At 39.7% G+C, this 64,683-nt stretch overlaps 1 protein-coding gene, 1 long non-coding RNA gene and 1 pseudogene across 2 annotated transcripts; 2 read left to right on the plus strand and 1 right to left on the minus strand.

The window, feature by feature from the left end:
* Positions 1 to 4,837: 4,837 nt before the first annotated feature.
* LOC136846047 (uncharacterized) lies at positions 4,838 to 14,770 on the plus strand. Its single transcript, XM_067116718.1, has 3 exons — positions 4,838 to 5,347; positions 6,131 to 6,279; positions 14,571 to 14,770. Exons 1-3 carry the CDS (start codon positions 5,170 to 5,172, stop codon positions 14,673 to 14,675), a joined length of 432 nt encoding a protein of 143 aa, XP_066972819.1. The 5' UTR covers positions 4,838 to 5,169; the 3' UTR covers positions 14,676 to 14,770.
* A 3,049-nt stretch (positions 14,771 to 17,819) lies between these two features.
* Positions 17,820 to 18,462, minus strand: LOC136846051 (uncharacterized). The gene is made up of 2 exons (XR_010855312.1): positions 18,239 to 18,462; positions 17,820 to 17,870 (listed from the first exon to the last, which is right to left on the minus strand). It is a non-coding gene; the product is annotated as an uncharacterized lncRNA (long non-coding RNA).
* An 8,345-nt stretch (positions 18,463 to 26,807) lies between these two features.
* Positions 26,808 to 57,782, plus strand: LOC136846056 (cytochrome b-c1 complex subunit Rieske, mitochondrial-like; annotated as a pseudogene).
* Positions 57,783 to 64,683: the final 6,901 nt, after the last annotated feature.

Raw genomic sequence — 64,683 nt, forward strand, 5'->3', positions numbered from 1 at the left:
CCCCTACGCTTTCCGCGAACCTGTCAAGAATGAACTAGACTCTATGGTCCAGCAGGGAATCATTAAGCCTTGTGGAGATGAGCCATCTGAATGGTGCCACCCTCTAGTCGTTGTCCCAAAGGCCAAGCGAGTTCGCATCACGGTGGATCTCACCAAGTTGAATGCACAAGTCTCCCGACCAGCCCACTCTTCGCCCACACCCTTAGCTGCTGTCCGCGCTGTCAACTCCACTGCCAAGTTCTTCACCACCGCGGACACTCAACACGGCTACTGGCTGATGGAGCTAGCAGAAGAGGATCGCCACCTCACCACTTTTATTACGCCCTACGGACGCTTCCAGCAGTGCCGGGGACCCATGGGCTTCGCTGCCACTGGCGAAGCTTCTCTTTTATTGCTACCATGGTGACCTGGCTCTCCAGGGCATGAAGAAGTGCGTCAAGGTTGTTGATGACATTCTCATCTTCGACGACAACCTGCTGACACACTACCATAGGATCCATGAACTGCTCACCCGCTGCCGCAAACACGGCATCACTCTCAACAGAGACAAGTTCACAGTGGCAGAGACCTGAGTGAATTTCTGTGGCTTCACTCTTTCTGAAGAAGGAATCGCTGCTGATCCAGGACGAGTTGCTGCTCTACAAGACTTCCCAACACCGTCCAACCTGATGGACCCACGTTCCTTCATGGGGTTAGTAAACCAGTCGGCAGAGTTTACCCCAGATATTGCCCTGACTGCACAACCCCTTCGCCCCACTCATGAGCCCGCTCTTTTATGTGGACACCAACCATGACCAGGCCTTCAAATGCATGAAGCAAGCACTCTCAAGCCCGCCTGTTCTTGCTTCTTTTGACCCAACACTGCCAACCATTCTCCAGACCGACGCATCTCGCCTTTATGGGATAGGCTACGTCCTCCTCCAGGACCATGGCTCTGGTTGTCTCCAAGTAGTCCAGTGTGGATCCCGCTTTCTTGCAGATGCCGAGACGAGGTACACAACGACTGAGCTGGAGATGCTTGCAGTATCTTGGGCACTCACAAAGTGCTGTCTGTACCTCAAAGGACTGCCAACCTTCACCCTGCAAACTGACCATCGTCCGCTGGTGCCCATTATCAACAGTTACACATTGGATATGGTTGAAAACCCACAGCTTCAGCGAATGAAGGAGCGCATGTCGCAGTACCAATTTACTGCAGTGTGGCGTGCTGGCAAGTCTCTATGCATCCCAGATGCACTCTCCCGTGCACCCGTCAGCTACCCGACCTCTGAGGATATGACTGGCTGCGCTGAGGTAACAGCGCATGTCAGGTCAGTCATTAACGCTGCAACAGCTTCCCAGGACAAGGATGCCCCAACCTTCGACGCTGACCGGACCCTGCAGGACATGTCGATAGCAGCACAGGCCGACCCCACTTATGTTCGCCTTCGTGATTGCATCAGTTCTGGGTTCCCCACAAATCGGTACGACCTGCACGCCTCCCTATTACCATATTGGAAGCTGCGAGAAGTTCTCTCTACTGATGGTAACCTCATGCTCTACGGAGCAAGAATACTAGTTCCTGCGGCTCTACATCGCCACACACTCTCCAGACTCCACGACAGCCACCAAGGTGTCGAGGCTACCAAACGTCGGGCTCGACAAACCATCTTCTGGCCTGGGATAGACTCGGACATCGCCAACACCATCGCCGCCTCACTGGCCCTGCCAGATCCTGCGTCCCAGCCAACAGCAGGAGCCCCTTCACAATGATGACCACCCATCAAGGCCCTTTGAGTCAGTATCAGCGGACTTCTTCCAGGTAGCAGGGAAGTCCTTCCTTGTGGTTGCTGACCGCCTCTCCGGCTGGCCTGTGGTTGTCCCTTGCAAGGGTGACACCACCGCCTCCTCAACAATACAGCACTTCTGCTGTTACTTCAGAGAGGTGGGTGTTCCCCTGCGCCTATGCACCGATGGAGGACCTCAGTTTACTGGCAAAGAATTCGCCGACTTCACAGAGCGTTGGGGTGTACACCACATAACCTCGTCGCCACACTACCCGCAGTCTAATGGACACGCTGAGGCCGCTGTCAAGGCTGTCAAGCACTTGATCCTCAAAACGGCCCCCACAGGAAACATCGACTGCGAAGCCTTTGATCGTGGCCTCCTCGAGTTACGCAACACGCCCAACCACTCTGGTCGCTCTCCTGCCCAGGTACTGTATGGTCACCTCTCTCCGTGCGTGTTGCCTGCCCATCCTCAATCGCTTCACAGAAGATTGGCAAGAAAAGGCCCATGACTGTGACCGCCGAGCCACTGCCAGAGCAGCTCAAGTGCAGCGAAATCTGACGCCCACGCCCCCCCTTGCCCAGGTTGAAGGTGGGCCAACATGTCGCATCCAGGATTCGACATCCCACCGATGGGACAAGGTTGGGATCATCATGGGTGGCGCACAATCACGCCGGATCTGGTCCGCCTCCCAAGTGGTCGAGAGTGCTACGCCGGAACCGTTCTTCCTATATCCAGTGCCTGATCCGGGTCAAGTTCCCAACTCTAATCCCTGTGGTCCTTAGCCCTGACATGGAAAAGTCATCACTTCCCTCCAAAACCCCTCGCAGGTCTCCAAGATTAAACAGGCCTACATAGTGTACAAAACCCACATGTGCCACTTATGCAATTTGCTTTGCAAATAATTACTTGATAAAATCACTGTATATTATTTACTTTGCACACTATTAATTGATTGTTCACTGTATGTAACTTGCATATTACGTTCAAGATACCTCTTTGAACGCAAAAGGGGGAGGGGAGGTGTGGATTACTCCATATATTATTGTATGTATATGTATTCTATTTCATGAACATTGTCTTTTGCTAACGCATGCGCATGATTACTCTTCCTGCTTCTCTTGGCGCAAGTTGTACGCCTTGCAGTACCCTCTCTGTGTTTACCTGTTTGCTGTGTGGAATAAAGCAACCTATGACTCGGGATATTATTTCTCCATCCCTGCAACGTTCAGTCTTCTCCTACAAGACATCATCACATATCACCAGGTCCTTCTGAAGAAGAAAGCACTCTGTCCAGTAAGGGCCCTTAAGTTTTATCTTCACAGAACGAAGGACATTTGTGGTACTTCAAGAAACCTTTGGTGTTCTGTGAAATATCCCTCTAGACCCCTGTTTAAGTTAAGTATATCTTAGTTTAACCAGACCACTGAGCTGATTAACAGCTCTCCTAGGGCTGGGCCCTCAAGGATTAGATTTATTTTTACGTGGCTAAGAACCAATTGGTTACCTAACAACGGGACCTACAGCTTATTGTGGAATCCGAACCACATTATACCGAGAAATTAATTTCTATCACCAGAAACAAATTCCTCTTGTTCTTCACTGGCTGGTCGGAGATTCGAACTCACGACCAACAGAGTGGTAACTGAGAACGGAACCCGCTCACCCAGCGAGGAGTCTTTGGCGTTTAAGCGCAAACTATCCCTTACGTCAGTTGTACAAGCCATGTTTTGGAAGTGTAAGTTGGTGTTTGCATCGCATTATTTAAGGGATATCGTGACGACTTACGATTAATGCAGTACCTTGGATCCGTTTTACACGGCTGGAGTGGTGTTGTTGAAGGAAACGTAGAAAGCAAGGTCCTTTCTTCAGTCTCTTCGCCTTGCCTAGGGTGTTGAGTTTTAGGGAGCCTGGGAATACTATGTACTTGGAGTACCCTCCATTCTTTTGGTTTTATGGTTGGGTATTGGTGTTTTTAACTTGATTTTTGCTGGTTATGGTGACTATTTACTCCGGTTATTTCGTGTGGTACTGCGCCCTGGGCAGGGACGTCTTGCTGTACTTTGCTAGCCATCGGAATTTAGTCCATCGTTACAAAGCACCCACTGTAGTAGTAGGCCCTCAAGGCTTTACCGCCTCGCCTCTACTGGATAAGATGAGCGCCAACCAGAGGCAGTATCTTACTGTAGTAGCTCTCTTACCAGGAAAGGTTCAACAACATTGATTCAATGTTAGCAAATTTCTATTCTCAAACTCATTACTATTAATAATGTCTTGCGGTAGATATGTCCAACATTCCCACCTCCATTCAGTGTGGGAACCAGCTATGTAATTACAGGCGTCCCGGTTTACTTATATAAAAATCCATTTTATAATAAAATAGAGTTTTATAATACTTACCCGTAAATCGTCATAACCGGAAAATCGTCGAAAATCGGACAAAAATCATAAGAAAAGCTCTTACTTTGTAATGCTTCTCTTGCATTGAAAATGACGAAACTGCATTATTAACAAACTTTTACATCAAAAAACCTTCAAATTATGATTATTCTGCCGTTTGGGGCCAAATTTCTTCCAGTCCCGGATCGGCATACGCCACGACGTAACCGAACATGCGTCGTTTTCAAATAATTTCTGATGAATATATTTGAAAAGCGTGTAACTTGTTCGAACGTCGTTAGTCGGACCGTCGTAAACCGATGCCTGTACTGAAGAAAGTTACTTATATAAAAATGACATTTTTATAATAAAATTGAGTTTTATATATACTTGCCACTAATTAATAATGGGAGCCCACCCGCGTCCCTTCACTTGGACATAGAGCATTAAACAGTTGAAGCTTTTCTTATGAAGTTGTACCTTCTTTACACGAAAATGGGCGATGTCGCCATAACCATAACAAACTAGCGGACTCGTAATTTCAAAATTTTGAGCTGCCGGTTAAAAGAAACTAATACTGTAGCTATGTAATTACGGGGTAAGTATATTTAAAACTTTATTTTATTATAAAAATGTAATTTTTGGTTTGTTACCAAACAGATGTCTCAATGTAGGAAATGAAATTGGTTCATTATTGTATTTTCTTTTCAGAGTTATCTTCCCAACAGTCTCAAGATGAATTACAGCTTAACCTAGATTCCTCAGACAGAAGATTATCAAATAAGTCTGTCAAGTTTTCTGATGAGCTGCATCAGGATGTTGCATCCCCAAAGAACAATCAGCACAAAGAAAATGTGGACCCAAATAAATTGCCAGTAGTGCTTGTTACTCCCAGTAAAGACACAAGGAATTCAAGTTCAGCCCATCTTGATACACCCTCAGAAAAAGTCCTTTGTCCATTGCAGCCATTTAATGATCAGAAATGGGAGATTAATTCACCTGCAAGAAAATCCTTCATGAGATATGTCAGTGAAGTTTCAGAACAATCTCCTGGTCATCGGTCTGATTCTAGTCCTTCAGAATATTCTAAGAATCAAACTAACTCAATTGTTTCTAACAAATTGGAGGAATCTGAAACTAACTGCCTCCCTAGATGACAAAACTACCAAATTGTCAGATGCCTCACAAAAAATTTATGAAGGTAATTAGGTTTTAATTTTTATCAAATGAGATTCTTAGGCATTTAGTCAGCCAACCTTAAACACCTTATTCACCTTTTGTATATTAGTGAATGTCAAGAATTTTTTCTGTCATATCAGGTAAGCCATTGGTGGCGCTTACCTTAATTTCCTCATCTTGCTCCTTAAATATCTTTGTTCATAGTCCATTCTTACTGGGACACAGTAAAGATGGTACTAATGGGTATTTGTAGCCACCTTTTGCCCCTCTGTTACATTATTTTCTGCTTGTTAATTTTCATCCATTTTCTTCTATCTCTTTCCACCTTGCTGTTCAGACTTCTTCAGGCTTACCTTGCTCCAATTTTCAGTTCCCATTCAACAACAAATCCTGCAAACAATGCCCTACGAAAGTCTCAAGATGTGGAATTACTTTAAAAATGAATTATTAATGAAAACAGACTTCCAGCTGTATTCCTTTATACTTGTAATTTTTCTTTATTTCCCTTTGGTCTTCCCACCATTTAACAGTCATAAGTACTGGAGTTGATGCAGTCTTTCACAGATTTTAAACAAAATTCAACTAAAAGTAGCCCTGTAATATAGTGGTTTCATAGCAATCTTGGGTTTTGGGAATCCTTAGAATTTTTCCTCCTTGCTGTTAAAATAGTGATCCTTCCTATGTAGCTATTCAAAAAAATGTGTATACTTACAGGTATTTCTAAAATTGAAGAATTTAAGTAATTTGTAGTTTTAAATTGTTTTATATTTTATATATCTGAAATATACAATTATAATCTGCTTAGGTACCAAAGTAGGAAGCACAGCATCTCACATGCAAGTAGAACTGATCCGTAGTTGTATGGCGGAGGTTTTGGATGACTTTGAGGATGACATGAATCATCGAATGATGCACCTTCAGTTTGTGGTTACAAAACAGTACTTACAGTTGAAGGTAAATATTGATTTCCAGTTAATGTGTATTTTTGCTTATTATCTTACATTCTCAGTTTGTGCAATATGTGGTACTGGGTTACCTTTTGCATATGGTAATTCAAGTAAATTTGCCATTAAAAATTTCTTTAACATTAGGTACATTGTAGATATATATTTTATGTGTGAATTTTGAAGCGTGTAAAACATATTGTAGTATAATTTTAGAGGTGCACTTCAAACTACACCTACTCAGCATTATCATAAAGATTTTAATAAATTTTTTTAATGACTAGAGATTTTCCATACTGTGTGATCAGCAATCAGAGATGCTTTATCTAACATATATCTTTTAAGTTATTCATAAAATTTTTTTTAATATGCTTTGTTCAGAGCATTGCCTGCTGGCAGTGCACACACAGTAAACCCCCCGTATTCGCGTTCTCACGCTTCGCGGACTCACACATTCGCGGGCTTCTCTGTAGAACATATCTACCCATTATTCGTGAAAAATTTGCCCATTCGCTGTATTTTTCACTGAGAAATATTCGCTAATTACTGTATTTTCATATAATTTTCATGAATAAATGCACTTTTTGTGATAAAACTATTAAAATACTCAGGTGTAAGCATTTTTACAGGGTTTTTCTTGTGTTTAAACTATCAAAATGGACAGTTCTAAGTGTTGTTAGAGGGGTTTTAAGTATTCGCGGATTTTAGCTATTCGCGGGGGGGTGTGGTACGCATCCCCCAGGAATACGGGGGGTTCACTGTACTTGGGATTCTGACTAACTTTGCAAAATTCTATCACTTATCTTAGTGATGATAAGCCCCACTGGTACTTACCCACACCATCTCCCCCCCTTTTTTTCCCTATGCCAAATAACGTCATTGGGGTGTTCACTCATGGCACTCTATTTTTTAAAAAGTCACATTTTTATATAAGTAACTTACCAAGTAACTACATAGCTGTTAGTTTCACTTAACCGCACCAGTTCTAAATTTGAAATTCGCGATAACTCGCTGTTGTTTTAGTGTAGGTAACTAGATCCCACCCACTACCAGGGAAGAATAGGTACAACAGTGCTGAAGAGCCCAGTTTGTTTCTGCCGGTCAACAACTGTGCACAGTTGGTTGAGCACCTCTGATTTGAATTTTGCCAGATGGTTGTATCTTTCGCCTTTGGTGAAGGATTCATTTGTGTTGGCAGTGTGCTATTTATTAGCTTAGCTAGTCGATTATTCAGACTTGTGAGTTATTGTGACTTAGTATGTCAGATTCTAGCATGTCTAGTATTAGGTATTGCAGCAAAGGCTGTAATACTAGACTTACTTCTGCTAAGTATGACTCGCGCACTTTGTGTTGCCATAGTAGAGGTCAAATTTGCTCGTTTGAACTTAAATGTGACGAATGCAAAGACTGGGATCAGGGTAAATGGAAAGTTTTGGAAGCACATCTAAATAGACTCCAAAGAGACAGACAGAGAAAGGTGGCTGCTAGAGCCAAGGCTAAAGGTTTAACTAGTCAGGTTTCTACTCCAAAATCAGATATTGCTTCTCAACCTGTGCGTTCTACACCTCTTCCTGTGTTCTCTTCAATCACCAGCCCTCCAACCTTTCCTTGAACTCTGTTACCTGGCTCCCATTTTCCGAACCCCGATGCCATCGCAAGCCTAGACAGGTAAGCGTAATTAGTGTTGGTGCAAGTGCAGTGCAAGTGGAGGAGGTAACTACTCGTTCCACTGATGCTCCTAGACAAAGGTCAGTGTCAGACTCCACCAAACCTGTGAGGAAGCAAACCAGAAGTCCAAGGGAGGTCGGTGGGGTTTGCCCACAGGTAGTTGCCCCCTCAGCCAAGCCTGTTGATCAAACCCAGGACTTGCGGAATGCCATTGGAAAGGTGTTCATATGGATGTGCATGCTCTGTCTTCCAGTGATTAGGACACCAGTGCGGACAGGGGGCACAAAAACAATTTTCAAAAGTGTCAAGGCCATTGAAAAGGCATGCTCCTTCCACTGAGCGTGCTTCCCTGCTCCCACGTAAGATTCCCAGGAACAAGAGCACAGTTCTCTTCCCTGCTGCAGTTTTTGGGTTAGTCCCAAGGGGGTTGTGCATAACACTTTGGTGACGGAGAGCCAGTCTTTGATGCAGCATTCCTCATCTAAGTTTTCCGAGTGCCCAGTGTTCTAACGTGCAGTGTCAGAATGCCTAACTTCCAGTCTTGATGACTGTGAGCCGGTCTGTGATGCGGCATTCCTCATCCAAGTTGTCAGAGTGTCCAGCAGCAGAGCTCCTGGTTTCCGAATGTGTCATGTCCGACCATTCTGTGTTGAAGCGCCCAGTGTCCAAGCGTATGGTGTTGGATCGCCCGGTGTCTGAGCGATCGGGTTATGAGCAATCAGTGTCCGAGCGCCCAACTGTCAAGTGGCTCCCAGTGTCTGTACGCTTGGTGCCAGAAGCCAAACATTTGGCGCCAATGTCTGCCGTCAGGGATCCTTTGTTGGAACATATCCAATGGCAGTTTGATAATATCCTTTGGCTTTTACAAAAGCAACCTGCTGCTATACAGGATCAGACAGACTTAGCCGTTGATCAAGATCATCCTACGTCAGTGTATTTGGCCCTCTTGAGATACTTCCTCTTCTGCTATCCAAGGGCCCCATCATCACCTGGTTCAGCCTTCATGATGAGACAGCCAGTAGAGGCCTCCAGACTACTGAAGATGGTCCTCTCCTCATCCTCTAGGAAGGCATTAGCAGGCATTGACAGTTGGTTAGCAGGAAAGAGGGAGCTGGGTAAAGTGGTTTTCAGTGCACCTCCCTCCTGTTTGTCACCAAGGAGGTACTCTTCTTACTCCATTAGGGAAGTGCCATCGCTGGGAGTTTCTGCCTCCTCCCAAGGGGACTTCTCCAGCCTTGTAGACAGTGTGGAGATTGGCTCTTAACTCCATTGAGATTATGTTCACGGCTTCAGAATTAGACCGTTTTGTGAAAGACATTTTTTAAAGTCTTCGAAGTATTCAGCTTCCTAAACCGGACAAGAAAATAAAAGACTGTAGTACACTTCAAGAGGACTTGACTGCAGACTGGCAGGGAGTACTCTCGTGTGCAGCATAAGGCCATTAGGGATGGCTCCCAGGAGCTGGCTACCTTATTCTCCATGGGGGTTCTTAAGAAAAGGGAACTATGGTGTGCCTTTACCTCCAAAGGCGTTACTCCCTCTCAAAGATTGGCTCTCCTGTTTGCTCCTTTAGATTGGGCAGCCTTATTCCCAAGAGCTACAATAGAACAGATCGTGTCCAACTTACAGGAGAAGTCGACACTGGACCTTTTGTTGCATTCAGTAAGGCGTGCCAAGGAACCAACCCGTGGCACTTCGGTCTCGTTCAGCTCAAGAACTGCCTCCCCGTTGCAACAGCAGCCCTTTCGAGGAGGAAGAACCAAATTTCAGTCACCCGCGCTCGAATCTGCGGTCAGAGCAGCCTATCAAGAAGTCGTCTGCCAAACCGGCCTCTTGCAAGTGAGGTTCTGGTCCTCCTTGTTCCTGTAGGAGCCAGGCTTATCCAGTTTTTGGACAAATGGGAAGCCAGGAATGCAGAACCCTGGGTAGTAAAAGTCCTACAGGAGAGCCATGCCATCCCGTTCAGGGAAAAACCTCCTTTGACATCCTTGCCCATCAGCTTAACAGATTACTTGGAAGGCTTGGGGAGGTTTTTGCCCCAGAAGGCAGAAGTATCTTCACTACTCAAGAAAAGAGCTGTGGAGTTGGTCGAAGACATAAGTACAGAGGGGTTTTACAACCACCTGTTCGTCATCCCCAAGGCGTCGGGAAGTTGGAGACCAGTCCTAGATGTCAGTGCGTTGAACTTTTTCGTGCAGACCACCAAGTTCAAAATGGAAACAAACTGTTCAGTCCTGTCAGCCATTCATCAGGGAGACTGGATAGTAATGATCAACATGGAGGATGCTTACTTTCATGTCTCAGTACATCCGGACTCAAGGAAGTATCTGCGCTTCGTTTTCCAGGGCAGGGTCTTTTAATTCAAGGCTCTCTGTTTCAACCTCTCTACAGCTCCACAAGTATTCACCAGTGTCCTCGCCCCTGTAGCAAGATGGCTCCACCTCTTGGGGAACGTCTTTTTATATCTGGACGACTGGCTACTACGCTCCCCATCGAAGAAAAGATGCACAGAGGACCTTCAAAAGACTCTACTATGGGCCCAAGAGTTGGGTTTTTTAAACAATGTCCAGAAATCCCAATTTACTCCAACACAGTCGATTCTCTATTTGGGGATGAGGATCGATGCTCTGACTTTTCGGGCTTTTCCACCCCACAAAAGGATTCAAGACTGCCTGAAGAAAGTAAGAAAGTTCATAACTAGTCCATCGTGCACAGCCAACAAGTGGATGAGTCTGCTGGGCACTCTCTCATCCATCGAGAAGTTTGTGCCTTTAGGAAGTTACATACAAGAGTCCTACAATTCTTCCTAAAGCCCAGTTGGGAGAAGAAAACTCCCAGACTCCTTCATGTTCCACAACACTCCCGAGATCAAGGAGGGTCTTCGGTGGTGGTTGGCAGAGATGTTCTCAATAGGAAAGTCATTGCACCTTCTGAACCCCGACCTAACGTTGTACTCAGATGCATCGGATCTGGGTTGGGGCGCCGCTTTTGAACAATATGGAAATATCCGGGAAGTGGCCATCGGAAGAGAAGAAATTACATATAAATGTAAGGGAATTGAAGGCGATTCACTTGCCCTTCAACGTTTTGCGATGGAGACTTATGGCAGGACATTCACAGTCCACTCAGACAACACGACCATATTGGCCTACATAAAAAATCAGGGAGGGACTCATTCCTTCTCCCTTTATGAAGCAGCCAAGGATCTCCTTCTCTTGGCAGAGATCAACTGTACCAGGATAATAACTTGCTTCATCCATGGAAAGTTAAACGTTCTGGCAGACGAGTTAAGTCGCTGCAAACAGGTCCTTCTGATGGAATGGACTGAATCCACAGGTGTATACCAACCTGTGGAAACAGTGGGGAAAACTACCGGTAGACCTGTTTTGCACATCGAGTGCCATTGCCCTCCCTGTCTACTGTTCTCCAGCCCCGACCATGGGCATGGGTGAGATGCCATGCCCAGGACTGGTCAGACTTAGATGTCTCGCCTTCCCACGTTCAACATGGTGAGGGAAGTCCTAAACAAGTTCATGACCCACAGCAATGTGTCCATGACGCTTGTAGCTCCATTTGGCCACAGAAGGGGTGGTTTCCAGACCTTCTCAGTCTCTTAGTAGACTTCCCAAGACTTCTACCTCAGAAAAGAAACCTTCTAAAGCAGCCTCACTTCCATCGCTTCCATCTAGGCTTATCTGCTCTCGCTCTGACAGGCTTCATACTGTCAGGGAGCTTGTCACAGTGAAGGGTTTTTCAAGAAAAGCTGCAGAAGCAATCGCCAAATGCAGACGTCAGTCTTCCGCTAATGTCTGCCAGGTGAAGTGGACAATCTTTCGTGACTGGTGCCGAAGACAGTGTATCGTCTTCTAAAGCCTCTGTAGCACAGATCGCTGATTTTTTAATATTCTGAGGTCCTCTCAAGGCTTTGGCACCTCTACAGTCAGAGGTTATAGATCTACGGTAAACTCTCTGTTTAGACGTAGAGGTCTCGAGTTGTCTACTAATCAAGACATAAGTGATCTAATTAAGTCCCTAGATACTTCCAAGCAAGAGAAGTCTACGTCAGTTGCCTGGAATCTAGATGTCGTTCTCAAATTGCTCTCCAGCCCTACATTTGAAACCCCTCATGCTTTATCGCTGAGAGACTTAATCAGAAAGACTCTCTTTTTAGTTGCTTTAGCTATGGAAAACAGGATCAGTGAATTACACGCCTCCAGTAAGTGAGTGGGTTTTTCACAAGGAGATGCAAAGAATGAAACCCTAATCAACCCCCTTGGCCTTGTTCTTTTGCGATCAAGAGCTTGTTAGATGTCCTGGGCCAGCAGACCAGGAGAGAGCTCTTTGCCCAGTTAGAGCTCTTAAAACTACTTGGATAGGACCAAAGGGATTAGAGGTCCCTCTCAGAATCTATGGTGTTCGGTAAAAAAAACCCTCATGACCACTATCTAAGAATGCCTTGGCCTTCTTTTTAAAGAGTGTTATTTCCGAGTCACACTTGAAGATTCAAGAAGATGATTTCTCTATTTTTAAAGTAAGAGCTCATGAGATTAGAGCAGGCACCACTCCGTTGGCTTTTAAGAAAACTTGTCGTTCTCCACAATTCTCCAGTCAACTTACTGGAAGTCAAAAACAGTGTTCGCCTCTCATTATTTGCACGATGTCGAGACATTTATAATTACAGTACATTAGGCCCATTGGCCATGGCTGGCATGGTATTGGGAGAAGGAGGATAGGGGATATACCTAACAATCCTCTATCTCCTCGCCTTGTTCAAGGATGCTGAGTTTTGGGATGCCTGGTGGTGCCGTGTACCAGGAGTACCCACCAGTCCTTGGTTTTTAATGGTTGGGTGATGGTTTTAATATTGTATGGTAATGGATTTCTGGTTGTATTTATTGTAATGCGCCCAGGGCAAGGGCATTTATTCTGTAAGGCCTTGTCAGTCTTCAGAGTACTCCTCGACTGCAAGGTTCTCCCGCTGAAGTAGAGATGACTCTCGGCTTTACTGCCGCGACACTACAGGTTGAGATGAGCGCCAACTAGAGGCAGTATTTTCCTGTTGCAGCTCTCTCACCAGAAGATTAAAACAAGCATTACACCAATGCAAGCTACCTTTCTATTTCAAATTCATCTCCTTTATTGAGTGTTTTTGGATAGAAAATGCCCATGCTTCCCACCTCCTGTCAGTGTGGGATTCAGCTATGTAGTTACTTGGTAAGTTACTTATATAAAAATGACATTTTTATGATAAAATAAAGTTTTATGTATACTTAACAAGTAACTACATGATCAAAGCCCTCCCACCTCCCCTCTCATGGAAGGGCACAAACGAATTGGGCTCTTCAGAACTGTTGTACCTATTCTTCCCCAGTAGTGGGCGGGGTCTAGTTACATACACGAAAACAATTTCAAATTTAGAACTGCCGCAGTTAAGTGAAACTAATAGTTATGTAGTCATATGACAAGTATATATAAAACTATTTTATCATGAAAATGTCATTTTCTTGAAAAGCTGACATGCTGGAAGTTCCTCAAGGATCTGTGTCAAAGATATAGAAAGTTAAAAAGGCCCATAAAAACACTATTTAAAGACAAAACCATATTTGCATATGTGGAACAAACCTGGGTCTCAATGTAAGGATAATTTCTTCTAGCATGTTTGCATTTTTAAAAGCAAAACTAGCACAAACACACAATATAACACTATTTCACAATACAAGCAATTAAACCAAAGAAAACACAGGTAAAAAGAGAAGGAAAACACCAGCAAGGCGGTAAGGAAGAAACTGGATGCATCACAGCATCATGGGTGAGAGGTCAGCTGATGCCTCCTCTCCCATCACATTGGCTGAACCCTGTTGCCACTAATTCCTTATACTACAATTCTAGATGTTTTTTTTACTGATTTCCAGCTGGCAATAGAAGAATTTATCCTTACGTTAAGACCACAGGTTTGTTAGCTATGAAAAATAAAAATTAATTAAAAATTTGTCAAATTTTGATTAAACTTCTGCAACCCTGATCACTGGTAAATGTCTGTCTTTGGTAAGTGACAAGTTTACAGTACTGTATATATTTGGCATGTACAGATATAGCAGTATGATGCTGGAGATATGTAGACGGCAGTTGGATGGTAATGGAAAGGGGTCTGTCCCATGTGTTTTGGTCCTCATTAGCTTCTGCCTATGTCGAGTTTGGTGGGTATATATGTTGGAACACTTGCTTGAGAGTAGGTCTAAAGATTAAATTTTCAGTGTTCTCCAGGACACTAGAAATCAGAACTGATTTTTTTTTTTTTTTTTAACAACTGCCATACTGCCATTTACAAACCACAACTTCATAGTGCTACATAGGTTAGTCAAAACATATGGTTCCGTTGTATAAATAGTGTTTATATGGGCCTTTTTAACTTCCATTAGATTACAGTCAAATGCATTCCTATCCAAGATATATTTTTGCCGTTGGTTGAAGTTAGAACATTCTCACTTTTTAAACTTTGATCCAAATAAAATTAGGTCAGTTTGGTAATTGCATGCTGTGCAGCATTAACAATAAAGAAAAGCTCTGGCTATAGTGAAACTTTATTGATGATAAGAAGACTACAGAATATGAACTATGTTTATGGTTTTTCAGGAAATGATGGAGCAGCTCCACAATCTACACAGTCTCACTCATGGTCTTCTTACAGAAAATGAGCGATTACAGACAGAAAATGCACGACTGAGGTGTAACTTTTAATAGCATATAGTCTTCCTTAAAGATTTTGTATTTTTGTACTGTTTTTGGATAATGTATTTTACAAAGATTTATTAAAGTTTACTGAGATTTTAGAATTTCATGCTTCATTAACAGATGACTCAGGACAAAATATCAAAGCAACAAAATTTGATAAAATTTTGGCGTAGTGATTGATAAATACAAACCTCTATTTTACACTGGCATAGATAGGTTTTTAGTACTGATTAGCCAAATGAAAGAATAAAGCAAAGTTCTTCCTGTTATGTGGCTCTTGAAAACTCCACAATAGAAAACAATAAATGTCATGCATTTTATACTGTTTAATGAGCTAGGTACACTTTGTCTTTCAGTGTTTTGCCAAGAAATTTTTTTATGAATAGCTTCTCATCAGATTGCAGAATTGTGTAACCCTGTCCACCATTGTAGCAAGTCAGCATTCAGTCAACCACCAGTAGTGAACCCTAACCTCAGGTTATAAATGGCTGAAAATTAAATATATTTCATTGTGGATGCCTAGGAATTTGCAACAGTGTATCTTTTCTAGGACTTTATTACATCAAAAAAATTTTTTTTAATTGATGCTAACCTGACATGGGTAATAGTTGAGACAAAGCACCAACCACCTGATGAGATACTACCACTTGAACCTGTTTATGATTAGCCTGACAACTAATGTTGGTCATGTTTCTCTAGATGCTGCATAAACCAAATAGCTGGAACAGTCTATAAATTAATTATGACCAAAAAGAAAATTCAAGCCTGAACAATTATGGTGGTTAAATGATTATAAAGAGCATATAAAACTTGTAAAACAGATGATTCACCCCCAAATTAAAATAGTTATGAAGAGAAAAACAAACTGTAGCTGGTTGATTTCAAGTAGGTGCCGACCAGAGTCCCTGGAAAATCCAAAATAAAGGAATTTTAGTTAAAATGGGCACAATAAATGTTGGAAAATTGGGAAATGGAAATGCTGGCTAGAAGAAACATTGGCAATTTTGTTGTGTACAGGATTAAGATGTAAAAGAGCTATTAAAAAATTTGATACAAGAAATATGAATTTCACCTGGAAGAGCAGCTTAACGATAAAAGTGCCATATGTGATAAATATGGGACTAACAAATTGAAGAAAATGAAAATGAACATTTTTGTAGATGTTCTGAATTACTTGCCACAATCAGGAAGAACAGAAGGAAAGCAAGAATTAAACGAAAGGTTGTCAGATACCACGACAGAAATGTTAATCAGAAGGAAGAAAACAGATGAGAAGACTTTAATGGCCTGTAGAATTGACAAGAGTTGGCTTTTAAATGTAATTTTGGAGGAAGAAACCAAGATGGAAACTGGCACTTAACTTAAGCTAGAGTCAATGGTTAATTTGTTAACACACTGTTTAAGAAAGAGGGTGACAACATGCATAAGGGGAGAAGCTGAAACAATGATTTTGATATGACAAGTACAGATAGTATCATGGAAAGTATTATACTGTTGTGCCAGGCAAGGTATGCTCAATGACACCACAGACTGCTGGGAGCTGATTTGATAATGAAGGATAGAAAGAAGAGAACAGTAAAATGCATGCAATTTAAAAAGTAAAAAGATCACAGTATTAGTTGAAAGTGCCAGCAAATGTCAGTGGAACCAGTGAAAGGAGTTGCACAGAATGCAGTAGTAAATTTTAGATCCAAATCTGAAATGGTGGAATCAAGATGCATTAAAGGCACTTTTTAGAGAAGATGACCCCTTCAACTCCAAAGCATATGGAATAGTGTTCATCAGCATTTACCTCTAAGGGGTTGGATGCCAAATGAGTTCTCTCCATACTGCTGTTTCTTTTACACTTTCTGCCTAGACCACTAGACCACCATGAGCTCCAGGTCCTTGAATGTCCCAAGTACAAAGATTTCTCATCCTTTCCTACAAGTCTTTGCTCTGCTATTTTCATATATTTAATACAACTTTTCTGAATAATGTTCCTTATCACTTCCCATCATATGTTCAAACCATTTCAGTCTTTGAGATCTTGGTCTATTTTCCAGCTGTGTGTGTTTCCATGAAATACATGACCTGAGTCTGTATGCAACGTAACTTTTCACCTCTGCCTCATTTCTATTTCTAATACAATTTTAGTCATACTCTGATTAAAGGGATCTTTTACATCTACACTTTATCCTATATAGCAAGAGGGCTTCACACCCAAACATGCCTTATGTACAGTCTTTGCTCATTCTAACGAATTTAAAATTTTCTATTTACCAACATTTAAGGTCCATTTCATCAATAGCTGGAGCCATTCTTTTTCTTACTGTCCTCTGAACTGGTTTAGATTCTTCACTTTACTTTTTTTCTTCCCCCATTTGCTCTTATATTGTAATGGTACTTGAGATAAAAACTATTTATACAGCATGCATACTTCACAATTATGGTAGCAAAATAATTTTGGGAAAAGCATAAATCTTTAAGCTCTGCCTGGCAATTTAAGACTTCATACTTGAACGTGCAAGTTCCTTTTGATTTATTACAGGTTAATACATAGGAATCTTGCACTTCGCTTACAGCCAGTGCCCAACGTCTTGTCGCTGAATTATGCACAGCAAAAACAAAGTCACTCAAAAGTCTAGTTAGATGATCAACATCCATAAACAACCAACTTGTGTTTATATTTTTTAGTGGCTAAAATTGTAAACAAGTTATCTTGTAACAAGACTTAACGTAAGACTTTAGGATAAATAGCCATTAACGCATTTCCATAGCCTAACATAGATATTCAAGTTATCTTTGTAACAAGACTTTATACGCGGATAAATGGCCATTAACGTTCTAATGGCCTAACATGAAATTCAAGTGTGCAATAATCATGACAACCTTGTGCAACTTGCCCACAGTATTGCACAGATATAGATTCATACTACATGAACACAGCTTACTACTGTAAAAATAACCAGATAACATATAAAAGCTTTCAAGGCTCCAAAGACATTTTGTGTAGAATACACAACCCAAATCTATGGCATTCAAAATTTCTTTCGAGTGTAAAATAAGTGTGGATGCAATGCAACAGTTGTACAAAGCACTTAAGCTACCTCATGGACATTTAACTAAATGCATATGGTAAAAGATTACAGGGGGCACTAATGAAACATATTTCCTAAATCATTTTTATTAAAGATTCAGGAACATGATCAGCAGAGATGTCTGAAAAAGAGAAAAAACACCATTTAAAAATTTTTAGAGCACATATAATGTTCAAAGCCAATACAAATGTAAACGAGTTTGAAATTGGCAAAAACTCAATTCTGCAAGTTACATTTGTCTTCTCTTTGACCAATCCATATAAAGTACAGTTATACCTGGAGATAAAAAATTAAGCATGAAATAGGGAATCAATTTAGTTATAATGATACAAAAATGAAATTGAAACATAGAGAAACAAACATCCGGCTAGAAGATAACTGTAATATAAAACTATTACAATACATATGTACTTGAATTATTCAGACAGAAAAACAGTATAGTATATTGCATTCATTTTTAAATAAAATACTTCATGGATGGATAATTACCAATGGATAGTTGTAAATAACGGATGTGGTGATCATGCGTGATGATTCATCTTAATCTTCTGGCTTCTCTCTCAGATTCAAGGAGCGAAAGAGATGTCTCCCTTCACGAACAGGCCCCCTTGACGTAGAATGAATAATAGAACGCTGAGACTCTGTCCAAAACTCAACACGACTTTGTGTACAACTGTCCCTGGGAACCAGTCCGTTTTAAGTACTTTGGTGACCTGAAATTTTAAGTATGTAATTTAGGTCTGAAAAAACTTTTCCTCCTAGTCCAAAAATTTGGCACATACTGCAATGGCATTCAGTTGGTGGGTAACAGTACAACAAAGTTACTTTGGAAACCTGGAATTCTAAAAACCATATAGTTTGGAGTCTTTGAAAAACATCCTTCCAAGGTTCCTACCTTTAATATATAAATTTATCACGATAGTTAGGATAACAGTAATTATGATAGTTAGGATAAGAGTAATTAAAGTTCCCCATATATATACAATTGTGATGAATGAGGTTTTATCTGAAAGCATTAGTATGTTATTTTTTTCTTCTTGAAGGTATGTTACTCCACAAGGAAATGGAAACCTAACCAATCATGAAATCTAAATTAGCTTATCTAACGCCCGCTTTTTACAGCAAATAAAAGACAAAACAATCTTTTCAAGTAATCTTGTTTCACTGGTCAACCTGAAACTGAAAAACTATGGCATATAATGTGATAGCAGTGAACCAAAAATGCTGGGATGCATGTCTGTAAATTAATCAATAGGTGACTATTTTTTTTAGTCCAGCTCTATTTTTTATGATGCCAAGATTGAAATGAGTGCATAATTTTCTTTCCATCTAAAAGTATTTGATTATTCTTTTTCCATTTAAGAGTATTAGGTTTTTCTTTCACTGAAAATGGCTAATGAAAATGTTTTAATTCAAGCACATACCCTTTACATTTCTGGTAACTTAGCAAGGACCCATAGGGACATGACATTGTATTGACATTTGTACCAAAAATTTTACTAAATTAATCTAAACTATTTCTTGAATAGCAACTGCTTCAATTAAACAGGCTTCTTACTTATTGGCTACAACATTACAATAGTTTTTACTTGGTATACCTTTTAAACACCATGCACTTTGCAGTTCATTTCTTAAAATGAAAAAGTGTAAATGTACACTTTGTTTTAGAATACATATTAGACATATTACCTGGGGGGTTCTTGAATATATCAGTGTTGGGTATACTATGTTTTACTTATTATGCCATTATACTATGTTTTACTTATTATGCCAGACTCCAAAAGCATCAGATAAGTAAAGTACTTATAATGGACTGAAGGACAGCCTACAATTACTGGCCAACTTACTAAAATTACATTTGACAATTAATCAGTACACAGACAAGTTTGCTGAATTTTCTAAAGGGCAAGTAATGAGATCTAGCCTGTACTCAATTCTTGCTCAGTTTGGTTATAACAGCAAACCTAAGGTGCACGACTGCATGTAACACTGCTACACTTTTTAAGACATGATGTAACACTTCATTATTGGCAGTTCACCAATATTTATGTGTCAATTGTCATATCATGGCAGGTTCAAAATGGTTGAAGTGGGTAAAATAAGCATGTGCTAATACTATTGTACCTACTACCCTTACAACCCACCTTGATGACTGCATAAACAATTATTCTGAGATACACTATAAATACTTTCACTGTAGGTGTGGACTATCTGACTTTCTTTTATTAGCCAAAACTATGGATGTTGGTTTAGTGATAAAAATAAGTGGTATTTTTTTTTTTTATGTTACTAAACATTAACACAATACATTTATACAAAATGCAAACAGTTTCTGTTAAAGTAATGAGACTTCTCGGCCAACAAGCATACAGTGAGAGTTGGTAAGAACTGGTAATCATCCAGGGGGAGGCCACCTGGGCACGTGTTACCATGAAAATAATTATAAAATATTAAAGATTTAGATAAATTTAAAAATAGGAAAAAATAAAAAATTATTAAAGAAATATATATATGTGTATGAATTGGTGGCCCCCAAGGAAATTCTTCTGGATCCACTAGTGTCCTGCCAGCTAAACACCCAAGGTTAGGTCAAGTGAAAGTTAAGATATTGATAAAACAGCAGACTACTACTACTACTGTGGCCCTGTAGTTCAGTAACTGCCAGTTTATGTGCATAATGGGTGTCAGGTTTAGTACCAGTCCCTCGGGGATGAACATACAAACATAAGACAGCAATATTAAAAATGTAAACAGATGATAAATATCAAAAACATAAATACATAAATGGAAAACAAACATACTTCCACAAGGATTAATCATAACCTAATCTAACTTTCCTAGGGCACTAGGCTGTACCCTAAACTAGACCTGGGTAGCACTATTGGTAACTTTCATATAGCAGTACAAGAGTCAGAGTAAGCTCATCCAAGTATGAGTCATAAATATTTTACAATAAATATAGTGTACTCAGAATTTGTTGCTGATTTTAGTTCTTGTCTGTTATGATATTGTTAGCTGTAATCATAATTTGCCAAAAAAAAAAAAAAAAAAAAAAAACTTATAACTTGGTATAAATAGCATATTTTTACGACAGTCTTTTGGAAAAGAGGCCCTGCGCAGGGTTGGAAATATTCACTTTCAACTTCCCCTTGAAGACATTTATTTTTTTTAATTGGCCATCCTTAAATTTAGCCCAGTATAGGGGTGTGCTTAATATATATTTAGCCTGGACTCTGAGGGATAACCTAAGGCAACATACCCCCACCTGTGCCAGGGGCCTCACCTCCTGGACCCCCCTCCCCCAAAGTAACACCGAATATCTGTGTTCCTATTCTGCATGCTACCCTTTTGAATATTTCTAATATTTGTTCAGTATTTCTAAATAATAGATACACGGTGGGTATTTAGCGAGAAATGGCAGTTTCTTATAGTATTTTGGTTGCTTATTTACAATTCAACGTTATTTTTGGGGGGTCGGCTGTAATTAACCCCTGAAGTCCATCCAACAAGGGGTTTCCATACGCGATCTTCACAAGACAGAGCACGGCTACGTCCATTTCGAACGGTTCATATCCCGTCCGGGAAGTGCAGTACCTTGGAAACTGGTTTTTTCAACACTTTTAGGGCTTCTGACACTGGCGGTGCATTTGCTTGTTGTCGGCCAAATGGAATGTCCTTCACCGTGTTTAGTACTGGCCGGGGGTTACCCATACGTTAACAAGTTATTGCACTTGCCAGACGGGATATGAACCATTCGAAACAGACATACCGGTGCTCTGTCTCGTGAAGATTGTGTGTGGAAACCACGGATTCCGATTGGGGTCCCCCTTACCATAGGGTAGAGTTCAATGGTAAATCGTAAGTTAATTACAGCCGACCGCCAAAAATTAACATTTAATTGTTAGTAAGCATCCAAAATACTATAAGAAACCGCCATTTCTCGCTAAATATCCGCCGTGTACCTATAACTTAGTTCTTCCTTCGTTTCATTCGCCAATGAATAGTTTTAGAGATAGAGGGCGCCACCCTTATAACCTACAATTCCAGGGACCAGTGGGAAAGTTGGGTTTTAGAACGAGTGATAGGCTATACAAGGACGCTGATCCCATAGTTCTCAATCAGATAAGGTGTAGTTTATCGAATGTTTCCAATTGTCTAAGATCATGTACACGGGTGGGGATTGGGTGCTCCACATTCAAAACAAATACTGGTTTACAGTTCCCACCGGTATGTCTGATTATAACTATAATGTAACATCCCGGGTCTGATTAGCCCATTCAAGCCTACACCGGTTTATGACTCACTTTGGATATCGGTCCTTCCACACAAGCCATTTCTATGGCAGTCTAACCTAAGCTTAACCTAGACTACTTCCGTAACGCCATTTTACCTATAGAGTTCAAACATGTGTTAAACAAATAAAGATAACACACTCCTCAAACCTAAAACATTGAAATTAACAAGAATAATTTAGTTACAAAACCTAGCCATTGGTGCTTATGCTAGACAATGGACTATAAGAACACGTTTCGGCATCAACACTGACAACCCTACTTCAAGTCTATGACAATCAATGAATAAAAGACTTCCAACACAGTAGCTGAGCATTATACCATCCTATGTATACCACAAAATCACTTTTCACCATAATATACGCAAAATATGAAGTAATTGTCAACAAATTTGACTTACACGGGCTAATTTCACTGGCTTGTCCATGTTTACTTGATAGCGCGTGTAAGAAGAACCAAATTCACTGGATAAATACTAACGACAAGGTGGAAAATATCTAATTCGAAAATAATCCCCCATTCCTTGTATTTTTTACTAATTACTATATTTTTTACTTAAAAATATAATTAAACAAAATTACAATACTTAAACAAATTTAATAAATTTACCAACAAAAAATATTATTTCTAGAAAATGTTGGAGCTTTTCTTCTGACGTCACTGATAGCCAAACCGTTCACAAAACTTGCCAAGTTAGAGGAAAATTCCGTGCCTATAGTATTCTCGTGTGCGTGTACTCAGCTTCATTGTAGGATTTTATTCAGAATCAGAAGAATGGTTCACATTATTCTTGTATATTTTGATTGAAAATTCTAGATGTTTCGTACAAGTTCTTAGTGCATTAAACTTTCAGGAATCCACCAGTCATGGGAAAGGATAAAAGACTAAAAGTAACACAAATCAGATATCGGAAACTAAGTCAGTTGGTAATTTTAACATATGAGTTACTTGTTGACAAATGAAATACGCTATAAATCAGTAGCGCACATTTTTTTTTACCAAATATGTCGTTAAATACTTGTTGAATGTTTTTAAATTGTCTTATCTTTTTTTCAATTCCCAAGACAAAAAATGTCAAAATATATAAGTTCATTTTCGATAAAGGATAAAGTACAGTGTAGGTGTCACTGTGCTGAAAAGTCAGTTTAATGACATCTTTGCTCCACTAATCTGTATTCGTTCGGTGGTAAATTGTTATAGGGGGTATTTTGATATTGTGGTCTCATTTTCTATGTCGAAATAATCAAAACACCTAATTGTCTAGTATTCACTTTATTAGCTGGCCGAAGGATCTCAGTAATGATGGGTATGATCCTGTGACTTTGGAATCTATTCCTTATCAGTATGGTTTTCTTATATGTTAGACATTACAACTTTTCAGTGAATAATGTGGTAGACCATTACAGGGACTGTTACGGCACATTAGTCTTGTTATTGCATTGGCAAGCGCAAAAGTTTTAATTTATCCTTTTTAAATATTTCTTTATGAAGGATTCCTTTCTCATCTGGCAATGTTATATTGTAACTATACATTATCAAGATGTTAAGCATTCATATACTTCATCACTATTTTAACTAATTGTACCTGTGTTTTTTTATTTTGCCCCTCTTAAAATTCATTGAATTCAACCTTTACGTCTTCAGCCTTTCAAATGAGGTATAAGGTGCTAGTTTTGCTGAAGTCGGAGTCCCTTACATTGATGCATTATGTAGGCCTATTCCAATTTTCGATTTTTTCACAAGCCAAATTATTATCCTTTCGATAGACGGTCATACGCTGGTACTTGGACAGCCTTTCATATTTTTTACTCCTTTTTGCATGTACTAGCCTTAGATTATTAACCTCTAAGCAGTATTCACTTAAGCCAGAGTTGTTTTGTTCGTTGTTAGACCTTGTTCAGTGCCAGTATCATCATTAAGTATAGAAACATCAATTTCGAAGCGAACTTTTTGTTTTCTTTTTAAACTCGTCAAGATGTTTGTCCAGGTATGCGTATGTAGATTTTGTATTTTATTTTTTTATAGGTCCGCAGTTCCTCACGAGAAACTTACCGGCAAAGACCTGTAATGACTAGTTTATTGGAGTTTGCCTGGTTCAACTGGCTTGGGACCAGATGCTTCTTGGTTAGCTGATAACTTACTGTTTTTAGCCATTGTGACAAGCATGTACTATCCTGCGGTCTGTTAGCACCATCAACACCACTGCCATCATCACCACCCCCATCCCTGTGGATTCTACAAGCAGGTAAACTTGGAACAAAAAAGTAAGTAATGTGATTCATATTTGAGTTATCATTTTATATATTAATGGATGGATGGCAATTCAGAGTCATACACTGTTGGATAGGTCATGGTCTTACGTTCCACAGAATTATTCCTTTTCTTCATGTACCCAAAACCCTTTGCCTTGGTTCATTGTGATTGCATTTCATTTTACTTTCCTGTGGTAGTGTCGTTCTTATCACCTCCATTAGGATGTATGAGCCTCGCTTGGTCCAGACTGAAATTCAATACCGTTTATTTCTTAAGCGATCATACTTAACTCACAGCACACAACCCCGCCCCCTCCTGCCCAAAATAGACTGAAAATGGCGGAGAGATGAGAAAGTAAGTAAATTTATAACCAAAACATTGAAATATTTAGAAGTATTCCATTATAATTAAGCAAGGAATATTGAGGAGGGACGACTTAAAGTTAGAGACTAACAAGCAAGTAGCACACTCTTCATTCGATGTCTATAGGTACTCTCGAATTCGGTGCTTTTGTCAGGGTTCGTACAAGACATCCTTTGAGAGCTGGACTAATAAACGGGAACCAAACGATGCAGTCCATGGTTTAATGCACAGAAAAATGGGGAAATGGGAGGTCCGAGAATATATTTGCATTGTTTCAGTTCAAACAATCGAGAGCTAATTGACTTTGTCATACATGTAGTAAAAATCTGAAGAGTTGTTAATCGGTGAGACTTCAAACTTATTCTTTTTTCTCAGGCTGCTTCTTTACACACCAGTTCTCAAATTTACTCAGCAGAAATCAGTGTTCCTCAGAATACATAACTTAATTATACTCTTTCTCTTCCAGTACTTCTTTCCTTCGGGTCTGGACTAGAGAGAGCCGTCGTATATTCAGCCTCTTAAAAAAAATGCGAAAATGACAACATAATAAAATAAAAGATGAGAAGGGTCATGAAATAAACTTAGATATTATCTGAAATGAGAAGTGTAGATCAAAAGGAAGGGATAGTGAAAACATCTGCATCGACTCATATTGATGATTGTAATATTATATTATGATTTTTCAGGGGAAGAAGTTTAAAAAAACAAATTTTCAATAATGTAAATTGTCTCAGTTTTCATAACACAGGTTCACAGAGTAACAAAACAATGTAGACTATAAGACATAACTGAACAGACAATATACTGTTTTTATTAAAAGATAAATTTTCAAAAAGAAAATTAATTCTTTTTTTAAACTTTCTTTATTCTTCCCAAGTGGAGGGCGTCAAACACAACTTCCCCACATCCCCTCCCTTGCTGCACATGTCCTTGATATATATGTGACAGAAAGATTCTCTATGTGTCCGCGAGCACAGTAATTCGAAACCATTGTCCTAGATAGCACCACGAAAGCTCCCAGATATGCCTTTGTATAATATTCTTCGGGCCGTTAAGACTGATCGAATTTGTAGCATAGACTATATTAGTCCTCTTATGATCTGTTGTCTTAATTGTGCATATCATTTTGGCATTTAAAAAATCAAGGCTTACCTATTCTCTGGTAAGAAGCAACTGAATAATTTCATTTATACTGGTTCTTTTAATTTATAAATACCTTCGGCCATTCCCCTACTAACTCATGATAGTAAGGTACAAAACACTTATTTATTCATACAAAGGGATTATTGTTTACTTAAATGAATTAAAATCCTCTGTATATTTACGGAAGAGAGAGAGAGAGAGAGAGAGAGAGAGAGAGAGAGAGAGAGAGAGAGAGAGAGAGAGAGAGAGAGAGAGAATGTTAATGACTTACTGTTCTAGATCTGTATCTTTGAGAGTTATGTTGTATCAAAATTGAATTAATTCTGACACCAGAGTAGTTATGTAATATGTTTTCTGTGAAAATATATGCCCTTCTCATTTATGCTTTATTGACTGGTAATTGTGAAGAAATTGCGTATATTGGCAATTTTTTTTGATAAAAATAGAATTTACACTGTTCGGAATAAATGGAGAATTGTTGATGTGAGCTTGACAGTATCCCAGGATATACAACCAATTCTCAGACATCCATGTAGAATACCATGAAAGGTCAAATGCCTTTCTCTTATGAATTGAAATTCACAGGAGGACTACACCTGAATGCGTACTTGTCACAGACAAAGACATTATTGTTATAACATGAAATATCGTCGCTCATTTAAGCTTCAAAGACTATAGCGGAGCTCATAAAAGTATATAGTCCTATTCTGAGAGGAGTTTCTCGAAAAATAGTCGCTTAATCATAGTATTGTGAAACAGGCTGTAGTGAGGATCGCGTCCGATACTGCTCTTACAAAATATAATACCAAAGTTATAAAGTAAATCTGTTCTTATTGGTCATAAAATATAAAAATAACTCAAAATTAATGCATTTGATACGTGCAAATGATTCATTTTTAAGTATTATTATTTTTAAGGTGTAAAATAATTATTCTTTAAAGTCGAAAATAAACAGATTCGAATGATATCCTCACAATGACGTCATAACTTGCCGGCCGTCAGAGACATCTGTAGGTTCATGACGCAATCACTTTCTCAATTGAGAGTGTACTCAGTGTAGATTAGACGAGTGGGAATTGTCCAGTCTAGACGAAGGAACCACCGATGTTGTCGTACATAGGACGCTCTTGCCAGCTCTCCCCTGCCCTGAAAGGATCGGCGCAGGCGGTTGCAAATGGCCTGAAGAATGCAGCTCCAGGTGTGGTACATGCCCCGGCAGATGTATTGGACAGGGCACCTCTAGTTCTCACTGCTCCGGCTATGCAAAAGAAGTGTCCAACCGGACAGACTAGAGTGAGATGTGGGGTGGCAGGTATATTGCATATCTTACATTTAAAACTATAAAAAGTAAGATAGGATGACGGTTTATGAGATATTTTACGATTCTAGCCAAAGTATATTAAACTTTTATCTTTTGGGGTAGGTTTTTGGCAAGGATCCATGTTTGTTATTGTAGGCCCCAAGTGCAATCAGCTGATTCTGGGTCGCGGCTCGGTTATCAAACTACGCACTGCAAACTTTTCTTCTTACGTAATGAAACGAGAACTTGAAATCTGGCTTTTAGCTCGGCCAATGTAGAATCTAAAAGGGGAACTATATATTTGCCAGCTCGGCAGATGTAGAATCTGAAAGGGGAACTATATATTTGCCAGCTCGGCAGATGTAGAATCTGAAAGGGGAACTATATATTTGCCAGCTCGGCAGATGTAGAATCTGAAAGGGGAACTATATATTTGCCAGCTCGGCAGATGTAGAATGTAGCCTAAAACGAAAACCAAATATCCTAGGCTAGTTGTCAGTTAACTCGCCCATTGTAGACTAAAATGTAAACTAGGCTTACATATATTTGTCTATTGGGGCGGCCAATGTAGAATGTAAAACGAAAGCTATAAATTTGTGTGTTAGCTCGGCCAGTCTAGAACGAGAACACTAAACTTACGTATTAGCTCAGCCTATGTACAGTAGAAAGCACTGACATGTAATCGTACCAAAAGTATTGATGTGTAATCCTACTGAAAGGATTGATATGTAATCCTACCCTAAGCCTGAGTAAAATAAGTAACCTATGCGCCATATTTTTTCAGCCTTTGGTTCAATAGGATCAAATATCTGGTTAATATATTGTAAATTAGTGTCTCATTAAATGCCTGAGTCATATATTTTCTTACTATCTAGGGTAGCCTATCCTAATTTGTTGTGAACATAGATGGAGGAATTATCAGTATTGGAATAGAAGGTTAAAGAAATTAGGTAGAGTGCAGAACTGTGGGTCGGGGCTATATTTTGGTAAATGTAAAGGAGACGGCCACACAAAGATATCTTGTATTAATACTTTATAATAATTTGGCCAAGCAATGTAAAATAGGATGTTTGTAGGTAATGCACTATAGGTGAGATAATCAGAGGAATATACAGAGATATTGTGATTAGAACTAACCTCTTGGGTATGAAAGTAAAAGCATAAGGAAAAGACGGTAAATTTCTCATCTTGGTAAATTTTTCAAATCTTGTACTGCATCATATGGACCTTTTTTATATACAGTGTTCTGAGTAAAAAAAAATATTTATTAACAATATTTTTGTGTGTGCCATTACCTATACATTTATATATATAGTGCTTCCCCTTGAAACGAAATATACCTAGAATAAAAGTTTTTCAGGGTAAGGTTATGTTGGAGGCCGTAGGGGTGAGGTTGAGTTAGGTTTGAATAGGGTCATGATGTACAGCATGGCCTATTTATTGAAATATAATTTTTTTCATGAATTTTATTTACCATTTTGTTTTTCATTGGAAACCCAAAGGCTTAGTTGGTTAAATTTTGGGAAAGGGGATAGCCAGACACTGTAAAAAGTTGTTTGTAAATGAAAATGACCAGGGTCTCTTAGAATCACTTGTTTTAGGCACAAGCACAAATCTTTCTAAACCCTTATAGCTTAGCCAATTTTTTATACCCTCTGCAAATTTTTTATATTTCTCAGTCCAGGGATTGATTTTGAAACATCCTAGTTATGGTCTCGCCAGCTAGACTGAGCTCTTTTTTGACAAATTATGTTCCTGTTTTTGGGAACATTTTCTTCCACAAAAATGTCCGATTCATGCTCGTGTTTGCATTTAGAATTTAGCAGTAATTTCTCTTAAATTTTATACACTTCTAAATCCTATTTTGATAATTTTAATGTTAGTGCTGCAAGGTATATATATTAAAGAGATAAAATCTTTTATTTAGTAAGGACCTGCATATAGGCATACTTATGTCAGGATTTATTAGGTTAGTGCCCCCAGACTATTTTATATGATATAATTATGGATGTGTTCATTCCAAGATATGGAAGGAAAATTCATACTGATATGCACTGTCCAAAAAATTATATACTTAGTAAGCTTTCATGAGCCAGGTTTGATAAAGCCATCAGTGGCTAGTGAAATTTTACTAAATTTTCTAGTCATTGCATATCAATGTGGATTTTACTTCCATTTACCTGGAGTGGGGACACTGCGCTAATGTCTCAGATAAAGAGTTATACCAGCACAAATTTACCAACAAACCAGTACAGTACGGTACAGTAATTGTAAAGCAGGATGTACAGGGTTCTAAAAATAAGTGATTGTTATGATTTGGGCTAGAGAAATGTGAAGTTTACATTATGTAGGATATGGAGTGGTAATATTTTACATACCTGCCTAGGTAAATTCTGCCAGCATTAAATGCAGATTTTGTTCAGGGATGGACACAAATACTCTACAATAGTACGTATACTGAAGCCTATGCACTTGCCATAGCATTAGCATTTGGTCTGATCAGGATAACTGCAGTACATTACTTTGTTACTGAAAAAGATATTGGATTGATGCAGAAATTATAACATAAACACTTGCTGGTCTTATGTTTGCACCTATTACCAAATATTTTCAGTGGTATGCAGTTTTGTGTGTGTGTGTATGGCTTTTGTTTTGTAATTATGTCATTACTATTAGCCATTGGGTGGTAGTACCATCAGTTAAAGCATTACTTAAGGTTCTTTGCAGCATCCCTCTGGCCTAGCTGCAACTGCTTTCATTCCTTTTACTCTACCTCAGTTCATACTCTTTCTTACATAGTACTTTCCACCCTCTCCTAACAAATGTTTCGTAGAGTAACTGCCAGGTTTATCTCCTGTTATGTCTTTAAAACCGTAACCTTTAGTGCAGATTGACCTTATAGGTCCCAATGCGTGGCCTTTCACCTATATTTTATTTTCCTTTTCCTTTCACCGATGTAATGTTTTAAATTACACTGGCAGCAGTTGTGTTGTGCTAGGAATCTTTTACAGTCTTTCTGGTTCATGAAGATATCCATATAGTGTAGGATTCTTTCCTGCAATTAACAGTTTTACTGTGACCAACTTTTTATCGTCCCCAGGACCTAAAGAAAACGGGGCCAGGGTTGGATGTTTTATGGATACCGTGTCAGTGAATTTAAGGGTAATTGTGGAGACAGTGCCCATCTGCTTCCTTTGGCAGATTTTGTTTTGATAATGCTTGCATTCAGAGGGATTGGTGACACACTATTGCAGTTGATAATAATTTGCCATTGTTGACAGTCTGGTGTAATGGGTGGAATTTCTTCTTAGAGGCTACCCATTTTTTTTTGAGGCTCAGGACCCTGGTGAAGAGTGATATTTAGGTTGCTGAGACATAAGAGTAAACTATGTATGTTCAAGTGGAGGCTTTTCCTTGTGGAACATCCCATCCCCAGATTTCAATATGGACAACTTGTAAAATTTTTCCATTTATTATAATAAAAGTGCTCAGATTGATCAGTAGCTCCAGTTAACTACATTGGTATTGATGACCATTGTCAGTGTTTGCAGTAGGCAGCTCAGATTTAACAGGGTCATTCAGTAATTAATAGCTAGTATGTATGTGGCTGTTGGTCATTTAAGTTAGTTATGACAGTGTAAACAATACAGAAAGCTTATGTGACTGTAAAGGAAGCAGAGGAGAAAAAAGCACAATTGAGAAAGTGGCCATATTATTGTGGGAAAGGTGTGGGGTTGAACTGTGTATTGTTTACCAATTATAATATCTGATGTCATGGGTTGTCAGGGGATTTTTGACAGATAGGCAGGTCTTGGGAAAGGTAGAACATTAGGATTGCCTTGGGCACATTCAGGCTGTTAAGCAAAAGTCGAGGAACAGTGAGTGGCTTTATCATGAATGAAGTGGAGAGAGATTACTGTATTAGACTACTGGTAAATAAAAATGCCCGTTACTAGAGAGAGCAAAGACATGATATTTATACAAGGCCTGTACTAGCATATACAACAGAACCATGACCGCTTACAGGGAATATGGAAGAAATTTTGAAAAGGCATTACCATAAAATGTTGAGATTTCTGGCCAGACAATAGACATATTACAATTATGACTTACTGGAGAGTGCATCATCAAGAGGCCTCAAAAAAAAATTCCAACATAGAGATGGTTTATTCACTTAATTAAACGGTCTCTATCGTTGGTCAAAGAGGTAGTTGATATGGAATTAGCAGAATGAAGACATCCAGGGAGGCTCATGAAATCATGGAGCAAGGGTTTAGTTGAAGACCTAGACCTGATAGGAGTTGAGACGGGAAGAGCATAGGGTAAAGATTAATTATTATTATAGACTTGAATGGAAACTGACTTGGTAAATTTTACATCCACTGTTTATTTACAATGTATCTCTTGTTTTCTCTCAATATAGTAACAACTCAAGTGAGATATGCACACACCGACATTCAAGTGCCAGACTTTTCCACATATCGGCGCAGTGATGTGCAGGATCCACGCACCAAGTCTAAGGAATCGCAGACTCAGAACAGCTTTCACTTACATGCTAGTAGGAGGTAAGGATTTAGAAGGGAAGTACTGTACTGGCAATCAGTGGTGTCTTAAAGTAGTTTTAATATGATTGCATGTTTATTCTGATTTATCATTAGATTGATAGCCAGGTGGTCATAGTTGTCCAGTTATAATTCACCTTTGGTGTAAGTTATTCCCATGGTATAGTGAATTTGATATGAACCAATATTTGTGAATATAAAATGTCATGTGTATAAGTGACAAAAATTTATGACTGCCAAGTGTTACAAACTTACCGATCAGCTTTCATAGTGGGGGTGGGTTGGTACTATACATTCTAAATAATGAATGTGCTTTCAACAGGCATGTGTACCACTGAGTTTGTCAATTTTTTCATTCTTGATAGCTGAGTGATCAAAATCACTGTTTGTCGTTTCTAAATCAGGCCATGGTTTGAATCCGGGCCAACGCAGAAGCACTTCTCAAATTAAATACCCATTTGGTGTGATTTATTCCAAAGGGATGTTGAGTTCACAATGCAACCATATTTATTGCTTAATGTGTGCAAATAAAAATGTATGACAAAAATTTATAACAGTATATACTGTAGCTAGTAGCTTACCGGGATATAAAAGAAACTCATACTGTATATATAGTTGAATATGTACATGAAATATTTTGCTATAAAGTCTATTTATACCCTGTACCCCTTGAACTAAAATGCTTATAACTGCCTATTTTAACAGTTCACTGCTGAATTTAATAGTTCAAACAAAAATATACCTTAAATTATCATACTAAAACAATTTAATATTTCAAACAAAATATACCCCAAACCATCATCCCAAAACACCCAAAGTCATCTTATATTACCCTGCTACAACTGTTACTTTTAAATATATACACCCCTAGGACTCTTATAACAATGATTTACTAATTTTAAAATACTGTATTAATATTGGTGTAAACAGCAGAATATCTATACAGGTTTACGATCTGTTATCCGTAATTCTAAAAACCAGAACGCTTCAAAAACCGAAATATTTTCTGGAGAAAAGTAATCATTTGCAAACTATTTTTTTATAATAATGATGATTTAATTAAAGGTGGTTTGCTTGCTGTATCAATTACTTTATTTTGCATGTACAGTATTATGATATTGTTACTGTATTATAGAATATAAACATTGCCATCGTATGCCATTTGCATTTGATATTGTTTACATTCTCAATATCTCGGCTGATTAAAAATTACAAGACCACCAGAGGTCTTGGTACCAAAGACAACTTCATTGCCATTATTTGCTGGAAGAAACATAATTCGGAGATACATTTTCTTGTAAATTAATAGTTGGGTTTAAAACCTGTGCATTGTGTTATTGTATAAGCAGCAAGTATGATTTCGCCAGTTCCAGACATCACTTTTAGCTATTCCAATATGTTTTACAGCCTGCCCTTTATTCGTTTTATTCAGCCTCGGCTATAACGTGCACCTGTGATTTATAAAGGATGAATAAAAATTTATATTTCTGGATCGGGTCCCGTGTCAGCCGATGAAAAAGTCCATTCAGCACTTATTTCTAGGTAATTCCGTTGCTAGATACCAGAAAAGCTAAATGAAATGCTGGAGTTACTACCCCAGAGCGAGCTCCATCAGATGGAGTCGTGTATGGAAAAGGGTGAACTACAAAAAACACGGAACCTTATCCTATAGAGATCCCAAGGTCAAAAGTCCCATAGGGAGGTGCCGTTACAAACCCATGTACCACCCGTGGACAGCACACAAAACACCGCTAGTCACATTCCATTTCAGCAAGCACCATCGTTCACACGTTTTCGTTGTGCTTTTAATCTTGTGCATTTTCGCTCATTATGGCTTCCTCACAAGGTCTTTCGTCACCTAAGTTGAGTACCAATGTTTCGTTTTTAGTTGAGGCGTTGAGGCTCCTTATTTCCCTTTAGTTTAATAATTAAAGGGATTTAGAACGCCGTCTCGATCTCCTCTCACGGCCTCACGTGACCTCCATGCGCTGATTCGTGATCTTGGGTCGCCCTGTTTTTCAATCTTTTTCACGGTTCCTCTTCGTGTTTAGGAGCATTTTCCTTTTCATGAGGTCTAATTAGTGATTTTGATTGACTAACGTTTGTTTCCCTTTGCTTCGAGTTGTGGGCTGGTGTTTAGGCGTCGGGCTTCCCCCTCGAGCCTATTCGCCTTTTATCAATTCATTTACATGCCTTATTTTTGCCCTTCCCTTCTCGTAGCTTCTGGGAATTTTATTTACATTTGTACTTTTAAGTTTTTTTGTTTCCACTTTAACCCAGTGTTCGGATGCATTTGATATTTGATGATTATCATGGATGTTTCTTTTGTTTGGGTGACCATTTCCCTTCACGTCCACATCGTGTTGGGTATGGTCCTCCTCTTGTTTTGTATTGATATTTTTCTTTATGGGTTGGTGTTAGCTTTGGTTTTCCTTTTTGGGGCGTTAGGTTTTGCCCCCTTTTTCCATAAAAAGGGGGGGAGGATGGTCGTTCATTCTTTCCGTTCACATGCCCTTCTAGGGTTTTGTGTTCGTTTTTCCATCGGCGCTTTCCTTAAGTTTTACCAGGGTCTTCTCCTTTATGTTCCCTTCCCCTGTTTGACTTTCTGCGTGGCTAATAAGCCTCTCGTTAAGCTGGAATAGCGGGGACCTCATGTTGCTTCCCTCTCCCTGTTTTGGCTTTTCGCGTAGGCTAATGAGCCTCTTGGTTAAGCTGGGATAGCGGGGCTTCATGTAGCCTACCCTAGTTTGGTATTTACTTAAGGTTAGTTCTAGTTTTTGGTTATGTTGACCCATCCTTTTCCTAGCCTATAGCCTGTGCCCCCTTCCTCTGCATGGTTGGCCTCTCTTTGGTGCAGTCCGTGACTTTACCTTTGTTCTCTCCCTCCGGGGACTGTTAGTGGCGGGAGAGCTTCCCCCTCTCCTGTCCACCATCTTTGGCCATGTTTATCTCCCTGTTTCCCCCTTGGAGGAGTTGTCCTGTTCCTCTCCTGCTTCTCTCGCGTTTGCTGGGTAACGACTCAGTCAGCGTGCGGGCGGGAGGACACCGCAGGAACGCCCGGTTGTGCATTCCCACTCTCTGGTCGTTCCTTTTCGGTTCTTCCTCCGGGTTCCCATTCCTCCCCTTCATCGTCTTCTCCGGCGTGTCGTTTAATTCGCGACACCCGGTTCAGTCCCTTCCGTTGCCAGTTAGAGCTTTCCGCCTGACTGTCTTCGTGTTGGGCTCTTGAGCGTTCCCTGACCTTAGCTAACTACTGTCTTCTATCGGAGCGCATTCCTTGCTTCCCGCTCCGGCCCGTTCTAAGCGTTTATCGGTCTTCCGTTATCGCTAGTTTCATATTATTTTTAGTTGCCGGAATACGCTTTCTCGGACAGTTTAACCTTCCCATTTCATTTCACTTTGTATCCGTCACTTACTTTAAGGCATGTTACTCCGGCTAGTTCCGGTAAATTTGTTTGCTTTATTTATTATTATTGTTTTTGCTTGTTTTGAGTTTTTACCAGGTTACCTCCCGGATCATTCCGGCTGGTTTCACGACTTGGTTTAATACTGTGTTGCTCCGCACACTACTCTGGCACCTTACACAGTGTACTCATAATCTCATACTCTTACAGGTGGTACGCTGCCAAGAAGAAGGGTGCTCCGCAGCCCTCCATCAGCCAGCGGCCCGAGAAGTTTGTCGGTCTCACTCCGGATGTGCGGTCCACGTTGGGGATCTTATTGTTTGGCACCCTGACGGATGTGATGTTTGCTCGCTCTTTGCGAGCAGGCTATCGATGATTGGTAGGTAATCATGCATCTTTCCTTCTTAGCCAACTATAATGTTTATAATTTTATCGATTCCCTCCGCCTTGGTAAACGACAATAATGTTTTTCTTCCGGCAGGCTGACCGCCAGAATCTCGTGATTCTTGATTCAGGCCCTTAAAGTCTGGGTTAAGCGGCTTTGGGCGCAGCGTAAAGCTGGCAATCCCTACATACTCGAAAGGACATTTGTAATGTCCTTTTTCCCGGCGCTTGGATCACAGCTTCTGTCACCGACGGCGTTGCTGCTCCGTTGGTTGCCGGGATTCGGGAGTTGACCCAGCCCTCTCCAGACGGTTCGGCTTTGGCGGCGCGCCGGAAGGCGGCGGAACTCGATCCCGACCTTGAGTCTCGAGCATTATCCCAGGCATCAGGCAGGTAAGGGGGTAAGTGAGGCAGGTTCTTCACTGTTTAACTCTCCTTCTTCCTCTGTTGCTTCTTTTAAAGGCTTCTCTAAATCTTCATACCTTTCAGGCACGTCTGGGTCTATTGCCCGAAGGTGAAGTCCTTTAAAAAGAAAACCTTACCTACTCCGGCAGAACGATATGGGGTCCCTCCGGCGGCGGACAACGAGTCCCGTTCCGTCGACAGTACAGCCTCCCCTTCCGGGTCCCAGGCGGAGCCTCAATCACGTCAGGTAGTTCCCCCTCCTCCTTCCTTGGATACACTTCAGTTCTTGAACAGTTCCTGGAAAGAATCGACCACGAGGTTTGAGAAGATCGGCCGAGGGTAGACAGTAAGCTGTCTGGTCTTGCTTCTTCTCTTCACTCCCTTTCGAAGAAGGTGGAATCTCAACAACGTTCTAGGCATTCGGTTCCTGACCCTTCCACTCTCCCTCCCCTTCGATCTAGGAATCCTGGCGTCTCACCCTTTATGCTCCAGTGCGGGTACTCTTACCATAGAGGTTTTAGGCACGAGGGAGAGTGGAAGAGTTAGAGTTCTATCCTCCGGACCTGACATCTCCCTACACTGGTTTGCCAGGCTGAAGGGAGAGGTTTGGAACAGGTCTGATAAAGTCCCTAAGGAGACGGTCATCTATCCTGGGGACCAAGCCCAGTCGTCTTTGATGAGGACCCATACGGAGTGGCAAGCGGAGAACACTAAGCTCACACCAGCTAAGGGAGTGTTCACTATGTTCACTCTCAGTGATGTTCTCCCCTTCTCCCTTGCGCTTCCAGTGGCCTCCTGACTAGCCAGGCTTGCTTCGAAGGTAAACCCCTTCCTCATCTCCGTGAGACGGACCCTACATCGCTTCGTCTTCCCGGAGGCACTGACTTCTGGAAGGGAGCCCCTAATACGTTCTGGTGACTCGGCTTGACCCAGACTGCGCCTCTGATCTGTTCAGTGAGCAGCTCCTAAGATCCCGGAGTCGCTCTTGAAAACAGAGGCTGATACTAAGGAAAGGCTCGCCAGGTCTTTGAACTCTTTGGTTTTAAGCGGAAAACAACTTCTTTGGTTTACAGAGAAGATCCATTGTTCCAGGTCTTGTGAAATCTCTCTTGGCGAGTTTTCAGCAAGGTCTGTTTGACTTTATGACTGCCCGACTGGCCTGCGGGAAGCACATCTTTTCAGCAGCCACAGTTCGGCATGAACCTAATAAGCTTCTTAAGAGTTCGATCTGGGGTGCTAATCTTTTCCCACAAGAAGAAGTTGATGCAGTCTTATCTGAGGCGGCTAGGGTCAATCAAAGCCTCCGTTCCCGTTGGGGCCTGCCTATAAAGGAAACAGTCTGATCTTGCTAGCCCTCCCACCAAGTCCAGTAAGAAATTTAAACACTTCAAACGTCTTCCAGCTCAGTCCTTGGTCAGGTTCCTTTACAAAGTCAACCTTCGACCTCTTCCTCCCATCCTCCACCTCAGTATGTCCTGGTAAACCCGGCACATCAGTCTTTGGCTGCTCCTTCCTATGTCTCCTCCCCAGCTTTCAATCCTGCATATGAAAGTCAGGGGAAATTTCATGACAATCAACCAGAGGCAATAAGCCCCGTGGCCCTCTCGGGGAAGGGGCCCCGCTCCTGTCCCAGGAACAGGGGAGGTAGAGGTTCCAGAGGGGAAAAGCAATCACAGGACCGATGACATACATCCTGTGGGCGGGAGGCTGTATCATTTTCGAGCTCGGTGGACCTTCTGTCCCTGGGCTCAGGTATAGTTTCAAGGGCCTAGGCTGGAGTTGGATCGACAATCCCCTCCACCAGTCAAGTTTTATCAGGCTACGACCAAGGATCTCGAGGACTTTGTGGAGGATCTCCTACAGAAACAGGCTATAAGGAAAGTGAGGTCTCTGAAGTTCCAAGGCAGGCTCTTCAGTGTTCCAAAGAAAGGTTCAACAAGCGGAGTAAATTCTGGACTTGTCCCGTCTGAATTCCTACATTCGTTGCGACAAGTTTGGGATGCTTACTGTCTCCCAAGCTGGACCCTACTGCCCCGTGGGCCGTAACCACCTCTCTAGATCTTTCCGGCGCCTATTATCACGTCCGGTTGCGAGAAGGTTCTCCCCCTTTCTGGGGTTCCAGGCTCGGAAGGCAGGCATATTCCTTCAAGGTGATGCCTTTACGGCCTCAACATAGCCCCAAGGATTTTTACCAAGTTGACAGACGCGGTCGTGCAGCAACTCCGATCTCAAGGGATTCGCTGGCGGCGTATCTCGGCGACTGGATCATCTGGGCATCCAGCGTCGAGGAATGCGGAGAGTTACATCCGTGGTGGTCGACTTTCTAGAATCCTTGGGCTTTACGTGTAAACAGGGAGAAGTCCCGCCTGGTTCCCAGCAGTTGTTTTTTCAATGGCTGGGAATCCAGTGGGATCTGAATTCTCTAAGCTCTCTCTTCCTCCTCCCAAGAGGAAGGAGATAGCCAAACAACCAGACAGTTTCTCAAATCCAAAGGGCCTCTCGGCGGACCAAGAAGCGAGTCTTGGGCTCCCTTCAGTTAACCGGTGACAGACCTGTTGCTGAAAGTGAAACTGAAGGATATCAACAGAGTGTGGGCGGTCGGGCAAATATCAGTCTCAGGGACAAGGTGTCTCTGATTCCCCACATCTTGAAGAAGCGACTCCGTCCTTGGTGGTCTGTCAAGAGCCTGTCCAAGTCAGTCCCCTTCAATTTCCTCCTCCGGCGTTGGTTATCCACACAGGCGCCTCCTTAGCGGGTGGGAGGATATTCTCAACACCAAGAAGTACAGGGGACTTGGTCCCTCATGTTCCATCCAGTTCCATATAAATGTTCTGGAGGCCATGGCGGTCTTCCTTACCTTGAAGAAGCTTCTTCCCCCAAGAAGATTCACATAAGGCTGGTTCTGGACAGCGCCACGGTAGTCCACTGCATAAACAGGAGAGGTTCAAATCGAGCAGGATCAACCAGGTAATGATTGCACTTTTCTCCTTGGCCTGCAGAACAAGTGGCACCTATCTGCCACCCATCTTGCAGGGGTCGGGCGTCGTAGCAGATTCTCTCTCCAGGACAACTCCCCTCAGTCGGGTGGTCCCTAGACAGGGGTTCGTTCAATTGGATCTGCCAACTAGTTCGGGTCTGGAGGTAGATTTGTTGCAGCCAAGCTCAACAACAAGCTCCCTCATTCGTAGCTCCCAACCTGGACCCTCAAGCTCTTTTCACGGACGCAATGTCATTGGATTGGAACAGGTGGAAGGTGATCTATCTGTTCCCTCCAGTGAACTTGTTGTTGAAAGTCCTCCACAAACTGAGGACGTTCAAGGGTCAAATAGCTCTAGTGGCTCCCTACTGGCCAAAAGGCAGCTGGTTTCCTCTTCTACTAGAACTGAAACTTCGCCACATCCGAATCCCCAGTCCAGAAACTAACACAAGTAGTACAAACTCAGACTGTGTCAGCTTCCTCAAAAATCCAAAATTCCTGGCTTTGTGGACTTTATGAAGTTTGCGGCTCAAAGGGATGCTAACGTTGATCCTGTCAATACCATGTTCTTAGAATCAGATAAGCGGGCCTCCACTCTTCGTCAGTGCGACTCAGCAATTAAAAACTAGCACTCTTTTTAAGAGAATCTGAGGCTACAGTAATGACCATTAATTTAGCAATCTCCTTTTTTTAGATCACTGTTTGAGAAGGGTTTAGCCGCTAGTACTGTTACTACAGTCAAAGTCGGCTCTACGTAAAGAAATGTTCTTGTATGGTTTCAAAATTGACCTCACAGACCCTTACTTTCTTCCATCCCTAAAGCATGTGTACGTCTGAGGCCAGTAATCCGTCCACATACGGTTTCCTGGTTTCTAAATGACGTGTTGAAGTTAGCCTCAGATATCGATAATCAATCCTGCCCCTACCTTTCCTTGTTGAGGAAAACGTTGTTCTTAGTTAGCCTGGCTTCGGGTGCTAGAATTTCGGAGCTGTCTGCACTCTCTAGGGAACCTAACCACGTCGACTTCCTTCCATCGGGGGAGGTTTTGCTGATTCCTCACCCTACCTTCCTGGCCAAAAATGAAGATCCATAGCATAGGTGGTCCTTGGAAAATTCTTCCTCTGCCTCTAGACCTGTCCCTGTGTCCAGTTCATACTTTGAGGCTTATTTAGACAGGTCCTCTCACATCTCTTCTGGGCCTCTCTTTATCAGGGAAGGAGGGGGTAATCTCTCTATGTCTGCTATTAGACAGCAGATCCTTTACTTTATCAAGCAGGCTAACCTGACTCAGTCCCAAAAGTTCATGATATCAGAGCTGTGGCCACCTCCATTAATTACTTTCATTACATGAATTTCACGGATCTTACCAGGTACACGGTTTGGAAGTCACCCTTGGTTTTCAAAAGCGTCACTATTTGAAATCCTTAGAAGCTCTTAAATTCTCAGCAGTCGCGGCAGGGCGTTGTCCCTCCTCTGGTTCCCTTTCTGATTCCTAGTCATTTCCTCCTCCACTGCCTCAGTTATCCCCTTACGGTCATTTCAGTCAGGCTTGCCTTGACTTCTCACCTGGCTGTGTTATCCATGTATTTGTCTAAATGACACATTTAAGTTATAAGGTTTTCAATATTGTATAGTTATTTTGTTTATGTACTTTTTCACATTGTCATGTTAATTTTAAAGCTAACATCAGTTTCTTTTGTACATTATTGTTATTGTTACTAGTGATTGAAAAATTTCTTTTTGGCCCTTCGGTCTTTTGTTCCCCTAAATTTTTATCTTTTTAGTTTAAAATTATGTTTATTTCTCTGTTAAATTTTCATCGGCTGACACGGGACCCGATCCAGAAAAAGGGATTTTGTGAAGGAAAAATCTATTTCTGGAGAGGGGACCGTGTCTGATGACCCACCTCCACCATGTGTCATGTCCCTCCCATAGTAAACATCATTCTGGTGGGCGCTGCTTTCATGGAATGCGACTAAGCGGTGTTTTGTGTGCTGTCCACAGGTGGTACATGGGTTTTATGTGGCACCTCCCTATGGGACTTTTGACCTTGGGATCTCTATAGGATAAGGTTCCGTGTTTTGTAGTTCACCCTTTTCCATACGACTCCATCTGATGGAGCTCGCTCTGGGGAGTAATAACTCCAGCATTTCATTTAGCTTTCTCTGGTATCTAACAACGGGAATTACCTAGAAATAAGTGCTGAATGGACTTTTTCATCGGGTGACCACGGTCCCCTCTCCAGAAATAGATTTTCCTTCGTCAAAATCCCTTTTTACTTACGGAAGCCACCATTGAGAATTGGCAAGTTTTAACAACTTGTCTACTAGATAGTTCTGATAAATGACATCACAATTGGCTGTGTCTCGATTTGGTGGTTCATGTCGGTAAAAGGTTGACAATCCTTCATCCGGAATTCTAAAAACAGGAATTTTTAGTGGAGGATGGAGCATCATCATAAGTATATTGGTCGGTGAAAAGAGAGAGAGAGAGACTTATAGACTTGTATTGCCCTGGTTAGATTGTTACACCAACATATCAATTTGCAAAAGTCAAATAATAGTTGTATTGAGACTATTGTTGTACTGTATGTAATCATATTGCATGTATTATTGTCCTATTATCATATTACAAATATGAGCAGAGCGATCATGTGCCATTGCATTCTGGTTTTGTTTACTTAAAATCATCAGCTGATCGCATTTTACCGACATCATCTTTGTCATTAGTTACAAACTTAATTTGGAGAGATGTTTCTTTTGTAAATGATCAAATTTGGATTTAAAATTGCAATTACAGTAATACTTTATTTATAAACGCAGTAAATTAAGTATGTATGATTTTGTTAGTTTCAGGCTTTTCTTTTGCCTCCAAATTGTTTTGGAATCTGCTCATTATTCATTTCTTTAGCCACAGCTATAATATCTGCTGCTTGAAGTTCGTGGCGTACTTTCTGAACACCTTTTCCATTGCATGATGGATGAATAAAAATGTATTTGATTTTTATTTTGGAATTACATTGAAAATAAGCAAGTTTTTAACAAGACAACTGTAATGCAACGCTTAGTAAACGTATGTTAGCTATGGTAACTAACCAGCAAACAGCTGTTTATTAATGTAAACTGCAGTACAGTACAAGCTTTAGCATAAATTTTAGAGTTGAAAGCAATGTTAGTTAATAAAGGAACAGTAACAATAACGCAAGGAAGCTGGTAGCGAGAGTGTACCCACTAAGAGCACCTTGTTTGAAAAAAATGGTGCTCGATCTGAAGGGGAAACCCTCAGATCGATATTTCCATTTCACACCGATATGTCAGTAAGTACGATATACCACAGTCCGTTATCTCGGTGCACTAATGTCGTGAAATGTTGTACATGGATTTTTTTATGTATTTGCCTGCATTGCTAAAAACTAATGGTGAGTTTAACGATTTTCTCTCTTGTGTAATATATTTGCTAGTTCCATTGCATTTACAGTATTTTTACTAATTAGTGGTATTAAGGCACACCAAACATTTTAATATTTTATCCACTCGGCTGTTTCAGGTGGCACAGTTTCTGGAATGTATGCTGCAAAGTCTGTAGTTACTGAGTTTATCTCCTCCATGTCTGCTTCTGCTGATGTGTTGGCTTTAGCTAAGATTGAAATCAAGACTGATGAGATCCCAGAAGGCAAATCGGTTACATTCCAGTGGCGTGGTAAGCCACTCTTTGTCAGACACAGGTAAGGATAATGTCACTAAGCATTCAACTTTCACAGTAACAGATGAGTCCGTGGTTTTATGTAGCTAATAGGTTTATTTTGTTAGAGCATATTTGTAGGTAATCATGTTAGTGGATTAAATTTCCTCAAGAAAAATTTAGAAAGATTGTGTAGGAATTATATTGTAGTTAACTATTAAGAATATTACTTGTTTGTTGGAACAGTGATGAAAACCTCTGTCTTTTTATGGATTACCTTCAATAAAAGCTGGTCCAGTCATTGAAGCTTGGAGCTTACTTGTGAATTGCCTTGTTTGATTGCATTGGCATGTTTGTAGGTTGTGCTCAGTGTTTTATGTTAAAATGGTGCATGAATAATCTTTCCTAAGGGAGAATGCTCAGCAAGTGTGCCTGATGCAAGTGAATGTGTTTTACATGCCTCTGGTGATCAACCCACATTCTGTGCTCATGATTTGTGGAGGTTGAGAGTGCATGCTGTTTTGCAGCATCGTTGAATCTTGTTCATCACTGCTTGTCCTTAGAAAATGTATAAATCCAGGAGGAGAACTCAGAGGTTTGTGAACCAGCTGCTTTTACAGGATGACATCTGGCCACCACTCTTGGTTGGTCTGAGGAGGGCACCTGCAGATTAGATGATGATCAGCATGCTCTCTCTATGTGATGCTGTTGCTGGTGTGAATGCCTTTCCAACTATTCTTGCTTCAATATTTGCCTCCCCATCCCTTAATAGTACAACTCCTAGACTTTGCAAGGAAACAGTAGAGCTGGGGAAGGTATTAGGTTTCCTTTAGATTAGTCTTTGTGGACACCATGGCTTCCCTAACCCCCAAGTCCAAATGTGCTGTGGTCATGGATTTTCTTGCTGTTCCCACTACTCTCACATCTGCTCCTGACCTTGGGGATAACTCCCTTGGCTTTGTCCTCAGTGGACAGAGTGGATGTAGGGATCATAAGGTATTCTACTCCCCCAGTCATTCTGTTAAACTTCTTTCTCATCCTTTGATGCAGCAGCAGTAGTATTATGCACTGGTGAATGTTGAGACTTGCCTGCTACAGGTGGACTCATCAGGCTATGGACTGATGAAAACCTTGGGAAGGAACAGCTTTTTGTGGAAGGGTACTTTTTCTGTTCTGAAGCTGGAAGCATGGAATAGGTTGCCAAGTCCACATTCTAAGTTGTGGCAAAACCATGGCAGACTGCCTTTTCTAGGGTCCCTTCAGGAGGATAAGGAAAGGTTATTAGGATCAAAGGGAAGGACATGGACCACCACCTCCTCCAGTCTGTACCTCTAGGGGTGACCTGTTCTTGAAAGTGGCTGGAGTGTTTGTGGTCTCTTCAAGACACCACGATGACTTCGAGCAAGTTTGCAGATTAAAACAAATCGTTTCCATGTTCGTCTGTACTCTCTCTAAAGAATAAGGTCAAGCGGCAGTGGAGAAACGGAAAATGACAGCCAATAGCCATATATTTGCTGGTCTTACCAGATGCAGGTTAGTTTCACAAATAGCTTCCAGTCTGAGTTTTGACAATCGGTAGATGTGACTTCCTGTTTTCCTCTTTGTGATGTATATTTTCAGTAAAAACTGAATTCTTAATGTTAATTTTGATTTTTTTCTCAGGCAGGAGCAGGAGTCCTTATCTCCCAGTTTGCCATGTGGTTGCCATTTTACACAAACTATATGCTTTAGTGATCTGTGTTACTACTATTTATTGGATACCCTCCTGTATGTACATTGCATTTTATACATCCATCATGTTTACAAAATGCCCATCATTTCTCCTGCTGTGCATGAGAAGAGGAGAAACCATAGGTAATTGCTAAGCATGAAGGCAGCAACCTGTAATGGCGAGCTCATGGGAACTGAGACTTTGCAGTTGGTGATCGTGACCATTTTAAAGGATAACAAATTAATTGGTGATGCTGTGAAGTCCTTGGCATCGGTGAAATTCAGAAGGCCAGATACAGAAGAGTATGTTGCTTAGCCTGCTGATTACCCAGGCTATGCTAATGGTAGATGACCATGCTACCATTCTGTTTCTCTTTTTTATAGAACATTGTTCAGTAAATTATGTAAGATATTCAACCTTTTTGATAAAACAGGCTTTGTGGTAGTAATTTTTCCCACCTGTAGACTAGTGTAAGTGTTCTAAGCTTAAGGTAGGCTAGACTAGGCTTTAAAGTTCATTGTGTAACGTTACCGACTTAAGCCTTATGATAGGTTTTTCAGAATGTTGCCTTCCAGACTAATCTTCCTGTCCCACATGGGAAACCAAAAGCTCTTGTAATTTCTTAAGGGTACAAACAGGCCATAGTCTGGCACAGGACCCTGTCATCCTCAGTGCTACACATGTCAGGCTGTACTGGTGGCTATGGGAGGAGTTCTCTCTCCCCTACTCGCCTATTTGATTGGGAATGTCATACCTATGACCAGAAAGGTGTAATTTTTCTTAGGAGATCAACACTTGTCGTGATCTTTGGACAGAACCTCCTGCCAAAGTGAGAGTCCATATAAAGATGGAAGATTGTATCTTTTGCCAGAACATCTCAGATTTCAAGATGCACATATCTGGAGTCTCTTACCATAATCCCACCTCAAACCTACCTTGCTTTCATCCCTGATGCTGAAGGGGTGAGTGATGCTGCATCCCCAGTCTTCACTCATCTGCTTCTAGTTAACTGCTTTGTTACCAAACTTCAATGACCTGATCAACCTTTGCTGAAGGTAGTAAAGACTGCAGGTTTGTATGTACGTATAGGAAAATGCAAATTATTAAAAATATACAGCTTTGATATGCTTTTGAGATATGTTTGTCTTGGGACAAAGTTTTCCTTTAAAAAATGAGTGTTAAAATTGTAAAGACCGGTGGATAACTGGGTTTTTTGTACTTGAGCAGATAGATACATATCTGGATAAGATGATGTAATAGATCAATCTCAGGCAGAAGTAGGCAGTTTGTTTATTTAAAGACAACCATATTGAATTAGTCCCTATTCTTAATTTATATAAGTGTACTTTATTTCCTGGTACATCAACCTTTGCAAAAAAAAAAAAAAATTCAATACATTGCACATTGATAAAAATGTAAAATTTTCGATTTTTTGTTTATTAACTCCTAATATAAAAAAGACTTTAGGAAAGTTACCAATTGTGTTGGAATACCACCAAGAAGAAATAGTATATATGCTTCACTCCTGACCCCGTGCAACGGGTTAGTGCCATCTCTACACCTCATGCAGTGGGTTAGTGCCATCACTACACCTCATGCAGTGGGTTAGTGCCATCACTACACCTCATGCAGTGGGTTAGTGCCATCACTACACTTCATGCAGTGGATTAGTGCCATCACTACACCTCATGCAGTGGGTTAGTGCCATCACTACACCTCATGCAGTGCACTGAAGGCATTACTTAAGGTTCTTTGCAGTGTGCCATCGGCCCCTAGCTGCAACCCCTTTCGTTCTTTTTACTGTACAGTACCTACTTTCATGTTCTCTTCCTTCCATCTTACTTTCCACCCTCTCCTAACAATTGATTCTTAGTGCAACTGCGAGGTTTTCCTCCTGTTACATCTTTCAAGCCTTTTACTGTCAATTTCCATTTCAGCGCTGAATGACCTCATAGGTCATTTACGCCTTTGGACTAAATTTCTATGGTCAGTTCACTCCTGACAAACTTATATCTCCATAATTATTGTGCTCTCCACTCATATCTTTTTTGCACTCGCTATCTTAATTCCTGTTTTGATATTTATCTCTTTCTCCTTGATCTTTGTGATCTTACTGCAGGTATTTGTCTTCCTACACATATCTTTTACCTTTACAATGTAATTACTCCTTTATCACTTGGCCAAACATTCCAGTCATTTGACATTTGTTTTTAACAGCCTCTGTATAGTCCTCATATATTATCAGTGCTCTTCAGCCATGTATCTCATTGTTTTGTTTTTCGTAGCCTACATCTTCAACATTGGAGTTCTTATTTTTAAATGCATACATACAGTTGACCCCGGGATTTGAATGGGGATAGGGACCACAACCCCTGCAAATAGCTAGAATTTGAACCATACTTGACACCCCTCTAACAATGCTTATAACTGCCTATTTTAATAGTTCAAAACACAAAAACCCCCTTTTAAAATGCTTATACCTGCCTATTTTAATAGTTTTATCATGAAAAATGTAGTCATGAAAATATGAAAATACAGTAATTAGAGAATATTTCTCTATGAAAAATTCAGGAATATGCAAATTTTCTGCGAATAATGTGGATATACATTCCTCAGAAAAATCCACAAGTAGGTGGAGCCATAAATCCAGAACCGTAAATAGGCGGGCATTGACTGTATCCTCTTCAAGCAGATTACAGGCCTTGAATCTGTACATAGTGTTCTGTTTACCAGTGGAATAATTTTATGAACTAGAAGTAATGTCATATTTTTACCAGTGGGATAATTTTATGAACTAGAAGTAATGTCATATTTTTACCAGTGGTATAATTTTATGAACTAAAAGTAATGTCATATTTAACACCTTTGAGGTAGCTTCACAATCCATTATGTTGCTGTGGTAATAATAATATACTCATAAGTTCTGCCCTTCAACTCATGGTTCTTTCCATTGCTTTTTCACTATCTGTTCTTCCTTTGTATTTTTGTCATCAATAATCTCCCCACTCCATTGCATTTTACAATCTTGAGCATCTTGTATGATGTCATGTTACATTCCATACAATACATAGGCTTGGTTTTGCTTACTTGTCATCCTGTCATTCCACCCCAACCTTCCATCTTATCAAACACTTCTAGGACCACTAACTCTGTTTGTGAAGTTAACACAGTCTGCATATAATGGCTTTGAGGACCTTTACTTTCTGCATTTACATCCATCAAAGCTTTTTCCATTGAAGCTTTTTCCACTGATAAAAAGTGCATATCCTTGAGGACACCAACATCAATCACTGATTCTTGTGATATACTTGCCACTGTGTGATTCGCATCGACATGTTTGAGCAGACTATCTGAGAGTCTGCTTTTAGAATGCGTATCTAATTGCTGTTCTTTTTACTCTGACAAATATAATTTATATGTTAGGAACACTTAATTTTTGCATATTGCTTCCCCTGTAGTTGCCTCACCTTAGAGACAGCCTCTTGGTTTGTAGAACATGAAGCTGAAAATTTTTTTTGCTGCCTCTCAAATACTTTTCCATGAATTCATACTAGGGTATTCTCTTTTCTTGTATATTTTTCTATTACTGTGTAACCACTCTTTTGGGCCCATGTTTGCAGACACTGTGGTCAACTCATTACTTGCTGATTTTCTTGCTTCTAGTGATGTGCTCATTGCTGAATGGCTTGGGGCTTTTCAGTTTTTAAATTCCCATGGTTCTCCTAACCTAGTAAGATGTTCAAGTGTGTTGTCACATCATCTTCCTCTAGTTCATAGTCATTTCATCCAGATGATTTTCAGATAGCTGCCCCAGTTATTCAGTTATGTCACCCTCTTTGTATAATGGCTTCATCAGTCTTCAGAATAGCACAAATGACAATAAATTTTGTGTTGGTGATTTGGTTAGATCTAGGATATACTCTTTTCTCTGTATTTGAGGCCAGATTATTAAATGTGAATGAGACCAGGTAGTAATACAATCTTTGCTGAATTGTTTATGATCTTGGTAATTATTTGTAAGAATTTACTATTTAGTAGTCTCATTTTAATGAAGATTATTTTTGTGGCAGATGTGCTTGTTTTTGTCTGAAGCCCATTGCTTGGGCAGTAATCTTGTTATAAACCTCCCAACCTACAATGTAGGCATATAATGACAACACTTCAAGGCTGCAACAGCAATTATAACAGAAGCTGTTCAGGTAGCCATCCTCTGACACTGATTGTGACCAAGAAGAATTTTGAGCATGCAGTTCATTCTGAAGTTAAGTTGTAGATCTATTCCAGTGATTTACAGACTTGGAGGAATGAGTAGTGTAAAGAAGATACTCCTATTTTGTTATTAATCTGAGCTTGTAGATGCACACACACAGGGCATGAAATCTCTGATATTGAAGATTGAAGACTAATGTGTAAATAATATTCATGTTGGTATTTACAGGACAGAGGATGAGATAGTCAAGGAAGGTTCTGTAGATGTTGGTTCACTTCGTGATCCAGAGTCTGATGCCCAGCGGTGCCCTAATTCCAAATGGTTGATTGTCTTGGGAGTATGCACTCATCTTGGTTGTGTGCCAATTGCAGATGCTGGTGAGTTTTGCCTGAATGTAATTATTTATAGTACGATTAACTGTTATGAAATTGACTATTTTATTAAAATGCATTTAAATATTATTTGTGACTAGTCAATTGGGTAGTATTCAAAAGCTACATGCAGAATTTCATATATGCATGTTTTGTGTTAGGTGACATTTATAAACTTTCTGTTCAGTATGTTGTAGGAAGACTATATAGGACAGGTTACAGTATAACAATGTTATTTTTGAATTTATTGCATAAAGTGCACATTCATTGGATGAAAATGGTTCCTTATTTTGGATTTGAGTAGCTTTAACAAGAGAAACCAGAGGTGTATGAGAGATTAACATTTGTTGTAAAATGTATTCATACGCACAAACCTTTTATTTTACTTGTGTCTTAATGCTCGATAAGTACAGAACTGCAGAGTCCTGATTTTCTAGTTGAAGATATAAGAAAACTGGTGATTGTCTCATCATCTGCTAGAGAAAATCCTTTGGCCTTGTATACTGCATGCTTTCACTCGCCATTTGACTTTTACTGGCTACGGTTAGACTGGTAATTTAGCAGTTTTACATTTCTAAAGCCAGTATTAGTTTATCAGTAATTTTTTGTCATTCATTGAGTAATCAGCAAAAAGTGATGATGTTTTTGGAACAAGGTGAGGTAATGGCTGTTTTAAAGCTCTTGTTTTAAAGAACCTAAAAGAGTTCAGAGGTCTGGTTAAACAAATCATTTATAACTAACTGATGTCATCCATTTTGGGGTGGGGTAAAGTGGACATTAAGGGAGTTAAGTTTCACTGGTGTCTTTACCAGGAAATGGACTACATGGGAAGTTGAGTGTATCTGTAATTTTCAGACTTTCCTTTATTATCGTATTTTTAGTTTTTCCCTTTTTTGCCCCTTTTCATTGGCTAATTCTAGAATGAACCCTTGTACATATTGGGCCCCATGACATGCTCTCATTGATGACCACAGGCACAGATAACAGTAGCATGGCCCAGGGTAATGCAAAGGGTTTGTTGCTAGAAACCCCTCTTAGAGAGTGTCGTCAGTGTATCTCATGTGGTGCACTGTAGGCATTACTTGAGGTTCTTTGCAGCATCCTTTTGGCTCCTAGCTGCAGCCCCTTCCATACCTTTTATTGGATCTCCATTCATATTCTTTTTCTTCCATCTTCATATCCACCCTCTCCTAATAATTGTTTCATAGTGCAACTGCTAGATTTTACTCCTGTTACACCTTTGAAATGCTTATACTCTGTTTCCCCTTTCAGCACTGAATGACCTTATAGGTCACAGCGCTTGACTTTTGGCCTAAATTTTATGTTCCAATCCATTTCTTGTTGCTAAAAACAGTAGTTCATTTTGCCACTCATAGTCTAAAACCATCAAGGTTTGGACCAAGGAGGAAAACTTTTGATAAAGAGCAAAAAAAAAAAAAGTGAAGATGCCAGAATCCATATAAGGAGAGTTTGAGGCTGTTTCCTCCGATAAAGTTCCTGATTTTGAGATTTGGAGATGCATCAATGAAGATTGTGATGTCTTCAAAAGTGCATAGATGTATATAGTAAGTCTTTGGCATTGAACCAAAAATTGAACAAAGGAAATTAGCTGATGGTACAGACAGACCAAACACCGATAAATCATATTATGATTCAAACCATCTGGAAGTGAATTTAAGACAGATGAACACTAAATAAAGCCTCAATCAAAAAAGAGGTGCCATTTTCTCAAAAGAACTGAAAAATATTGTCAAGGGAAACTTGTAAATGGCTAGCTTTACCAGGAAAGACAGAGACTTGCATAGCTAATTAGAACATGATTGTTGCCACAACTCCTAATCATCATAATTGTTATGACAACTCCCTAATCATCATAAACAGTCTTGAGCTCCTTTCCTCTGAAGGGTGAACCATTCTGGCTACAGTGTTGGTTCACATCCCCTATTGGAAGGGAACCAACTAGACTTCCTCCAGTTAAAGTGCAGGTCCAGATGCTGACATGCATTGAAGTTCTGCAACTGTCCTGTTAGAATTAACCATTTGTCCAGATGCCTCTAATACCTTTGAGTTTCAGTGCTGTCTCTGGTTTCAGAGTCTGGGGAAAACCTGCAGAATTGTTACCAGGCCAAAACTGGAAGGTTTTGCCTCCAGACAAAATTTAGTTCCTTTGTCAGATGACTTGGGACAGTTGCGTATGCATCCTGGAAGTCAGTTCTTTGCCACCTCCATCCTGAGAAGGGTCTAAGACCAGAACTCATTCAGCTTGCTGGGGTTGATAATCGGGCACCATGCATTCATTGCCTTTGGGAACATGGACCAGGTAACTGGAGAAACCAGGTGATCAGTCAGTCAATTACTCAATGTCTGTGTTCCCAGTCATTGACTCCACTTTATTTGTCCAAAACATTAAGCTTCTCTCCAGATCAATATCTTAAGTCCCCTACTCCACAGTGTGTGCAAATACTTACCAGTCATCACAGTGTGTGCAAGTACTTACTAGTCCTACAAATGGGATTTTGTAATCAACTCAAATCACGCCCACATAAACTGCCCCTAACTCGGGCCAGAAACTCCAAAATCTCATGAGAAAAGCCCTACTGGTGGAAGAGATGTATCTGGTTGGATAAATTTTTCATATCCCTTTCCTCCTCAAGCTGAAGGCTGTCCTCTTGCCTTAAAGGGCAAATGCTATTTCTTGAAGAGCATGTGTGGAAGGTTCGAGCACAGTATGACTTTTGAGGGTTTAGACAGTGTATTGAGCTATTTTGGTGTTTTCTAAGAACAGGAGAAGGATGACCATTCCTTCATCCATTCCTGGAACTTACAAGCAAAATACAGCACACTTAGTAGATGCTGCAGCATGAAAGCACTACACAAGTGATATGTATTGATACACAGAATTACACAATAGTGAAAATATAAATATGCAGCATACATATTGCTGAAAGAAAAAATTGATACTCAAAATAACAAGACTTTGATATGTAAATAGGTACTCAGTTATATTAAGTGACAGCAGAACATCAGATAATTATCAGCCTGAGGACTAGACATGATTGATATCTGGTATAAAAGATGACAAATTTTAATTCAATTTGTATTTTTCATTACTAACAAACCTGAGGTCTTAACTTCCTGGCCAATTGTTAGAGCTTAGGAAGGGGTCATATGCCTCTGATCTTTTGCAAAGGGTTACTTAACAGCTAGACATCCAGGCTAAGAGACAGTGGGAACTCCTGTCTATATTGTGTCATGGAAGAAGGGAAAGAACCTGTAGTTGTTGGAGACAACAAAACTCACGTTAGCTACCAACCTTGTTCTGTTGCCAGTTCCTCTCCCCCCTTGTAAGAGAGTGGAAGGGATTTGCTTCTACTAAGAAATTTGTATTGTGCATGAACAATCAAATATGACAAATAGAATGGGTGCTCACTCACCTGTATCTAACGAGTTCCAGCAAAGGATGGTTCAAACCTCTCCACTACCTGTCAGAAGAGGAGGAAAAGAAAGAGAAAGGAAGAAGGCCAGTCATCCCATTCACTCTCCCTTTCATACCCAACATCTTAGGTAAGATACAAACTGTCCCGCTAGGGCCACTGGATGAGCTGCACAACTTGTTGAGCAGCCACCACCGACCTAAGGAAAAAGTGTCCAAGGACCTTTGGGCAGTGTCCTGCAGATAGAAGGGTGTGAACGTCGTTTGGCGAAGCCATGTACCAGCCTTCAGAATCCTATGAACCAACAAGTTCTTTTTGAAAGTGATGGAAGGGCCAAAGCCCTTAAAAGTGATGGAAGGGCCAAAGCCCTTAACATCATGGCTCTTGCATACACTGTTTTGACATTGTATGTGAAGAGGTACTGTATGCTTGCTTAATCACTTCATGTAGCAAAAAGGAGATGGTGTTCTTGGATACTTCTTTCATGTTCCGTCCTGTGCTAACAAAAGTCTTGACGCTCAAGTCTGAGAAGTTTAGTCCTTTTAGATAGCTACACAGTACCCTTACAGGACATAAAAGTAATTTGTCTGGGTCATTACCTACAAAATCTCAAGGAGGATCAAGAATGACTTGAACCTATCATCATGAACCAAGGGATTTTGAGTCTTGGCTCTGAATTCAGGGATAGATTCAAGGTTAGAGATTCAGGGATAGAATCGAAGGTTACAGACCCTAACCCCTCGAGTGTTAGAGTCCATGAAGTTCACCTACTCTCTTCGATGAAGCCAAGGCCAGTAAGAAGACTGTTTTGAGGGTTAAATTTCTGTCTGATGAATCCCATAAGGGTTCATATGGAGCACCAGTGAGGCTGCTAAGTACCAGGGTCAAATCCCAATTAGGAGGCTTAAGATCTCTCAGGAAACAGGGATGTTCAAAACTTTTAAGAAGCATAGATTTTTCCCATGAGACAGAAAGGTCTACACCTTTCAGATGCATAACTAATCCTAGAGCAGCTCTATAGCCCTTGGCTGACACAGAGAGTAGCTTCTCCCCACGGATGAATATGAGGAAGTCCGCTACTTGTTGAATAGAAGTTCCAACTGCAGAGAAACCCTATTGACGACACCAAGCACAGTAGATGGCCCATTTTCCCTGGTACATGGCTGTAGATGATCATCTGAGATAGCCAGACACCTCTGTTGCTGCTCTGCGAGAAAAGCCTTATGCTTGCTGGAGATACTGGATAGTCTCCAGCTGTGAAGAGATAGGGATCCTACCAATTGATGGAACCTCTTGATGTGAGGTTGGCAAAGAAGTTTGTGCCAGGGGAATCTGCCTCAGTCAGCGGAACTAGAAGATTAGGGTACCACTCTGCATGTGGCCACTAGGGTCATCCTGAGGTTCTGAGAGGGGGAGGTCATGTTTCTCTTGTATCTGGAACGTAAAACAAATCTGCTGTTGGCTGTCTGTCTGGTCGTAAAGAGATCTGCTGTTGGCTGGCTGGTCGTAAAGAGATCTGCTGTTGGCTGTCTGGTTGTAAAGAAATCTGCTGTTGGCCTTCCCCACAGATGGAATAGCCTTTCCACTACTAACAGATGAAGTGACCACTATGTTCCCAGCACTTGACCCCACAACTCAGCTTGTCTGCCACAATGTTCCTCTTGCCTGGAATGTATCTGGCTGAGAAATCCACTGAGTGAGTCACTGCGCACTGGTGTTATGTACTGTCAGTTCATGAAGTTGATGGGAAACTATCCCCCTCCGACCTGCTTGTTGGCATATGCTACCACTGTGGTATTGTCAGACATGAGGACCAGAGGACCACGGAGTACCCTATCACCCTTTCCTGAAATTCCTGAAGGGCTAGGAAGGCTGCTTTTAGCTCCAGGACGTTGATGTGAAGCTGTTTGTCTCGGTGATCCCACACCCTGAAGTCAGAAGATCTTCCAAGTGTGCTTCCCAACCCTCGTTCGAGGCATCTTTCAAGAGAGGAACCTGGAAGAAGGAGAGTCCCTTGAAGGGGACCAAAACTTTCAATCTCCATTGAAGGGATTGAAGGTGGAGATGTCTGTGAGGAATGAGCTTCTCCAGGGACGAAAGGTGACCTAGAACGATCTGCCATTGAAGTGCCGGCTGTTCTGTCTGGAAAGGAAGGACTGAATGCAGGCCCTGAACTTCTCTGTGTTTTGATCAGATGGAAAGACCTTTGCTGCTGTTGTGTATTTATGCATGCCCAGGTAAAGGATCCATTGGTTGGGCATGAGATTTGACTTCTCCAAATTTAATTTGTTACTGTGACTAAGCTGTGGCAAAATTGGAGTAGATAGTCCCAGTCTTGGATTAACCAATTGGCCCACATATTTGCTGTTAAATGAGTCAAGTATGAAATAGTCTTGCCGCAAGGCTGCAGCAGTCTAAGGAAGGTGGCATCCTCTTCATTGTTGCTTACTATGGAGGCAGAAGAGACCTTGCCCACTGCTGTCGAACATATGTCAAGCCATGAGACTGCCTGAAAAGCCGTAGAAGCGCTTATCTCCATTGTAGCCACTCCTGGTGTGTGGAGGAGGTACCCTCCACTTTAAATTGGTCTAATGATAGGCCTGGGCCTAATCAAACTAGGTCTGGATCCACTTGTCTTGCTTGTAACACAGTCTTGGGGGTTACTGAAGAAACGTCTATGCCTTGGAAGTGGTGGAGGAGTAACTTAAAAGATCTACTAGATCAAAGCAAATATTGTCCCGTCCAGAGATGAGAGAATTCACTTGGTTGAGATGTAGTCAGCATGATTAGAGCATGGCAACCCCAAAGATGCTTTCGTTTCTTTCTTGGGCCCAACCAGGGCCTCTAGACCCAAAGAAAAAGCTAAAGTGGTAGCCACAGTCTCTTCAGCCAAGTCGTTTTACCCAAGAATGAGTTCAACAACTTCTGCGCAGGTTGTCTTAAGTTCTTGATTGTCTGCATCTAGGGTAGAGGACCTTCTGCTTCCTGTTCACTGGGTTCTCAATCCGTCTTGTCAACCGAATTGGAGGCAGCAAAAATCTTTGTTGATTACTGGGGCATAAGCTTGCTCAAGGCCTAAGACCTTCTCGGGAGTATAGAGTTCTGCAGAACGAGAAGGTCCTTGTCTTGATCACGATCCCATGCGCAAGAACGGAAGCGTGTACTTTGATGAGGAGATGAAGGCGGTTGTTGGATACGCAGCCATGTAGGATTCCCATTACGTGGAGAATAGTCACGACCGTGTGAGCAAGAACATGCATCGCAGTCCTGTCTGTGAGAACAGGAGCGCGAATAACAAGAGAACGACAGCCATGTATGGTTGCACAACCATTTAGGACTCTGTTACGGAAAACAGTTATGGCCTTGTAGGTTTGAACGTGGACTATGGGTTGTAAGAGAACGGTACTGGACCTGAGAACGTTCTCTCAACTTTGACTTCTTAATGGGAGCCTTGTTGTCCTTCTTCATAGCTGTGGCAGAAACACTCGTTCCTTGAGCAGGATGAGTAGAAGACGAGGAGAGAACTGTGACTTCTTGTGGAGAAGTACAATCCATGAGATTCATGGTTCTTATGGGTGATTTCTTTCGACCACGAGTTGCCACACGGAGACAGTAACTGGACGCCATTTGTCGGGTAAAGCAGAAGACACACAGATGTGTGACCTTGAAAGGTGCGCATCTCGTGCAGCAGGAACAGCATTACTGATGCCTGGGCATCTTCTCTGAGGCCTGGATTGCTTAGATGATTCATGGGTTTGCATTTCTGGAAATGCTAAAACATGACAAAAAGAGAATGAAAAACCGGGATGCCAAGGCGTAAAATGGGCAGGAAGTGCTAAAACAACCGACTTCTGAGCAAGAAAGACAGCAGTCGTCTTGCTTGGAAGGTGGTTAGAGAACTGAAGCATCACAAAATCCACGAGGAGAAACCAGGTCGGGGTGTGCCACCTCTTTCCCCATTTGGCTATCTCCCGTTGCCACCAAAACCTTGTGCTATTAACATCCACATTCCAGCTAGGCACTCAAGAAAATTTATGTTAAGACCAAGGTTTCTGTGTATGAACAAACAATGTCATAGGACAGCAGATGTAATTATAAACAATACGTGCATTAAAATGTAGATAATGCCTATATTACATTACTTCACAACAGAGCAAAAAAAAAAACATTAGCTGGCAATATTTGGAGGTTGCTGCTAGAAAGTGATGATATACTTTTGTAAAAGATAAATGGAGGAATCAGGTTATTGATAAGAAAATTTAAAATGGGAGTAAATCTAGAAAACTTATTCCAGATACCAAAGCAAAATCTGGAGAGTTTGCTCTCAGACATGCAATGCAATGAGGAATGTAATTACTCCACAGTGAAGAATCAAGGTGTACATGCATTCATAATGGCTATTAGCTACTCTTTTTGCTTCAGTCCTATTCTTTGAGATTTCATGGACCATAATAAGGGCTCTGATTGATGGGTTGTTATTAAACTAAATGTCTCAATTTTATCTTTCAGACTTAATTTGCTTCATTTTCCTATAGAAAAGTATATTGTGGGTAGTTTTTAATAAAGAAGCTTAACCATATGACATTTTAACTCTCAAGAACTTGGTGGGTAATTCATTAAGAACTTGTGGTTTTTCTTGTTCATGTGGAATAACAAGGAACTTGCACCTTTGTTGTCATTGTTAATTGTGGCATTTGACAGGTGTTCAGACCATTGTGAATACTGTGGATCTACTCAGGATTCAATATCAAATTTCTTAGATCTTTGACTTGACAGAATTCTATTAAGCCATTAAAATTCTCTCTAAAGTAGCATGTCCACATAAGTAAAAGTTTTGTGAAATAAAAAATTCTAATTTTTCATTCACAGTGTACATTAACAATGGGAGCACCATCCTTATACGAAGTATATTTAGCCTTGTCTCCCTGAATTTTTAGAACAATACAAAATGAAGTTAGGGGTTAAGGGCTTTCACTTGAAGGTGGAATAGTGAGTTACGTCAGTAAGCATTATAAAGTATTTTTTTTCTTAAAAATGAAACTAGTTGAAGATTATGACCTTAAGTCTTGCATTTTTTCTCACAGGTGACTTTGGTGGCTATTATTGCCCCTGCCATGGTTCTCACTACGACACAGCTGGGCGCATTCGTAAAGGACCAGCTCCCCTCAACCTGGAAATTCCTCCGTGCGAATTCCCTGAGGAAGGGTTGCTTATAGTAGGTTAAGTTTATCCGAAATGTGTGTAAAGTTTTAAAGTGTATTAATTTGACATAACTTGAGATAATGATAGAAGAGCTATATAGAAAAAATATAAGGGAATGACAGTTACGGATGCTTCATACGTTAGTCTCCAAGAAATATTTTGCCCACATGAGGTCTTGTCACTGTGTAACTTTCTTTCATGAAATTAGTTTGTTAGTAGACACAATGAAAAAATTAACAGTTCTTCACTAATGTAGATATGTATAAAGAATCCTACAAATGTGTATTTATTACATTAGCATTGGAGAAAAAGTTCGTGGATTAAAAACTTTTTATGAATACATGAATTTTAAATTACCTAATGATAAGAATAGTATGGTCATTTAAAGATCCTGCAATGCAAATTTACAGCAGCCATTTTAATGCAGGCACTAGAATAAATAAAAAAATAGATCTGAGAATCAGTTTTTCCATGATTACATATTTTAAGCTATTTTGCAATGTATGATAAATGTTGAAAGGCTATTCTGATAAACCAAAAATAGTTGTAACACTATTTAAAAATAGGAATGTAAACTATCACCACCATTGCAGAAAGGCTATTCCTAATGTAACAGTAAACCCTTTAAAAATAGGAATGTAACACATAGCCTTTAAAAATAGGAATGTAAACTATAACCACCATTGCAGTAATGTCTTTAAGATAATTTTCACATACTGCAACTCCAATTCAGATGAAACTTAGTTTCAACAGAATAAAAACTTGTTTTTGAACAACTCCAATTCAGATGAAACTGTTAGTCTCAACAGAATAAAAACTTATTCAAAAGGCTTCACACTGAATGAAAACCCACTGATCTTAAAGCTAAGTATGGATGTCAACAGATTTCTAAGAACTGGTATGATCTGTTAATCTAGACAGAAACTGATTATACAGTTTTACCATAAAGACTAGTCCTTGCATTGGAACTGGTGTCAGCAAGCAGGCATTTGGTGGGCAATGACTACCTATGCATTTTAACCATGGTGAACAAGTTTCTTGTAAAGAATAAGGCAACAAGTACCATGTAATCGCACAATAAGAAAGTCTTAATACAGTACTCCTTAGAAAAACACTATTAGCCAAGTTTAGACACCAAATGACTCGACAAACTGAGTATCTGAAAAAACTCCTCACAAATGACAAATTCCCGAGTGTAAACATGTGGGATCAGCATTAAACCAGTTTTAAAAATTAGTGCAAAACTCTGTTATAGATGAAAACAAAAATTACTGCCCAAATTTTATTCACATGACAAAGACTTGAAACTTACAATTTGACTTTAATGAGATTCCTGAAATGAAAGTGCTGTCACTGATTTACAAATTCTTTGAACACGAGGATTTTATAAAAATTTACAATTCTTTGGGGATAAATTCAGGGAGAAATCTATGAAAAGTTCTGTACAATATTTTAGATCAGTCTCAGGAAGCAATTAGACAAAATGTTTTTGAAAGTTTTGAAAGTAATCCATATATAGCAAAAACAAGGACATAATACAATGCTCCCTTATTATATAAAAGGACTTCCTTATATTGGTAAGCCATAGTCAAAACATTTAAAATACTTATCATAAAAAAACACTCAAAGAAAAACTATCTGCCATAGTAGAAATGACTTCTCCTTGATTTTAACCCTGTAGCAACAAACAACTTATGGTACACTGTGGTTATAAAGGGCTAAACATTGCACTAACCCAGTGTTAGAATAAATAGGGACTGAGTCCCAGGAAACAGTGGTTTTTGGCAGAACATTAGTCATCCTCAAAGGAGAAAGCTCATGCATACAGATCTTTTAGCTATTTGGAAGACAAATGTCTATCTCTACCACATTTCTGAAAATTACTGCATTGAGAAGCAACTCCTGACCTCTAACAATACCAAGGAAAGACTTGCGACCCCAAAGTTAGGATTTCAGGTTCCTAGCTATCAGGTGGCCATCTTACTCAACCCTCTCTGACCTTGCATGGCCTCCAGCATGTAGTCACCTATGGGAGGAGATGTTATTCAACTATATATATATATGATAAAGAATAGGAAAGACTTGGCACCCCAAAGTTAGGGTTTCAGGTTCCTAGCTATCAGGTGGCCATCTTACTCAAACCTTTCTGACCTTGCATGACCTCTAGCATGTTGTCACCTTTGGGAAGATATGTATTCAACTATATATATGATAAAGATTAAAATCCTCTGGATGTCCATGATTATTATCATCAAAGCTATTATTGAATAGCTTAACTAGAACACTGAGGTGACTCTTAACTGTCACAGAGCTGGCACAATAGGTTTGTTTTTATATATATCTTACAAATTACAACTGAAAATGCAACAATTTGGATTTCCTTGAGGGTGGCTGAAATTTTTATGTAAATAATAAACAAAGCAAAGAAATAACAAAAGATTCAAGTACAGAATGCATTCATGCATACAGGAACTCCACAACACAAACATGGAAAGAGGTCATGTGATATCAGAAAAGTGACGTAGTTGCCTTCAGCTAATGATGCTGTTATGGAAACGAACTAGCACACTTTCATCAGGACACACACTTTCAAATCAATGATGTGGAGGTCAATAAAATAATTTATCTCAATTTTGGAGACCTGAATGTGAATACTTTCCCTTAGAGGCTGGCTATTACAGTGTCAAAATGAACTTCAATGTGTTGCATTTCACCTGAGTAACCAAGTAAAATTATTTAATACAATTACTGACTTATTGATCTGCACCAGATTAAAACTTCAATATCAAACTAATAATATACAGTGCTAATTCAAAGTAAATGACCTCGTTGAAGCCTAAATAACTTTTCTACACTACAATAAATATAAAAGTAAACATTTTAAATAGTTACAGTTACAATATATTACTAGTAAGTAAACTATTTACAATATAAGACATGATTATCATGGTACAGTATTTTCCTGTATAAAATATAGAAAGCCATGTTCATTATGATGCTGTCTGGATGATATAAAAACTACAGTATTCCTAGATACAGTAGTCCCATTCCGGCTCCTTCCATCTGGCACATTAAATGAAGGATTCCCAAAACTGAATGGAAAATCCTGAGATCAGAAAACTAAATTTTGCTACGCCCATTTCTAAGCTGTTAAAAAAATTATCACCTGATATAGAATTTGTAAAAAATATATGGTAGTTATTCCTTACCCACATATATTAGTCGTAACATTGTAACTTATTATTTCTTCAAGAACTACAATCTCACATTACCTTAAGCATCTTGAGTGAGTTTAGTGGGAATGAACTATATTATAAGCTTGGCAGATCCTAATTACTACCAATGAATTGTATGGGATTAAGGAAAACATTACACTGGGGTCCTGGAACTCCATGCTAGAATTACATTTCTTTTTTTAATCACTAAATTTTTAGGATGAGTAAAACATTAACTAAGTAGTTGCTAAAGACCAATGCCTATTGAGTAACAGTCTGCTGACAGAGACAAAGGAACTAGTTTGTTATCTTGAGAATGAACTGCATTTACTAGAGTGAAAGATACTACAATTTGCCCTTCTCAAGAGGAACAGTAAAAGAATTATTTTTATTTTATCTGAACCATCTGGTTTACATCATTAAAGGAATATATTTTACTTCTTTATATAAGTTATAGGATACATCATTTTCTACAAGTTGCAGGACAACAAACAGAGGAGATTATATATTTATGCTTGAAACAGCAGCATTATTTATGAGGAACTGCACTGCATTACCATTTAAGACCTGTTAATGAATGATTCAATATAAGGGTAATAATCTGAAAATATTCTCCAATGCACTGCACATCACCTAATGGAAAATCTTTGGTTGGACACCAAGAAAATTCAGAATATTTTGTATTACACATATGACAGATAAGCAAGACCAAAATACAGTATGTCTGTTATTGCAAAAAAAAAAATGTTTAAACATTTGACAAAAACGCAGTCTTTTTCTTCTACATTACATATACCTCATAAAAAAATTTATCAAAAATAAGGACAACACTTGGTACCTTGAAATCTACATGAACTGTCCTCATGTTCTAAAAAAGTAAATGTTTACTAAACCCCAAATGTCTCCTAGATAAATGTTTTGGTGCAAAACCTGATGTTAAGAGCTTGAGGAAAAGACAGCGTGAAACTTTACTACAATGCATTCTTATTAAACAGTATTATCCCAATAATACAAATTATATAAGCTGCCAGTTGAAAAAAGGAAATACAAAAAGAGGGATACACAGGATTTTTGATTCTCTATGATTTTGTTATGAGAGACTAGAAGAAAACTAATATTCTATTCATGTTTGTTTGAATTTAATTATATTTGGGTGATTAGCTCTTTTAAAGTTTAAAATAAATGTAACTGTTCATTTTGTTAAATGCATAGGCCAGGAATACAAGAAATATATTGCTCCTACAGATTTGCAAAATGAAGAGGGCATGGTAAATTCAGTAGTGCACAATTATACATTTTGTCCACCTTAAATATGCAGTTCTTGTATTATCTGGGCTACAGGTAAATAGGCAACTTGTTTATCATTCTGACAAGTGAAAGAAAATAGAACATCAAAGTTAAGTCACATCCTCCTGACATAAAAATGTTAAAAAAATGGGTAAACTTGACATCAAATACAAACAGATATTTTTAAATAAATAATAATTATTTCATAAATTTGTAAGCAATCACTTTTGCAAATGTAATATAAAGCCAAAACATACTGTAAAATATGAGCTAGTACATACAGTATGACAAAATCCCAACTTGGGTCATAAGAATGCAAATTCCTTGTAAGGTGAGAACTCTCAATGTTAATTGTCTCGTATGATGGCTCTTAGCACATGCATTATGTAACACTCATATTTTCAGAAAAAAAAAAAAAAAAAAAAAAAAAAACAGTGATTTGGCTTAAAAAGTATGAAAGTTTTCACAAAATTATAAGCAATCAGGTGTGCTGCATATATAAAAAAATCAATATTGTCAAATTACTTCATTAAATTCAATGTGACCTGACAAAACATGAATATGACAAGTTTATTTAGTATGCCTGAGAACACAGTAGTGCATTAATTAAATTTTTCATCTGCTGTATTTACCGCAAAGTTCCATATACAGCAATGTACTTTAATGAAATGAAAAAGATCAGAACCATGACTGAGATGTGATGGTAATAGCAATGGAAGCACCAAGAATACATGTACCTACATCATTTTGACACTTCAGTATTGACTCCTAAGTAAACCTAATGAGCTTTACACAGATTGGGTCTTTTGGGAAAAGAGCAATGTGCAAAGAACCTGAATGATAAGCTCTAATAAAAATCCCAAAAAATAGTAAGAAAAATAATTTAATAAAATTTTTAAATGTATCTACAGTTTATGACTTGTATAGCAGAGAAGTACACAATTCTGCATAAAACCACTGAAAATATTCTATTAGAAAATGAAGATCAAAGTAAATTTGATCAATATACACATCAAATATTTCATATAATTCAGTTGATTGCTCATAAACGACAGAAGACCACCTCCTTATGGTATTAGTTAATCCATAGAAAATATCTGAGAGATACTGATGTTCAACAAGTACGGAATAACAATGATTCAATAAATATCATATATTTTATATGAACCAATAAATGATAAGAAGGTAGCCTTTTTCATCAGATTAAATAGAGGGTACAACATGCATGGGGCAGAGTATGCCAACAATAGTGCAAATTATCTAAAATTCTCAAAATATTTTCCATCTTACAAACCAATTTTTACTTGTCCTTTTACCTACCAAACACAGAAAAAGTCGTCCTTTCAAAACTGTTCAACCTAAAGCAGGATAACAATGGTAGATGCTGAATAAAAGTGAACTACCCTGTAAGCAATGTCCCTCACAGCAATGTGTGGTGCCTAGTTAAACTGTCTTTTATAAACTAACCAACCACAGCAATGTTTGCCAGTCTTTGACTAGCTGAGATAACAAACCAAGACTGCATGTGTCTTGATGGTTTTGGTAACCTATTAGACTTCCCTCAGAATGTATTTTGTATAATGAGATATTTTACTCTGGACAGCATACTTTGTGAAGTCTGGACAAATGAGGTTGTATCTTACTTTTCTTAACACAATAGTATTTATTTCCTCATCTCTTAACACTGGCCTTTGCTCATGGCGCTATGCTGATAGGCATCTCAGAAAATCAGTATTTTTCAGGTTATCAATACCAGAAAACTGCACAGGTAATCTTGTCACAACTAAGCAACATGAATGTATACTGCTATAAACATTTCAGAAATAGTAATGAAAGCCATCACTGAAATGATAATATTACAAATTTCAGATCATGTCATCCCAAGGAAAACTATGAAAATTGGACTATGGAATTTTGAAAGAGGCTTCAAAGTAAATACATTTACAGATTTGCTCTAAGAGAAATCAAATTAATAATCTAATGACCAAATTACAAGAAAATATCTTTTCATTGGTGGACCAGGTTAAAATCCTAGATCTTTGAATCTGTTGCATTTACTGACATTTTCTTAGTAGCTAATGATGGAAAACTAGTGACCTTAACACCAAGGAAGAGCTGCTTCAAGGGTTGCAATTAAACGCGTTTTTGGATGCCATTCCTCTTCCTGACATCATCATCCTGAACCGAACTACTACTCAACAAATTTAATTTTTGAAATACATTGAAAAGATCCTTGAAAATCTTGACAGCTGGGTGTTCAAAATCCAGATGAGGTTTTACTTTTCTTGAATGCAGATGTTTAAAATACTAAAACCAAATCTTACTACATTATAGTTTCCTTCTCTAAATAGTATTTTTCTCCAGAAAGTCAATAATTATGCAATACTTCATGTATTCCAGAGGATAGTGTTGAAGTATCTTTCATCTAGACTGCTGACTTCTGATGGCCTGCAGGATTACAGAAAAAATTAGGTACTATACTTGGGTTGTCATTTTATATCAAACTGCAATTATGACATCCAGGACAACCTTGACATTTTGAGTCCAGATTGTTAAAATTTATGTTTGTTGCACATTTGACTTAGTTAACCATAAGAATCACACAAATCTTGTAAATGAGGTGCCAACTCCATCTTAGTTTCAAATAACCAACCACCGAGAATTGCTATTAATGGTGCTTTAAAGAGTTGCTATTAATGTTGCTTTAAATAAGTCTAGACCCTTTACATGTGGTTATTT

The sequence above is a fragment of the Macrobrachium rosenbergii genome, chromosome 2, assembly GCF_040412425.1.
Source record: "Macrobrachium rosenbergii isolate ZJJX-2024 chromosome 2, ASM4041242v1, whole genome shotgun sequence".
In the NCBI taxonomy this organism is placed as follows: domain Eukaryota; kingdom Metazoa; phylum Arthropoda; class Malacostraca; order Decapoda; family Palaemonidae; genus Macrobrachium; species Macrobrachium rosenbergii.

Coding starts and splice junctions, on each gene's coding strand:
- LOC136846047 (XM_067116718.1), top strand. CDS start 5,170: ATGTCAGTGAAGTTTCAGAACAATCTCCTGGTCATCGGTCTGATTCTA. Junction 5,348..6,130: donor CTCACAAAAAATTTATGAAG/GTAATTAGGTTT, acceptor TAATCTGCTTAG/GTACCAAAGTAGGAAGCACA. Junction 6,280..14,570: donor AACAGTACTTACAGTTGAAG/GTAAATATTGAT, acceptor ATGGTTTTTCAG/GAAATGATGGAGCAGCTCCA.